Below are 62,485 nucleotides of genomic sequence, written 5' to 3'. Positions count from 1 at the left end.
AGCCCAGTCCTCATCGAGGGGGTTTCCGCAAGATAAGAGGCTCCGCGGGTGCACCTTCCTACCTAAAAACAACCGTGAGACGCTCTGCCCCTTACCCCGGAGGGGCAGGTGCTCCTTGCTCTGAGGTGTCCGGGCAGCTGCTCTGGGACACCCTTACCCACGTCCTGGAGGCTTGCCCTCTGCTCCGTGCAGAGGCTGGTTCTCCTCCAGAGGCCGTAGGTGTCCCCTCCACCAGCACACGGTCCCGAGGAGACGCAAATGTCTTCTCCAATCGTCCGCAGTTTCTTCTGCAATTGGCTCACCAAGCCAAAGAAACTCTGTTTTCTTGTCATTTAACTGTATTTTTGTCTTACACATTGTGGGGCAGAGGGAGAGAGAGAATCTCAAGCAGGTTCCAGGCCCCCGGTGTGAGATACGAGGCTCGATCACACCACCTTCGATCATGACCTGAGCCAGAATCAAGAGGCGGAAGCTTAGCTGACTGTCCACCCAGGCGCCCCCAAAAATAAGCAGTTTCCGTCACCGTGCTGGGTCGAATGGTGCCTCCCCCAACGTACGCCCGTTGGACGCTGTGAAGGGGCCTTGTTTGGAAATAGGGTCTTTGCAGATATGAGAAAGGACCTGATGTGAGCTTGTCTTGGATCACGGTGGCCCTGAATCCAATAACGGGTGTCCTTGTAAGAGACAGAAGAGGACACACAGACACAGAGGAGAAGCCACGTGAGGACAGAGGCAGAGTTGGGCGGGACGTGGCCACCAGCCCAGGGACGCTGGGAGCCCCAGAAGCTGGAAGACACAAGAAGGACTGTCCTCTGGAGACTTAGGAGGGAGCCCAGACCTGCCCCGCCTGGATCTCAGCAGCCCTGCCCCGCCGGGATGTCAGACTCTGGTGTCCGGAGCCGGGGGAAGATGAACCCCGTGGCTTTAAGATGCCATCATAATAATGTTCTTCCTTATTCTTCTCTCGACCCTAAACAGTCACCCCTGGCTCCTCACTCTGGCCCTGAGTTCCAGGAAGCCTTCCCTGGCCACCCCATGGGGTCCCAAACCCACAGAGGCGTACGCAAATGACCCGTCCACTCCAGAACCCGCGGGCGCCCGGCCCAACGAAGGCTGGATTCCCAGGTTCCAGATTTTAACTTAAATCCGTGCACCAAACCCGAGGCTCCCGGGTGGAGGGTCGCGGTCATCGGCGGAAGCAGAGCAGGTGTTTTCGACGGAAACTTCTCTCCTTGGCTCCCACGCCTGCCGTGCCCCCCTGGTTGCAGGGTCCTTTGCGTAATCTCGGGGCACCCTCTGCTTATCGCGCCGGACACCTTGACGGAGCGGCTCCTTGACGTGGCCCCACGGGTATCTCGGCCGCCGCGGCAGCCGGCCGTGGGGACGGCGGTGGCAGCCGATAGCAAGCGGGCGCTTCCTCTGCCGGAAGGACTCGGTCTTCTTTCTCGGTGTTTCGAAAGACGCCGACTCCTCTTCTGTGTATTTAAGCCCCGACACATACCATGGAGGTTTTTCAACCATTTCCTCGTTATCAGGCATCATTGCCTCTTGTGAAACACGTTTCTTCACGGTGCAGACTTTTTTTTTTCTTTTTTTAAGGTTTTTATTTAGTTACTTGCAGGAGAGAGACAGAGAGAGCATGAGCAGGGGGAGGGGGAGAGGCAGAGGGGGAAGCAGGCTCCCGGCTGAGCCGAGAGCCCGATGCGGGACTCGATCCCGGGACCCGGGGATCACGACCTGAGCCGAAGGCAGACGCTTCCCCAATGGAGTCCCCCAGATGCCCCACAGTGTAGACTGTGAGTGGATCCGGCTGTCGTGTGTAAACACGGTGAGCATCTCCCTACCCGGTGTCCGTGGGCTTCTCTCGTCCTCGAACCAGCACACAAGGCCCGGAACAGCACTTTCCTCCTGAAATGGTCGCCGCCGAAGCCCGATGTTTGGTATATGGTCATGCAGAACGGCGACAGAGGGACGCTGGGCTAAGCTCACCAAGCGCCTTCCCCCTCCTCTGCGCCCGTGAGCCCCGAGCTCAAAGGTGACGGGAAGAGCCACCTCCAGGTCCCTCATCCCGAGTCCTGGCTGCCTGGCGTCTGCCCCTCGAGGGGGCCATCCGGAGGCCGTGTTTCCCCATTCCTTCCCCGCCGACTGCGTTCCCATAACTGCGGACACGCGTTTCCACGTCCCCACTCCGCAGAGTTCCCAAACGGGCAACGCGTCTGCCCAGCGCCCGGAAGGCGTCGCTGGAGACGTTCTGTTAACGGCTGAGATGCTGCGGGGCCGTCCCGAGGCAGCCGCCGCCTCAGAAACCGGCCCTGGGAGCTCCGGGGTCCGTCCGCGGCCACTGCTGGAATCCCAGTCCGGCCGCCATCATGCGAACACTGGCCCCCCAGCCTGCTTGGTTTTTTATTTTATTTTAATTGTTTAGCAGCCGAGTCCATGTTCCTGGGGTTGTCGCAACATGTCGCGGAGGCTGTGTGGCGGTCGGGGTCCCTGTCTAGACAGTCAAGTCCTCTGCAAGTGCCCCCCTGGGTCCGAGGCGGCCTGGGGGTCGGAGGCTGGATCCCTTGGGGGCAGCGGGGCTCGACCGTGCAGGCAGCCAGTGTAGCCGCCAGGAGGGGTGTGAGGAAGCTCGATGGGAGGCTTCCAGGCAGCTGCTGGGAGACCCGAGTGTCCACAGGACGCTGAACCCTCCCCTGCAGGTGCAGCTCCTCCTGAGCCCGACCCCTAACAGAGACGGGCCCGAGGGGGCATGTCCAGCATCAGCCACTCTCCCCCCGGCCCGGCCACGTGCCCCTCGCAAGACCTGAGCAAAGCCCCCCGATAGGGCAGAACCTCAGGCGTCCGTCCGTGACTCGAGGACAGAGACCCCTGCTTCTCTGGGCGGCTGGGTCAGGTCTCCCCACGTCTCTGGAGACGGACCCCCCCCTACATGCAACGTGGTGCCATGGGCGTCTGTCCCACGGAGAACCACAGCCCGTCCGTGCCTTGGAGCCCGCCCGGCAGGAGTCCTGTATTCCGAGGATGCCCACCTGCCTCACTTTCGGTTTCACTTCCCGCTTCCCCAAACGACCTCGTACCCTCGACCCAGGCGACCTGTGTAGACGGCCGGGCTGTGCAGAGCCTGTTTAAGCACGGGGAGCCTTGGGATGAACCTTTATTCACCAGCGCCGGGATTCATACCAAACCCCACAGTGTAGGGAGAAATACCTGCTCGTTCCCGGCCGTTTGCAGAATCAGAGCAGCCTGGCCAGGACACCGACTTCTTCCCTCAAAACCTATTTCGGACACACGACTTTATCCCCCCAAATGTGCCCACTCGTGTCTCACCGTAGAACTATTTTATTTCCCCCGGAGTCAGAAATACAGAAACCAGGAAGGAAACGCCCGTCAGATGCCTACAGCAGCCCCGGTGTGGACGCCAGCATGAAGCCAGAAAGCCTGGGTTTTGGGTGGCAGTGGGGGGGGTCGGGGGAGACATCGTCCCCAGACGTAAGCGTGCAGCGCTCCTGCGTGACATTTTCCGGGGAGGCGGGGGACGCGGGGAGAGGCTGAAGCCACGCAGGTCACGACATGTCCTCCACGATGAGGATGTCTTCGGGCTCCCGGGAGTTCGGCGGCCGGTGGCCCTCGTCCCAGGACACCTGGGAGACAGAAGTCGGGCAGCGTTGAGGGCACCCACGTGCGAGACCCTCGTGGTGCCGCCCAGAAAGTGCCCGTGCAGAGCTGCATGGTTCCCTGTGGCCGAAGGGTGGACACCTTCTCCCTCCAGTGCATGTGGGGGAAGGTCACTAAGCCACGAACGGAGCAGAGCTCTGCCACCTGCTGCGCCATGGACGGACCCTGAAAGAACAATGGGCGATGCTCTGGGTGAGGACAGACAGGCCAGAACCCGTATCATGGGACCCCCAGGTCCAAAATGTCCAGGACAGGCAAATCCACAGGCAGAACGTGGACGCATGCTCTCTGGGACTGGGGAGGGGACCCATCATGGGGACGGGGTCTCCTCTGGGAGGTGCAAAGGCTCAGGGGACCAACAGAGGGGGCGTCAGAGTCCCCCTTGGAGGACGCGGCTCCTTCCAGCCTGGACGGTGGTGGCCGTTGAATGACTGCTTCAGAACTCAGGGAGGCCCCCCCAGTATAAGAGGGGGTGATCCCAGCCAGCCTGAGCCTGAGCCTGTTTCTAGCCCAGACCTTATGGGGGGGGGCCTTTGTGCCGACTATGAAATAGGAATCCTGACAGCCCCCTGCCAGCCGCTCTGGGCTCTCAGAAGAGCACCATTTCCTGGACCATGTGTTAAAGGACGGGGTCCTGCAAAGAGTCTGAGGACCACCTGTGCCAGCCATAGTGTGGGCTGTGGACAGGACCCCGAGAAGTCGGGCTGGTCCCCTAACTCAACTAGGCCTTCCCACTGGAACGTTGAGACCCACGGCAAAGCCCCCTGCAAAAGCCACGACCTCACCCCAATTTTTTCCATGAACCCTCAACCCCGCCGGGAAGGCACCCAGGCCTCGTGGAAGCCCCAGGGGGAGCCCCAAGGGGTGGGCTTCCCAACGAAACAGCCTCCAGCCGGAACTAGAGCCCCTGTGCTGGGGGCGTCCCTCGGCTCACCATCCGGCAGCATGTGAGGCTGACGCTCAAGGAGAGTCAGAAGGGGCGGCGGTGCCATCCTGGGGAAGGTCCCTCACCTGAGAGCCAGCGGCAACCCCAGGGAACCATGGTCAGGGGTTGAGTGGTGGCCCCCCAGATCCCACATCCATCCAGAATGGCGAGAGATAGCTGTATGTGCAAATAGGATCTGTACCCATGTAATAGGTTCGGGGTCTCCTGATGAGGCTGTCTGACTGTGGAGAGAGAGACCAGCACTCCCCGTGCCTGAGCACCGGCCTGGCATTTCCCGCAGGGAAACAGGGTCACCCCACGTCCCCTGCTCCAGGGGCGGCTTCTGTCTTAAGCCCCAAGTTGTGGCTTTTGTGGTTGAGGTTCCCTTCCCAAGAGGATGGACTTTGTGCTGAAGGCAGCTGGACCCTCATGCCTCTCGCCTCCCTCGGAATTGCACACCAGCGCGTTGGGGAGCGCAGGAGACTCGTGCCCAACCCCGCGGCACCCCTCGGAGCAGCCCGGGCCTCCAGACTGGGAACCGGGAACCGCCGCACCTACCTCCGGGGAGAACAGGGTCCCGGTGAGTTCCTTCTTCACCTGCGGGATGCGGGGGAACAGACTGTACCTGCCGAGGAGGGGGATACCGTGAAGGAACCAGCGAGCCCGGCGTGCACCCTGCAGCCCCGGCCCCCTAACCCCTCCTACAGAAACCCCGCGCGCACGGCAGCGGCCAGACCCGGTTTGTACCGACCGGACCGACCTCGCGCTGTGGCCCTGTGGCCCCGGACAGCGTGGCTGGCGCAGCGGGAGACGCCCCATGGACAGTGACTCCGCCTTCCTCGCCAGCCCTCAGCAACCTGCCATCCGAGCCTGGACTCTGCATTCGCCCTCCCCTGGCCATCCCGTGCGCTCTGGGGTCCTGCATTGGGGTGGGAAGGGCGGGGGCGAGGGTCCTGGGTCCAGGGCTGGGGCTCACCATTTGCAGAAGCACACGAGGACCAGCGCGGGCACTGCCGAGGCCGCTACCAGCACCCCGACCAGGGCACCGGGGAAGTCCTCCGGGAGGCCTGGTGGGGGACAGAGGGAGAGGGTCAGGAGGGCGCGCGCGCGCGGGAGTGGGTGGTCAGCTTTGCGCGCACGCGTGCCCCATACCCTCAACCCCGTTATGGGAGGATTAAGGATGGGGGTTGCTGGGGAGGCAGGGCTACAGCCGAGGAAGGCAGGGCTTCTAGAGGCGGTGGAAGGCCGGCGCGGGAGTATGCACCCTCCCTCCGGTCCTGTGCCCATGCCGCCCCCGACCCCGGCGGTCCCCACCCGTCTCTTCCACGCCCTACTCCTGAGAGACCATCCACCATAGACATTTGCGCAAGGACACAACCAGTACCACGCAACGCATTCCTTCTGATGGACGTTCACTTTCAACACGGTGCTACCTAGCCAAAGGAATGAATGCGTAACTGTGAAACTCCAGGATGGCACAGGCGTGCTCTCTATTGCCCTGGAGGCTCTCCTTGGGGAACCCTGACGTGACCTGGGCGGTCTGTGCAGCTTCTGGAGAGCCGTGAACCTGTTCTCTGGAAAGAAGGAGCCCCACACTTGCGTCCGGGGGTCCTCTGGGAGACGGCATCCAGCTGGAGCATACTTTGAGCTCCTGCCCTGGCGCTCCCCAGAACGGATGTGTGGGACTCCTCGAAGGATGTCCCCACAGACTCCTGTATAATGGGGTTTCCGCCACCCCTACAAGGAAGTACGCTGAGAGGCCGGGTGAGGGACACCCCCGCACCCTCCCGCCAGGCCCCCAGAGCGCCGCCAGAGCTGCATTTCCGTTTCCTGCCGCCAGCGCTACCGCATGATGAGAGCAGTCACGGTGCAAACCACAAGCTCTGGGATACTCCTCACTGACCCCATAAAGGAGGGGGGTGATGGGGCACCCAGCGGGACGGGCAGAGCCCCCCCGGGCCCTGGCTGACCCTTCTGGGGAAGGGGACACTGCTGGGTTGGGGCATGGCCGGCATCTGGGGCTTTCCAGAACCTGAGCGGGGCTAAGGGAACAGTAGCTCACAGGGGCTAGTGCCCTGTGGTTCATTCTTGGGGTCGCCCTCCTAGGGTGACCGCAGGAGCTCGGGAGGGGGCGCACAGCAGCAGGACACACTGAAGGTGGTGTGTTTCGGCAGAGAGCTAGTAGGGCCTGCCCCGAGCCCCCTCCGCTGGGAGGGGCGCCTGTGCGCTCAAAGCATCCCTGAAAAGATGCGTGCGCCCTAACCCCAAAATGTGGCAACGGGACCTTATGGGAACAGGACCATCTCAGGAGTGGTGAAGTGCGGGGTCCCAGATGAGCTCGCCCTGGACGCAACGGCAGGTGTCCTGGTAAGACCCCGAAGAGGAGCCGCGCAGGGGGACCCCGACTAATATCCGTCCGCGGCGCACGGGGAGTCGGGCGCTCACCGAGACGCAGCGTCGGGCTCCACTCGCTCCACAGCTCGTTATGCACATAGCGCACCCTCAGCCGGAGCGTGGTGTCCGGCCTGACGGCAGAACGCGGCACCACGTACACATTCGAATCTTGCCCCCTCTGCAAAACCTTGAAGAGAAGAGGGCATTGTTTGGGACCAGCGTTGGTGACGCGGGAGGGTCCCCTGGAGTCTGAGCGTTGGGGTCCGTGCCTGAGGCCCAGGACATCCGCGCATCTCTCTAGCCCCAAGCAGGGACCCTAAGGGGCTCTCCCGTGGGAAGGTGGACTCCACGCCTGTGACGCACGACTCCCCGAGCTACGCCCACCGCTCGCGCAGAGTCCCCACACCCTCAGGGCCTGACCTGCGATTACTGCAAATCTACACACTGACAGCCAAGGGTGGGTGCGTGGACAGGGCCCCCACCTGGCTCCTGCTTTCTGGGGGCACAGCTGGACTCAATGCGACTCCACCTGGCTCCTGCTTTCTGGGGGCACAGCTGGACTCAATGCGACAGCGCTGGCCGGGCTCCAGGGGTCGGCCATCCCCTCCCGCCAGTTCTGAGATAGGGCTCACGTGTCCCTCTGCATGACGACCACCTCTGCGTCCACCGCACAGAGCATGTGCCGGTCTGGAGAGACCGGCAGAGTAAGACTGACCGGAACACTAGGCGGTCGTCGGGGAGAAGGAGGCCCAGCCTGCAGGTCCACGGGGCAGGGATGCGTTTCCTCACCGCCATGACCCCCGGCAAATCCCTGTGTCGTCCAGCTCCGTCCTGGGGCTGGAGTGGAGTGGAAGGCACAGAGTCTTCGCCTGCTGCTTGCTCCAGGGGCCCTGGTGTTTCTTTGTAGCGTAGATTAGAAGATGGACAGTGACCCAAGTTTGCACACCCCGGAAACCCCAGGACATGTTCTTCGCTGTTTCTGTTGCCTGGAAGAACCCAGTTTCTTCTCACGCGTCCGTGATGAATGAACTATCTTGCCTTCATCAGCTGTGCGGCTCCTTTTGGACCCTGAGGATCCCATGCTCCTCGCCCCCTCAGCCACAACAGCCCTGGGGCAGGTACTGGACGGGCCCCAGCATGGACTCAGGGAACTTCCAGGCCAGCCCATGCAGACAAAAGCTGAGGGCAACAGCAGGGATCCCCCAGTCCCCAACGAGAGCCCCCGAGGCAGCGAGAAGCCGTACATGTTGCTTGTCCAATGTCTGTGGTGCACCAGGTCTCCTATGTCATCTGAGTCGCCGGTGGGGCCCAGACAGGACACCTGTCTCCCCAAGGCCGGCCTCCGGGGACACCTTCGGACGGCACCCAACCCTCTTGCACTTGTCCCGGCCGCTGCCGGTGTGGTCCATGGGAGCGTGGGAGCAGGTGATGCCTGCGGGAACCCAGGTGAAGGATGAGACAGATTCTGAGACGTGGGGGGTTCCTGCTGCCCTTGAGAGTGTGCACGGGGATGCTGGTCTCTGTGTGAGTGCCCAGGGGCGACAGGGACCAACGACCACATCCGCCACAGCTCAAAACCACAGACAACTATCCTCCCCCAGCTCTGGAGTCCAGAAGCCCCACGGAGATTCAGGTGGGACAGGGCCTTGCTCCCTCCTGAGGCTCCAGGGGAGGCTCCTTCCTGTCTCTTCCAGCTTCTGGGGCTCCCGGCGTCCCTGGGCTGGTGGCCACATCCCGCCCATCTCTGCCTCTGTCTTCCCGTGGCTCCTCCTTTGTGTCTGTGTCTCCTCTTCTGTCTCTTACAAGGACACTTGTCTTGGATTTAGGGCCACCCTCATCTAAGATCCTTCCCTTTTATTTGCAAAGACGTTGTTTCTAAACCAGACCCTGTTCTGAGCATCTGGGCGGACATGAGTTTTTGCAGGACGGTGTTCAATGCACGACGAACTTTCAACTGAAAAGGCTCGAGGCGTTGCGTCTGGAAGAAGACCGTTGCTCTGTCCACGGGGTAGACGATGACCCGTGACTTGAGCTGAGTCAGAGGCTTTCCAGAAAACACAGCTTCTCACTCTGAGACTAACAGCCTGAGGGCCACGAAGGGGCTAATGGGGACCCCACGCCGAGGTGATTTGTGAACACTGATGCTTGATGATGCTTGGACTCAAGCAAAGGAGGCATAGAGAAAGAAGAGACACTTACGGGGTTTGTCTTGGAAGCGCTGCCCTGTAACAAAAGGGAGGATTGTTAGCCTCTGGGGTTTCAGCATTAGATGCAAATGTGGGAACCCACCTGGACCCCCAGAACTGGTATGAAGAACCCTTCTCAGAGCTTCCCTTATCTGCCAACCGGGAATGAGGCATGCCATCAGTTCCCCCTTTGGGGAGACGTCCCCTCCAGGATGGACGGGGAATGTGTCCTAAATTCCACCTCCAGGGGACTTTCACGCCCAGAAGAAGACAAACAAGACCACTGGTACCTGCTTCAACAAGCATCATCACTATTGTTCTTAAACCCTCTTTCTTCTAGAAACCTATTTGTCCCTCTTCTGGAAGTTTTTTTTTTTTTTTCCCTCTCCCTGTCCCCTGGTTAGGTAGGTCGTAAGCTCCTTACTTGCACTATTCAAGAGCCACATCTTTTGTGAGCTCTTATATGCATATGAATGCCTTTGCTGCCCTCCCCACTTTATTTAATTTACTGCCCTCAGGTTCAGGACCTAAGAGGGTGGAGGAACAGCTTTTCCTCCTCAACACTTCCTTACTATGAATTTGTCTCTGGCTGGTGAGTTTGCTCCAGGGTATTAACAGGGAAGGAGAAGACAAAGTCTACAGTACCTTTTTCTGCATCACTGGATGTTCAAATGTCTAGTAAGGACTGACCCTCTCAGAGACCCTCTGCCTCGTCCAGCACTGACTGAATGCACCTGCCAGGCTCTGGGCAGAAAGCCAGAGGGGAGCTCGCTGCCCACCTGGGGTCTCACACGCACAGGACGCTCTGGCCTGCACAGCTGTGTGAGGTCACCTGTGTTACCACCTGCCGGAGATCACCTACCTGGAACCAGTGTGAGGTCAGCTGGGCATAGTTCCCTGTGTAAGGTCATCTGTGAGAGGTCACTTACGGGAGGTCCCACATGGGATGTCACTCACAGGAGCCCCGGGGAGGAAGATGTGGGCAGGCAGGACCAGAAGCCACAGACTCCTGGCCGGTTGCCTCCAGGACTCCGACTCCAACCCAAGACCCACACCCAACCTCGCAAGGGTTGTAAGGACAGAAGGGACACGACCTCATTTCCGGTTTAAAAGAAGCCCACCACTGAGTGGCTCACATCTGGGCGGGGCCTGGGGGTCACCTGCAGAGCCCTGAAGTATGTGGAAACTGTGATGTCAAGGACCATGAGGGTGTGGGATGGGGCCGGCAACATTTATTGAGCACCTACTGTGTGCCCAGAACACCCAGCTGTGCCATTGCTGTACACATAATGACAGCATCCTCGTGCTCACGGAACCTGCCTCTGTGAGTTATGTGCAAAGGCCCTGAGGTCTGAGGTGCTTGGGAGTGAATCCCGGAGTCGCCTTCTGCCCCTGGCTCTGGGCTGGGGGTGCATGTTGAGGCCCCAGGCCACAGGGAAACAGAGATGCTGGGTGTCCTCTGGGAAGTCCCCAATTTCCAGGATTTGGGGACATGTCCAGGTCTCAGGCTGCAGAATCTCCCTTGGCACAGCTGTGCTGAGGGGTCCGGGAGAAGGTGGGCAAGTTGAAGATTCAGGGGAGCTCCCAATGCACCTGTCGTGAGACACCCATTCCCAACCCATTTTCACGTTTTGTTTCCAAAAAGGCCGAGAAAGGGGCTGCATCCTGTTAGGGTCTCAACTCTGATATTCTAGAAAAGGCAGCTAATGGGAACGGTGATGGGCAGAGTGTGCATGTGTGGACAGGAGGGGTGTGGGGGATGCCCCTTGACCTTCCCCTCAATTCTGTTACAAACCTAAAGTAACTCAAAAAAAAAAAAAAAAAAAAAAGAAAAGAAAAGAAAGCTATTTCAGGGCTCCCAGGCTAGCTCAGGCAGAGGACTGTGCAACCCTTGGTCTTGGGATCCCAACTTCGAGTCCCACATTTTGCATAGAGATTAGTTTTAAAAAAAAATAAAAATAAGCGGATTTCATGGTGAAAAAAAAAGGAATGAACAACCGGTGTAGGGTATAGGGCACAGGAGGTCCCAGAGAACAACTCTCGGGAGCTGTGAGCCGGGATTGAGCTCTGCATGAGCAGACGGGACCGAGCACGGTTTGTAGTTCCCTCGCCGAGGTCGGGGGCTCTTACCGGTCTCTGGATGTCCAGCTCATAATACAAGACTTGAGTCGAAAGCTCGTATCTCATCTCGGGGTTCTCCCACCGGATAATGTGATGCGATGTGTTGTGGGCGATCATGATGTTTGTTGGGGGGTCGTACTTTTCTACGGAAAATAAAACAGAAACAACAACAAAAACCCTTGCAAACACCCAGGGATCGGTGGTGGAGGGGGCTTCCGGCGGATTGCACCTCTGTAGGAAATTGTGCTATATTTCTTTTTCTGCAGGAAAAAAACAAAACAAAAAAAAACACACAAAAAAAACAGAAGGTGGGGGTGCCTGGGTGACTCAGTGGATTAAGCCTCTGCCTTCAGCTCAGGTCATGATCTCAGGGTCCTGGGATCGAGTCCCGCATCGGGCTCTCTGCTCAGCGGGGAGCCTGCTTCCTCCTCTCTCTCTGCCTGCCTCTCTGCCTGCTTGTGATCTCTGTCTGTCAGATAAATAAATAAGACCTTTAATTAAAAACAAAACAAACCAAAACAGAAGGTGAACTGGGCTTGGAAAGGGAGGGCTCAAGCCAGCTGATGGTGCATGAAGGGGACTGTCCCCTCCGTGGTGCCGGCCACCCCTCCTGGTTGAGTACCCACCCTCCGTGTCCCTGCTGCAGATTGCCGGGACCGCAGGTAAGGACGCCAGCAGACAACCATGTCCTGCTTCTCTGTGCCTCAACTCTGGGACACTCTACAACTTTGGGGACCTCAGTCACCCAGGGTCTGCGTGCACACGGGCATACACCTATATGATGCCGAGCACGGCAAGCTCTGTGTTCTGGCTTCTGCTCCCGGATTGCAAACCAGCGCCTGTTCTGTGGCCTGTGGAGTGCGGTGTTGTTCCCGCTTTTGTGCTTTGGGTTGGCGATGTCACCGTTTGAAACGGCCCCCAAGCGTGCAGTTGGGGTGTTGTCTGATTTGCACAAAGGGAACTGGCACGTCATCTCCAAAACAGGACACTTTGGCACAAGGGTTATTTGGAACTGCAGGCAACCGAGAGTCATGGATCCAGAAAGAAGACTTTCTGGAGCTTTCCTTATCGCACTAAAACCAGAAACTTCTGAGAAAGTAAGATTGCCACAAATCCCGTCTCTGGGGAAGTTTTCTGTCCGTGAAAGTCAGCACCAAATCGTATCTGCACCAAAAAACCTCACTAATACAACCCTGTCTCCCATTACTTTCCGTATATATTTACCACTTCTAAAAGCACAAGCCCATTTTCGTTTAAATCCATAGTTAATAGATTTTTATTAAAATGGTATATAAGTAAAATATTTTAAAAAATATGTCTAAGTCCCTGAATCTAACCACTTCCTTGGGACATTTTCCTGTATTTTCTGTGAAGCCCTTCCCCATGCATATCAAACTTAAAAATTAAAATTAAAATTAAGTAAACTTAAAACTTAAAATTAAAATTGAAATAAAAAAACTTAAAATTATCAAACAAATTAATATTTGTGAGCTTTTCTCCCATTAATAGAGCATCTGTCAGTTTAATTTGCAAGCCCTGCCCACAGAATCTAAGAGGGTCGAGGAAAACTTTTTTTCTTCTTTTGCATCCCTACACACAAGAAGGTCACGATGTGACTGTTGGAGAAACTACACACATGCGATAAGCATTGTTCAGTCTTAAGGTATAGGGCTGTGGGCATCGGGTGCACCATCAGTTCATCAGTAATGTACATTATGTAAGATGTCTTTAAACAGAAACACAGTTATAACACGACAGACCCTGTATTTCCACCCCTTCAGCTGTGATAAGTTGAGTTTTGCAAATTCAGGATTTGCAGGGAATTTACATAAATTAGCAAAAATGGGTACGTGACATGAACACATGCCTTTCCTGCAACCCACCGCAAGGGGACAGTCAGGGCCACCATGCCTGTCTGTGTCTCTCTGTTTCCCAGACCTCGAGTGCCGACCTTGGACCTTGCTCAGGCTGGTCCTGAACCCAGGGCCGCGTCCCACACGGCGAGGGTGTGAGCCCAGATGCGGGAAGCCCGCTCTCCTGGCTCGGGGGCGTGTAGGGGAGAACACAGGTCGTGGGAGCGTCTTACCGATCTTACGGGCTTCAAACGGAACAAAGTCCAAGAACGGGATTGCGGTCTCACTGCTGGTCCCATTCAGTAGGAAGAAGTAATTATCCATACCCTGGGGTTCACCGAGTTCATCGAAATGGCAGCCCACGCGGGTCCCCGTGGGGTCTGTGACGTAATGCACGCACTCCGCCTCATCCTCGTGCCTGTCGTTTGCAAAAGGGATGCGGGAAAAGCCTGACTGTGTATCCTTCTGGGCAGACATTATCAGCAAGAAGATCTCCCCAAACCCAGAAAAGCCTCCAAAAAACCCCAAACCAAAACAAGCAAACAAAAACACCGCAAACTGATACAAATTCGTCCCCAAATAAGCACAAAACCAGAACGGGATATGCGTCCTAGGGAATCGGCCAAGACCCTGCACAGACGGGGACGGATCCTGCCCTTTGCAGGGCGAAGCCATTGCAACCATCCGTGCATGATAAACATCACGAAATTGTGGCTTTCGTCCTCTCTTTAGGACAGGAGGAGGGTTTGCAACCCAGAGCTAGGCGGCCGCCAAGGCGCCGTGTCTCCCTTCCCAGGGTTTTGTGATTTTGTGGCATTTCCGGGCAGAGCCCCCTGGGGTCCCCCGGCTCTCTGGGCCTCTCCCGCTATGATCCCCGCATAGATCCCCGGCGGTGCAGGGCGGTGTCCGGCTTACAGGGAGGCCCACCAGAAGAGCCGGTAGCAGACGTCGGCGGGGGCTCGGGGGCCGGGCGCCCAGCTGCAGTTCATGAGACGGACGTTGTAGATGAAGCAGGAGAAGTTCATGGCGCCGGAACCTTCCCTGCCTGGGGCGACACCCAGCGACGCTCTCAGCGGTGGCACCGCACCAGCAGCCCCCGAGGGGTGACGCGAGTGGGTGCCCACGGCGCTGGGCGGGAGTCGGGGGCCCATCCACTCAGGGGACCTCACCTGGGTTTGCGAAAAGCAAGACTTCCTGGAATTTGGCCCCGTCACAGGTGACCCTCACGGTCAGGTTGGCTCCCCGATGCAGCACGCGGTTACGGAAGATGCAGAAGTACGTGCTGTCCTCTCTGACCTGGAAAGGGAACCATCCAGAACCCACATGTCACACACGCATTCTGGGCTCCCTCGGACCCGACTCGGCCCCGGGAGGGGTCCACAGCCGGGCATCCCCATCCCGGATCAGGTACCCCTCGGACCCCTTTCCAAGCCTGTTGCACGCTAGGTCTCGTGCCTGACCTACCGAGCCCGGTTTCAGCAACGAATCCTGCTCAAATGATTATTGAGAATCCCTCCCCCACCTCTGGTCCTCTGATGCTGGGAACAGGTCACCCCAAAGAGGCCACTTGGGTGCAACGATTTTGAGCTGAAAGCAAAGGGCGCACACACACACACACACACACACACACACGAAAACTCATTGCCCTCCTCTGTGCCTAAAACCCGGGCACACGTTTCCTTTTCGGAAGGCGCTCCCCCCCCCCCCCCCCCCGCCCCGTGGGTGTAACCAAGGAGGGCAGAGTGAATCCCACTGGCAGAGACCATTGCAGACACCCAACAACCTGGAAATAGATCCCAGTCTGCAGGACAAACTTTGCCGAACCCTTCCAGTGGTTCCTCCAAACGATCTCCTGCCCCAAGACCTGCGGAAACCTACCGCTTCCCGATAATAAGCAGCCCACGCGGGACCTGCTGAGTGAGACGCCCGGGAAACCGCTCGCCCTGCAGTAATGCAACGAGCTCACAGCTGGCCCAGAATGGCCAGGATCTGAGGCACACCAATGGTGTCCCTGATTCTGTCCTTGCGTCCAGTGCTGCGTCAGGATTATTCTGACCCAGAAGCAACCGAGAACCAGCAGCTACAGAAAGAAACCTTCCTGGGGCTTCCCTGATCGGACTAACAGCACAAACCTGTAGAAACACACATGACACGGATCCCCGCTCTCTCTCTGGGGGAAGTTTTAGGACCATGAAGAAGGCAGAAAGTCAGCACCAAGACAGAACCATACAAACCACCCGACTGACATGAACCATGTCTTCCAAGAGTGTCCTTCAAATATCTATCTTCCCCCGCAATTTGCTGCCCTTAGCAGCGTCCAACGCTCTTCCTGCCGCTTGTCACATTTGCACCATGTATCTGCTCTTCGTGAAAAACCATATACAAACTCTCAGGTCTAACCACTCCTTTGGGGGCATTTTCTTCTTTCTATCAAGACACCCACGTCGCGCCACCTAAAATTTTTAACCACAGAATGTGCGTGCCTTTTCTCAGTTCGGCTGTCGTCTGTCATTTTAATTTGCAGAGCCTCGCGGACCGAACTTAAGAGGGTGGACAAAAGTGGTGTTGCGCGCCTGCACCACGATACAGTTTTCCCAGTCCTCTGCGTGACTCTGAGGCTCTGCCAAAGGTAGAGCTGGTGGCCGACACCCTGACTGGAGCCTCCTTTGTCCTCATTTGGGGGGGGGGGGTCTTGGTTGATGTGATCAATTGTGAACGCATTTTATTAATGCTCCTGTAGTAACACGGCTGTTTTGTCTTTGTGGGGGAGGCTTTCCGGGTTTGGGGGTTGGATTTTGTGTTTGATTAAGTTTCCCCAAGAAGTGTTACTGGGGATGCAGGGGGAGGTGAGTGGCCACAGTACCCTGGGGGTCGGGAAGGGGCCGTGGGGGGAGGTCAGGGGCGTGAATATCCCTGAGAATCCAGTCAGGCCTGCCCTCCAGCACAGCTTCTGGAAGGGGATTCCGGAAGCATCCAGGATTCTGGAAGCAAGGCCGGGTGACAATGGGGGAGGGGGTTCTGGAGACACTCGGTGACCTGGTACTTACCAGGCCCACCAGGCCTGGGACAGGGAGAGGGTTGCCCTTTGAGGTTGCCCTCAGAGAAAATCAGTGAGGACCCAAATCGCGAAATGATTCTGCCATAGGAAATAACAGGACGATTTATTATTTTTTTTCCTAGATATGACAGTAGGACACATGCCATTTCTGCCTACAGAAACCCTTTACCGTGAAAAGGTTTTCCTGCATGAAACAAACAAACAAACAGAAACGGTTGCTCGGGAACCCTAAAACACACACATATTTTGAAAAACGATGATCAGCAAAGACCTAGGGCTGGGGAGAGGGGAAGGGGTCCCCCCAAGCTCCTCGTAAGGGGAACAGCCTAGGAATGACACCGAGAACAAAGAGCCCCTTTAAAACAGCCAGGCAGGAAAATCTCAGATTTACATAAAAATCGGGTGATTGACGGCCTTAAAACGCCAACCGGGAGGCCACCAGCAGGGGACCCATTCCGAGGTTTTTTGGGGGGAAAATGGTTGAAAAGAAGTTTTAATACTTCAGGACCGGTTTGTGAGCCAGATAGGAGAAAAGCACCTTCTTCAATCACAAGGGCTCACAAAAGTGTCCCAATCATCACCCATCCTGAGGCCAAATACAAATCTTAAAATATATATATATATATATATTTTTTTTTTTTTTCCTAGTTCCAAAAAGGATAAAATACACCTCCTGCCTCTTTATTAGCATCCATTAGAAAACGGGCAACAGCACGGGTCTCCCGGACACGTGTGTGAGTCTCTTTTACAGCTGAAGAGGATGCAGCTGGGTTCTGGGGTTCTGGGTCCCAGCGGGGTCTGTCAGGGGCCCGGAAGCCTCTGCATCTGAAGCGTCCCATAAGGGGCTCCTGCCTCCTGTCTCTGCAGGAAATTTGCTCCAACATACAATTTCCCACTTGTTGAAAAGATGGGACTTTTAATACAATGAAAATCATAGCAATAATAAAAAAAAAATAGAAATAAAAGGTGGGACTTGGATGCTTCCTTCACATCAAGACAGAGAACAGGTGCGTCATGGGTTGTGTCTGGCAGAAAAGGCAAAAAAGGCAGAAAAGGCAGAAAAGGCGAGGTCCCTCCTGTCTCTGCCATGACGGAGCAGGAGGCCCGGGAGCCCCTTGCATCCCGGTTTCCTGCTGATTTCAACCATAGACAGCATGTTTGCTCCTCAACCCGCGCTGGCCTTCTAGTCGGGCAGGGGATTTTGTCTGACTCATTTACATATTCATACATGTATTTCTGTTTTGCTCTGCACTTTAGCTTTTGACCATTTTTTTAATTTTAATTTTTCATCGTGGACAAGTAGGCGTAACCACGAAATGGACCGTGTCCTTCCCTCTTAGGCGTGCACATCAGTGGCGTGGGGCACCTCTGCTATGTGGTGGAAACCTTACGTCTTGTTCCAGAATATCATCACACACATACCCCCTCCCGGTGCCCCCTAACTAGGCCTCATTCACCCCTTTCCCCAGCCCCTGGCAAACACTAACATACTTTGTTTTACCACGATTTGTCTATTTGTGCAGCTTCACAGAGCTGGGCTGATGGAGCCTTTTGGGTCTGCATTCCCAGACACAGTTGGGAGGTTCATATACATTGTAGCAAAGTTCATATACATTGTAGCAAGGTCTGCACACATTGTAGCAAGGTCTGCACACATTCTAGCAAGGTTCATATACATTGTAGCAAGGTTTGTATACATTGTAGCAAGGGCCACACACATTGTAGCAAGGGCCATATACATTGTAGCAAGGGTCGAGCTGCTTCCCTTTCACAACTGCGTGGGAGTATGTATTTTTAATCCTTTTCCCCTTACCGTGGCATCACCGCTGAACACTCCTATGGGGCCAAAATGAGGAACTGGAAAAAATGGGCAAAGCAGCGTCCGCCGGGGCTGTGACAGCAAGCAGCCCCACACGGCATCTCGTGCTAAATATGGAGCCTAAGCATGGTGACCCATGAGGTCACGAGATTTAAAAAGAACTTGAAAGGAAAAACAGAGCACGTGGAAAAAAAGAAAAAAAAAGTGAGTACAGCGGCATCCTGTTTGTGAAATCCCGGATTCCGTGGGTGCAGGGTGGCCCGGCCAACAAGGAATCGTGGGCATTCACTGCCCACGGGGCCAGTCGGGTGGGGTCTGACCAGGAAGGTCCTTATATACACTCCGATTTCCTCAACTTCAAAAACGTAGGAACACAGACTCAGAGCATCACTGACATCTGTTTGTCTGTGCCCCATCTCGTGCTGAAAGGCAGAGGCAGACCCCCGGGGGCTCCTGGGAGGTCTTCACGCTGCAGAGAGACCCCCATCCTGACCCGGAGCTGGGTCTCCCCCAGCGGGGCCTGCTAAGGAGGGAATAAAACCCACAGTCCAGAGATGCCTTCAGGGGTTGAGTAAACCCACATCTATTCCGTCTTCCCTGCAAGCATCTCTGGGCAGCCTCACAGAAATCCCAGTGACCAAGTCTGCAGTCATGTTTTCTGAGTCTGCAAAAAAAAAAAAAAAAAAAAAACCAAAATCCAGTCAACTAACTCCCAACTAAGAAGGAGGAAGAGGAGGAGAAGAAAGAAAGACCCCTCCTATTTAAAAAAAAAAAAAAAAAGAATTATGTTTTCCCAAAGGACGTCTTGAGACAGTCGGGAATTAGAAGCACCACGCAGGCCGTTTTAAACAAAAGTGGCCCTAGAAGGCAGCCCTCAAGGACACCGGTTCCAGCACCTTCACTTTCCAACCAGCAGGAAGGAGTTGGCCAGCCCCTCCGTTAATCTAAGACATTAGAACCCCTCTCTGCAAAAGAGCTAGCATTTTTTTTTCCCTTTCCTGCAGAAAACCCTCAAAACAAATCTGCTCAGAGCAGGCGGAAGGAAATGAACCAGAGATTAGTAACACGGAAAACACACATAGGCAAAAAAACGGACGGCCTTGAAGAACATGTAGAGGGACTCGGTTTTATGTTGCCGGCAGAGCTGGGATCTAAGACCATCTGGAGGATATTTTATTTTATTTTTTTAAAGATTTTATTTATTTATTTGAGAGAGAGAGTGTGTGAATGCACACAAGCAGGGGGAGAGGCAGAGGGAGATGCAGATTCCCCACTGAGCAGAGAGCCTGATGCAGGACTCGATCCCAGGACCCTGAGACCATGACCTGAGTCGAAGGCACTTGCTTAACTGAGTGAGCCCCCCAGGTGTCCCTCACAGGATATTTAAAAGAGAGAAAGAAAGAAATAAAGAAAGAACGAACCAGTTTCATTTAAAAATAAAAATTAAAAAAAAAAAGCAAGGCAGCAATCTGGCTCAGTCAGTGGACTGTGCAACTCTTAGATCATGGGGTCATGAGTTCGAGTCCCACACTATGTGCAGACTTATTTAAAAATAAAATCCTTTTTTTTTTTTTTAAAGAAATGTAAAGCTATAAAAAAAAAAACCAAAATGTCATGCTCATGCACTAAATTCAGCATTATTATTATTATTTTTTTTAACCCCATCAAGATTGTGCTCGATGTGTTTTCATGAGGTCCATGCAGGAGGGGAACCAAAGGGGTAATCTCGGCAGAGGTCCAAACACACATTTTCAAGACTTTCCCAAATCTGTGCTAGAGAAAAACAACACGGAGCACAGCAGGCACTTAAATGAATCTCTTCAAGAGGACAAAGACGGTTTTGGCTTTGGGGTTTTGTGATTGTTGATGTCCGTTGTTTTTCACCAACAGGCCGTGTTGTAATTCATACGGAAACACTAAATGTAGGAACGTTTTCTTGAATTTGCAAGGAAAAATGAGATGAAACAGAAAGCCAAGACCCTTACAGAGGGGAGGGGCACACTCGCATTGTTCCTCAATCACAGGACGACATTCAGAAAACTAGATGCTTCCGCCAAACATACTGAATTTGTAAAAAATGATAATAATAATAATTATAAAACAAAACAAATAACCCTGGACAGGAAAGCCATTAAATTAATGCCTTCCGTGCACCAACAGCCAACACTTAAAATCGGGGAAAAAAAAAAAATTCATGCAAGCCACAGAACGCGATACAATGCTTAGAAATGACCCCCTCATCAAGGAAGGTCAGCGACCCATTTCTCTCTGTTGCACTATGTTAAAATTTGATTTCATTAGTTTTTAAAAAGCACAGGTACAGGACGACGCCCACAGCTGGGTCGCTGCGACCCCCTATGGGGAAACTTCCTTCATCTTCCTGCCCCGACCCCGGGGGCCATAAATCCCTGCTCCTAAGGGGTGACCGTAGCAGACTATATCACCTCCCAATAAACCACCTCGGCACAAGGATTATTTTGAGCCGAAGGCAACTGCAAAGACCAGATAGAAGACACGCCTGGTGCAGGACTGGAATCTCCGGAGACAATGCAAGACCCCCCCCCTCAGCCTGCAGATGGCGCCAGAGGAACCCATATAAAAAATCCTCATGGGGAGCCTGGTGGACAGTGAGCTGACCTTGCTCTCAGCTCAGGTCCTGATCTCAGGGTCAGCAGATACAGCCCTGCTTTGGGCCCCACGGTCAGCATGGAATCTGCTTGGGATTCTCTGCCCCTCTCTCTGGGCCTCCCCGCCCCCAAAATAAATCCATAAATCGTTTTTTTTTTTTGTTTTTTTTTTTTTTAATTCCTGCTAGAAACAGCCATAATGATACAGGGGTCCCCCTCCCCGCAGTCAGGGGTTCGGGAGCACAGCCCACCTGCTCATTCTGGGTTTTGGCTTTTCCCCGGGGAAGCCTGGATTCCCTTTTCATTCTAGAATCGGTTTATGGGGGGATGCCAGCGGGTGTCTCAAGGTCCTGTCCTCCCATGGAGGGATGGAATGTCCGGGCTGGAAGCGCCCCAGGGGCAGGGTTTGGGGCAGAGGACATGGATCCCTTGCAGCCTCTTGTCTGGAGCACATCTGCACCCGTTGTGGGGAACCCCCACTCCATCCCCAGGAATCCCAAATTATTATAAAGATCACTTTAAGCTGAAGACGTTTGGATTCAAGAGATGCAGAAAGAAACATTTTTGAGGAGAGGGTTTTTTTTTTAATCTGACTAAAAGCACAAAGTTCTGGAAAATGAGGCTACCATAAATTCCCTCTTTGGAGTGAACTTAACGTCCAGGAAGGACATCGAGGGTAAACCTACCATGAATGCCCTCTTTGGGCAAAGCTTTAGGGCCACTAAAAAGTCAGAAAAACTCCTCAAACTTACATGAACAAGCATGATTCCAAACTTTATCTCTTGTTTTTTTTTTTTTTTTTTTTTTTTTTTTTTTTCTGGAAAACTCCTTGTTCTAACTGTAGAGAGCTTTATTGTCTCCTTCCTTTTTCGTATTGGTTAGGTACATAAACCCTTTTTAGCTATTCATTGAGCCGTTTTTTATAAGCTCCATATGCAGGAGAATATATTTTTCTCCCTCCTCTTTATCTGTTTCTCAACATGTTAATTCACAGGCCTCTGGGGACAGAACCTAAGAGGGTGGATGACGAGGTTTTTCCTTCCTGACATCCTTAGAATGAAACTAAGGGAGTGTGTGAACTAGGGGATGAATGAATAAACATAGCCCCCAAACGCAAACTGAATCCAGGGGAGCTGTTTTAACATGAAGGGAATGGAGCCCATTTAATGGGCAAATTCACATCTTTCCCCCTCCTGCCTCACTACGGGGAGAAATCAAATGAAGGCATACGCCAAAAAGACAGCTATTCTATTCTCCCTCATATGTGAGATGTAGTGTGTAAGTTTTATTCCTACCATATAGAAGCAGAGTGAAAGAGGTCATCCTATATATGAGATTTGCCCCAGTCCCAAATAGACCACTTGGGCATATGAATCATTTTGAGGAGGGGGCACCTGACAAATAGACAGATACAAGAGGGCTTCTCTGCCTCCTTATCTTCATAAAAGCAGAACACAAAAGACCTTTTCACAAAGGGTTTTCCCACCTTCTCCTGTGCCAAGAAGATGAGAGTGACCCTTATTACTGGAGAGGGACCACCAGCACAGAGAGGACACTGCACAGACAGACCTTACTAAAATAACCTGTACTGGCTATTAGTTCACCTACTGATTCCTTAGTCACGTCCCCACAATTTAGTGGCCCCAGAAGCCAAAATCCCCATTCCTTCATCATGAAATCTCCTCCATTTCTCACTCCTTTAAAAAAAATGGCAGGAAATCTTCCTAGTCTGACCACTTCTTGGGGTGTTTACGTTGCTTCTGTGACTCTTCATGTATGTAAAAAGTTGAACTGAGAACAAATCTGTACGTCTTTTTCCCTGAAAAATCTGGCATTGGTCACTTTAATTTGCATGTCCCTATCACAGAACCTAAGAGGATGGAGCAAACGTTTTCCTTCCCTGACAAGAGCAATAAGAGTGGAAACCAAGAGCAGGCAGGGGACTCAAGAGTCATTTCACAAGAAAATTCAAGATTTCCAAGGAGCAAAGCCATAAGGCATGAGCCATGAGCACTCACCTTTGGGGCTTGCGTGGTGGAGAAGCTGGGCATGGTGGGAGAGTTGGGAGGGGTAGATATCATGCATTCCTGCTGACTCACATTCCTTATGTAATTCCAGGTTAACATTCTTTTCCTTGAATCTAGCTGCAAGTTGGTAATAGGAGATCTATTGTCCCCTGCTGTCCTTAGAAACAAACAAACAAACCACTTAGTAGGAATTAGAACCCCCTCCCCAGGTGATGTCATAGTTACAGGTCAGGGGAGATAATCTGCAAACACCAGGCCTGGATTGTTACGTTTGTTTGTTTACTGAGGCCGAAAATCACGCCCAAAATAAACCATTTCAAAGTGAACAATTCAGGGACATTTATGAGCCCATGAAAAGACGCTCAGAACCATTAGGTATCAGGGGAAGGGTAACAAAACCCTAATGAGAAGTCGCTTCATTCCCGTCAACTTAGCTTTCATAATAATCATTTGAAAAATACAGAAAATAATTTGAAAAATACGAGGTAGTTTGCCTGGGTGGCTCAGTGGTTAAGCGTCTGCCTTCGCCTCAGGTCATGATCCCAGGGTCCAGGGATGGAGTCCCACATTGGGCTCCTTGTTCAACGGGGAGTCTTCCTCTCCCTCTGCCTCTCCCCAGTGGCCTGTGCGTTCTCTTTCTCTCTCTCTCTCTTGCTCCCTCTCTAAAATAAATAAATAAACAAATAAATATAATATATATAATATAATATACATTATATATAATATATTTATATATAATATATAGTATATAATATAATAAAATAAAATATGATTAAAATAAATACAATATAATAAATAAAATATTTTTAAAAAATAAAGGAAAATACAAGCCAGCTATTGTCATAATTTGAAAAGTAAAGAAAACAATTTGAGAAATACACAAGTTAAGTATAGTAATGATGAGAAAAATATGCAAAATAATTTGAAAAGTACAAGTTCACTATAACAATAATATGAAAAATAAAGAAAATAATTTGAAAAGTATGGAGAAGTTAGCTGTAGCAACAATAATTTGAAAAACAAAAATGATTTGAAAACTACACAAAAGTTAACTGTAGTAATAATATTTTGAAAAACACAGATGATACAGAAAATATTTTGAAAAATATGGACAAGTTAGCTATAGCAATAGTAATTTGAAAAATACAGAAAATAATTCCAAAAGAACAAGTTAGCTAAGTAACAATGTGAAAAAGAAAATAGCTTGAAAAATACAGAAAATAATTTGAAAAATACAGACAGGTTAGTTATAGCAATAATAATTTGAAAAATACAGACAACTTAGCTATAGTAGTAAAATCTGAAAAATACAGAAAACAACTTGAACAATATAGACAAGTTAGGTATAGCAATAATAATTTGAAAAAATACAGCCATGGGGCGCCTGGGTGGCTCAGTGGGTTGAGCCTCTGCCTTCAGCTCAGGTCATGATCTCAGGGTCCTAGGATCGAGCCCCGCATCGGGCTCTCTGCTCAGCGAGGGGCCTGCTTCCCCCTCTCTCTCTGTCTGCCTCTCTGCCTACTTGTGATCTCTCTCTGTCAAATAAATAAATAAAATCTTAAAAAAAAAAAGAAAAAAGAAAAAATACAGACAATGTAGCTACAGTAGCGATAATTTGAAAAGTATAGAAAATAATTTGAAAAATACAGACACGTTAGCTATAGGAATAATAATTGGAAAAATACAGAAACTGATTCTTAAAACATAAAGAAATAAAAATTAAAATATCTTAAATACAGAAAAAGGTTTAAATACAGGAAATAAACTTTTAATACAGAAAAAAAATTACAGAAAGTATTTAAAGTCAAAGGGTAGGTTGTGGAGACATTAGGACCCTGTAAACCTTCTGGGAGGGAATGCAAACTGGGGCCTTCCTGGGTCAATCTAATTGAGGAGCTTCTGTCCCATGCCTTCTGGGTGGGCTTTGACTCTTGGGGTAGGGCAGGGAGTGGGGGACCTGATGCGTCACCTGGACCAGGAAGGAACCCGCCACAGGAGAGGACAAGTAGAAACTAACCATGAGGACTTTAATTCTCCCTGTTGGGGGAAAAAAAAAAAAAAAGCACGAAGAACCAATTTGCAACATCAGAGCCAAGAATACAGAATGGGGGGAATGCAGTGTCTCTCCAAAAAATGGTGGGAAAAGCCGTCAGTCACTTGCCAAAGAGTGAAACCACACCACTAACCAGGTTCACCAAAAAAAATGAGCTCAAACTGGATTCAAGCCTTGAAAGTGCAACCTGAAACCACAAAACTCCTAGGCAAGAAAAAAAAATAAAAACGTAAAGCCAAGATGGAAACTTCCTTGATGACGGTCTAAGCCATGATTTTTTTTTTTTTGACTTGACCCCAAAAGCAAAGGCCACAAACGTACAAAGTAGAACATGGCCCTTCCCAGAGGGGCTTTGCAAGCATCAAAATTCCAGAATGTCTGGGCTCGGGTCTGGAGCATCTGTGAAATGTGGTCGTCCGAGGGGTGAATGCCCGTCCTCAGCCTCGGGGGAGGAGAGATGCCCAACGTCCCCAGGACCCGAGCACCCAACCAGGGGATATTTTTCTCCCTGTGTCTGAGCCATCTTTCCTGGGCCACCTGCCTACAATTTCTACGTTTTCTTGCACCTTTGGGGACAAGGTTTGTGGATTGGCAGATTTTTTTTGTTTTTAAAACATATACTTTAAAAAGATTTTTTCTTTCTTTCTTTTCTTTTTACTATTTTATTTATTTGTCAGAGAGAAAGAGAGACAGAGCACAAGCAGGGGGACCAGCAGAGGCAGAGGCAGATGGAGAAACAGGCTCCCCGCTGAGCAAGGAGCCCCATGGGGGACTCCATCCCACGACCCTGGGATCATGACCTGAGCCAAAATCAAAAGTTGGACGCTTCACTGACCGAGTCACCCAGGCGTCCAAAATTGTTGCATTTTAATAAGCTTTTTCCCCCCAGGACAGGCAGAAGGTCTGACAACTGAGCTGGGTTTGACTGACCTTTCAGTCCCTGATTCTGCCAGAGGTTAAACCAAACAACCACTTATAGGTTGATTTGCAAAAGGACCTCTTCCCCTACCAGGGTGGAGGGTTGGAGGGGAGATACCTCAGGTCTGGTGGACGGATGTTTGTCCCCTTCTGGCGTGGGTGTATGGTAGTTTCACCCCACCCAGACCCTGGCGTTGGAGCCCCTGCCTGTACCTACCCAGCTGTGCTCGTCCGCAGCACGCCGAGTTCAGGAGCACCAGAAAGCTCACAAGACCCAGCATGGTCGCCATGCACCAGCCCCAACACTGCACCTACACAGGAGGAGAACCCAGGTCAAAGGTCAGATTCCAAGCTGGAACCACCACCCCCCCTTATCACCCTCAGGGGTGTCAGCGATAATGAGCCTTTACAGAACATGCAGGAGCTCTTGGGGTGCATCCCGTGACCTTATTTGGCCAGCAGTGCCCCATCCCAGTACTGTGTGGGGCCACCGTCCTATTCCCACACCCCTGGTTCCCTGCAAAATCACGGCACCTCTGAAACTCTGCTGGAATCCCCCCAAAGCATCAGTACGTTCAACATGCTTCCTTGATGACCACTTTCTGCAAGCTGGACTTGAACCAACTTTCCCCACCGGGCGTGATTTTCCTCACCCCACTGTCCCTGCCCATTGCTGGTCCAGCGCACATTCCTGCTGCTGAGATGCTTGTGTGGGGAACCATTCCAAACCCCTGAGCTACCGTCGGGATTATTTTAGGCTGCACCTCTTGTGCAGGGTGGCTGAGGGCAGCAATGGCCTGCCGTAAAGAAGAAGGAATGTGTGGTGAGGATACTGGTCCCCAGCAGCCACTTTGGGGTATGAGGCAACTCTGTCTGGCCCTGAGCCAAGCCCCCGGGGCTACCATTTCCCTATACAACAAAGGTCCCAGCAGGCAGGAACGTTCCTGGCAGCATTGTTAGGGACTGACCAGGGTTCACAAGGAGCTCATATGCCTTGGAGTCCATGTGATGAGTCCTGAGTTTAAAAGCCATCTGGAAGCGGGCAGCGAGTTGGGGAGCTGGTTGTGTTGCAGAGGCCAAAAAAAGCGATGGAATTTTCTGATGGAAGGTCTTTCTGTGTCTGGTGATTGCCTGGGCAGGGTTTGGTATCTTTGAGTGATTTTTTTTTTTTTAAGAGTTTATTTATTTATTTGACAGAGAGAGATCACAAGTAGGCAGAGAGGCCAGGCTGAAAGAGAGAGAGAGGAAGAAGCAGGCTCCCTGCCGAGCAGAGAGCCCCATGTGGGACTCTATCCCAGGACCCTGGGATCATGACCTGAACCGAAGGCCTAGGCTTAACCCACTGAGCCACCCAGGCGCCCCTGAGTGATTTTTTTCTAATAGTTCTTCATCGGTGCAGATCAACAAGGGCTGGACACAAAGACAGGGCATGGCCTCAGTGGCTGAATGGACATCACCAGGAGTGAGGCCACAGGTCACCTGGCTGGGATGGAAAATCTTTTTTTAAAAAAATCATCATTATCATTATTACTATTTAGAGAGAAGGGTGGGGTGGGGGGAGAAGCAGAGAGAGAGAATTGCAAGCAGAGTCTCTGCTGAGCACAGAGCCCAATGCCCTGAGATCACGACCTGAGCTGAAATCAGGAGCAGGACGTTTCATCAGCTGAGCTGCCCACGTGCTCCAAGGATGAAGTGTCTTTGTAGAAAAAACCGATATGAGCCTGGAGGCCACCAGAGACTCAGAGTGCACAAACCCCTCAGGCCATCAGACTGTTTTAGCCTCTTTCCAACCTCCAGGGATGAGAGATGTTTATCTCCCTACGGGGGGGGGGGGGGGCAGGTCTACTCCTTTCTGCTCTGTGTCTCATTAGTGAGCGAGAAGTCTTCCTACATAGGACAGACCTAGGACGGAGGTGAGGAAATGAGAGGTTCAGAGAGTAGAGGTTGTAGGGGAGGAAAAATCGATTCCCTCTAACCTCTTAGATTCTGTTCACGACACCCGCAAATTAAGCAGATAAACAATTAACAGGAAAAGCAGCCTTAACTACACTATATATGCATGGGGGTTCTTGAAGGAAAATGCAGCTCAGGGAGACAGTCAGATGATCACGGCTTATGCACCATCTTCAATTCAACATTGGAAAGGGGGTTTCTGGGTTTCGAACGGGGAAAGGCCTTATGGGGAAAGGGAAAGCAGGAAATGAGTGATAAATACAGGCTCTTGTTCTTAAGAATCTCTCAGATGATAAGAAATCTCTGGGTGTAGTCATCTTCCTGGTATAGAAACGTTTATGCCGTTAGAAATTTTATTTATGAATGTAATTTTCCTTCATGACGGGGAACTTTATGTCCTCTGTCTTCTGGTAGTTATGGAGACATAGAGAGCTTTTCCTGCTTCTGCTGGTTCTCCGTGGTCTGTTGCACAAAATCCTCCATATCCGTAAGAGGTACATTGGAGGGCAGTGTGGCGTGGTGCCCTTCAAGACTGACCTTGGCCCCTCGGCTTGGGGTGCAGGGCTCCATATACCAGAGCAGTGGGTGAGAGGTAGGTGCTCTGGACCGGCCCATCAAAGACCAGCCCAACTAGAAGGCGTTCTCAATGCACCTGTTGTGGGTCAGCCCTGAGGCAGGGGCTGACCTGCCTGTGCCTGCTGGTGGCAGGTCTCAGGCACCTTCCAGCTCACAGCTTCTCACCTTCCCCTGTGGCCCCGCCACGCCACTGATGTCCATCGGCCACTCTGGGATCATTGCTGACATGTTCCCCACAAGGAAGGAAACACAGTGACATACGCGGGCCACAAAGGGAAGTCCGAGGTCTGTTTGGAGGTGCACGTTCAGGACAGGAACGACCGACGTGGCCGGGCCGGGGGAAGTGAACCCTTTGGGGAAGGGCCTGTGCTGGGTCAGGAGCCGTGTGAACACAGACCACAGAAGGGCCACACAGAACCTCAGGGTCGGCTGCTGGAGAAACTCAGAGGGGACAGACAGGCCCCAGCGATAAAGTTCCGGAGCGACCTGTGAAGCCCATAGAGGAGAAAATGCCTTGAGGGAAAAGAGTCATTTTCAGGATCAGGAGCTGTGGTGCTGGCCTAAGGGGGCTTGTGAGCAGTGAGGTGGACGTGTCCCTTCTCCACGAAAGGGGAGCCCTGGGGGCTGAGTCGCGACCCCCTAAAATTCACATGTAGAAGCCCTTGCTCCCAGGACCTCAGAATGAGGCAGTATTTGGAGATGGAGTCTTTAAAGAGATTAAGGTAAAATGAGGCCATTGAATGGACCCTGATCCCATAGGACGGGGGTCCTTATAGGAGGAGAGGATGAGGACACAGACATGCACAGAGATGACCACGGAAGGACACAGGGAGGGCACGGGGTCAACACACCAAGGAGAGGGGCCTTAAGAGGAACCAGCCTCAGCCCTGCCTGGATCTCAGATTCTCAGCCTCCAGGTCTGGGATCAATAAATATCAGTTGTTGAAATCGGCGTATCTGGGCTATTTGTAACAGCCACCCTGGTCATCCGGCTGTCTCCCCGAGCCGCATTTTTCTCTGTGAATCCCAGTGCCTATATATGAAGTTAAGGCAGGTTTTTCTGTTAATCCTTTATCTGCTTAATTTGCGGGTGTCGGAAACAGAATCTAAGAGGTTAGAGGGAAAAGATCCTACAGCAGAGTCGCCAGGAAAACAAGGCGTGGTGATGCTGAGTGTTTAAGGCTGTCCCCACCATCCGTGGTGTCTGTATTCTGAGTCTTAGGGCCAGAGGATTGGGGTCCGTGTGTGTCACATTCAGGGCCCAAGAGTGGGGTCCAGGCAGGCACGGATTCCTGATGACTCCGGAGGTGGGAGCTGGGGGCAGGTGTGAGTCTCTGTGGGTACCAACCCTCCTCAGAACAGGTCAGCCTGCCGACATGCAGTCCTGTCATCTCGGGGCATCCCCCCGTGTGGACAGAATCAGAATCCAGGACCCCAGGCACCTGCTGGGAATGAGCTGTCCCCTCCGCAAACTCCCGATGGGTCCTGAAACTGCCGCATCGATTCTCTTCAACCTCTTCTTGCAGGAGACCGACAGGAGCCACGACCTACAGGCTGTGTCCCCGAGGCGCATGGAAACAAAACGTGGGTGTTTCTGCATTTCGCACGGGGCTCGGGGACCGGCGGAGGGACATGGCGGTGTCCAGGCCGGGGACGCCCACGCGGGAGTGATGAGATGCTGAGCGCCAGGCCTGGGACTTCTGCATTTTTCACAGAGTCTCCCTTTGCCTTCTCATGGCGTCGACCCAACGAGGTGCCCGTTAAGCCCGTTAAGCCCATGTGTCCCTAGCACCAGGGTGTTTCCAAAATGAACCCCGGGGTCCTTATGACACTGAAAATAGGCAAACGTAATTCAAAGGGGTTCGACGCGTTTAGTCCTGAACTGGGCACCGGTCTGCTTTCTTTCCGGCATTCTGGTGAGATCGCCCAACCCCCGGCAGGGGGTCACTAAGCGTACCCAGCTTCTTCCCCGAGACGCTGCTTTGCCTCAGGCTGCAGACCCCCCCCCCCCCACCCCACAACTTTGCCTGAGTCTCAACGTTGCTCTCGGGTTCAGTGGTTTCTGCTTCCACGTGGAAAGGCCTGAACAATCAACATGCGAAGCCCGACCCTCGGTGACTTTGATCCTTAAAAACGCCCCAAAGAGGGACATCCAGGCCTTGTGCGCACTGGCCGGATGCCGCGACCGTTCACGCACCCCGTCTGGGAAAGGCACGCTCCCGCGGCGGCTTCCCCGAGACGGTGGTTCTGGTCTCGGTGCCGTGGGGGTGCTCAGCCCACCGGTCCACCCCCCAGCCGTCCCGAGAGGGACACACGGAGCTGGCACCGTGTTTCCCTCCCATTCCCAGCCTGCCCTGCCGTGGCATCACACCAAAGCCACTGCCCCACAGATGCGAGAAGCCTCAGACTTACTCGTCCACGAGCTTTCCGGAATGTTCTCCGCCCGTTTGGAAAGCGTTGTCCTGCCCGGTTGATGGGCCGCCCGTGAGGCCGTGGTCCGCGGGGCGACGGAGACCGGCCCGAGGGCCCGAGCAGAAAGTCGGGTCAACAGCCTTCTGTGCAGACAGCGGCCCGCGATTCACGCTCAGGTCAGCGTCTGCAGAAACGCCCTGTGTGCTCTCCACGGGGTCCTCCTTCTCGGCGGGCGGCTGGGTCCCCGTTATCTCCCCGCCGGACAGGAAGCTTTCCAGCCCAGCCCGCGTCTGTCTCAAGCTCAAAGCCGGCCCCTTGCTTTTATCAGCATCTCCGAGTTCCTCTTTTTTTTTTTTTTTCTGCAGCAGAATCCCTCTGGCTAGTCGCCCACCTGGTCCCTCTGGGGTGCATCGGGGTTTCGGGGCTCTGTGTCATGCTTCCTCGAACTCAGTTCTCCGAGATGCGCAGGATTCCCGTCCTGTTTATGTCCCCGAGGCTTCTCTGTTTCCCCAACGCTTCCCCACGATGGGACGGATCCTCATCTCTATGGGAGCCTGTGTCTTCCCTCTCCCACAGGAACCCCACTCCATGACGCCTGGATGGACAGATCCGGTGGGGGAGCTCGGAAAGCGCTCGCTTCCGCGTCCCAGCGGGGTAATTCCGTGCCCAGCACTCTCCAGAATGCGGACGACCATTCCCGGCCTGTCTCCTCCCACAGAAATGGTGTCCTTGGAAGGCTCTTCTCATGAGATGGACCGTATCCCCCGGTTTGCTCTTCTCAAAGACTATTCTACCCCGCCGTGTAGACAAGAGGGATCCCAGGCGCCGCATGAAGGGCGTGCACGCGTGGAAATACAGCTCTTGGGATGCGTATCCTCTAGAGAACTCCTTGCCCCCGTGGGTCTCCAAACTCCCAACTATGCCCTGGGTAGAGAATGGGCTACCGTTTGATGGGGGACACGTCTCCCAGGCATGAGGCAGTAGTTAGGCTCCTGCTGTTTATTTCAGGAGCCAGTGACTCTCCGCCTCCCAAACCCAGAAGCCAGTGGGAAGTTTCTAGAACAGTGGGAGTGCTGGCGGGAAGGCTGTCTCTTTGCTTTGATTTGGAAGGGGACGCGCCGCGGGGCTGGATTCAATATGGCACTGTCTTCGGCGCGACTCCCACCGGTGGGGAAGCAAGACCCCCACGCCGGCGGCCACAGAGCTGAACAGGCCGTCGGGAACTAGGTGAGGCAGCAAACATGGGGCTCTGGACCCCTCGGCCCACCTGCTGGGTTATAAATCCCAGAAATACGGATGGCCTATCCACACGGATCTGCTCTCCACCGCTGGGGACGGTTTATGTGGGAAGGGTGGAGTCCTGATACCCTGTGGATGGTGTTGCTTTGTGGTGAGCACCCTGGAAACTCGTCCAAACACTCCTGCCCGACCCCCGGCTGCCCTGCCTGCGTATCTAGACTGACATTATCTTCCACAGGGTCCCCGTGTCCCCGACACGTGGCCAGCCCTGCCCCGGCTCTCCTGGCCCCTCTCCCCATGCCTGTGCAGTGGAAGCAGCCATACGCCTCCCCGGCCTCCTGGGAACCCCAGGGCCTGCCCAGTTGTCTGGTTTCCTGGAGGAGAGCTCCTCGCACCGCGGGGAATCTTCTTGTACTTCTGCAAGAATATGGGGCCCAGCCTGACTCTGTTCCCCCGAACTGTGACCTCTTCACACTGTGAGTACGAGGAAGCCAAGTGGGACCCCAGAGTGTTCATCTCAGTAACACAGGCTTCAGGGAGTCTTTTTCCCCAGAAGGCGGCCTCCTTGTGAGAAGAAAGAGCTCCAGGGACAAACCCCAATGTCAGGGTCCTGGGCGCTGCCCCCATCGGCTCCATCTGACCCCCAGGTTGCCTCCCGTCCTCACAACCGGCTGCCCCTGCCAGGTGTAGGGCGTGGCCTAACCCTAACCCTAACCCTGCGGACAGAAGTCCTACCCGGGGGATCCGCGGACCCCAGTCCTCTTGGGCGCCCTCTGGGGTCAGTCCCTGAGCTGGGATGAGACTCCCTCAGTATCCAGATGCAGAGGCATTTCCAGTGGACCCAGCGTGGCGTGGGGTCCCGGGGTCCCTCTGCACCTGGAATTGCTTCTCCTGGAGCTTCATCGTGTCCCCACACTGTCCTTGTCTTGTAGTGCAGGGCTTCTCCAGGGCATCTTTCCTACGGGGTTCTTCCAGGGTCACTGAATAGGTCTACTGAACAAAAGAAGTCTCTCCAGCACCCCTGCCCCCCTGAGTTTAAATTCCATTAAACTTCACCAAACCATCTACACTTACACCTGAAAATGAAATGGAACCAGCCTGGGAGAGTAATTGCTAATTCATCCTAAAGTGTTAATGACTGATATCACCTCCATGGACACGTGCAGGAACTCGGTGTTTTATAGACGTTACGGGTGAGTGGAGAGGGTGTCCCGGGAGGCAGAATGGAGAGGGAAAGCAGGAACAGCAAGCGGAAAGCCTACATGTAAAATATCTCTCTTTCACAACACGATTTAGATTTTCCTATATCCGTATTTTGCCAAAGGTAGTTGTTCAAAGAAACCACCTTTTTGTGGTTGTTCTTTTCTGTGTATAGAGTATTTACGTCCCATCTGGGCTGTTCCAGGGCAAAATTTCAAAGTGCAAGGGGCATGCTTTTGGTGCCGTCCACGCTCTTATTCCTGACATTGCTGTGGGGGCGTCTTGGGCGACCAGTCACACTCCTGGAACACAGAGGTCCTGTCCTCGGTGGACGGCCTCCACTGGGCGAGCATCTGTCATCCTGGGGGCCAGTTTGGTCCCTCTGGACTCTGAGCAGCATTTACTTTCCAAGGACAAGTCTTGGTCCCCATCTATGGGTGGATATCAGATGTCAGGAGTCGTCATCAGAGGGTGATGGTGTTTCTTAGAGATGAAGGGGGGGTGGCAGGTTTCCAGCATCCTGGGCATCATCTTACAGACGGACAGACAGATGGACAGGACTCACATCAAGTGCTTGTTGGAATCCTCGAGGCAGGGGCAAGCAGGGGCCACCTCATGCACACCCTGAGGCGTCCACGTTGAATATCTGAGAGTATTTAGTGCTGATGTCAAGTCACTGGTAACTCCAAGGAGGCTGCGCCAGACAACCTGCAACAAAACGCAGCAAATGCTATAAATCAGCCTTTTCTTTTTGGTTTTGTTTTGTTTTGCTTTTCATTTCCTGGGGAGCTGACTGAGAAGAGCCCCGACACCTCTGGAATCAGGTTGAGCAGCTGGGGGATCCCTTCAGGCCTCCGGGCATATGATTCTGTTCCTTGAAACTTTGTCAGGAGCCCCCACCCTGGGTCCTGCCTGATCCTACAGGAGCCTATGGGAAGGCACAGGTGGCAATGGGACCAGGGGTCCATCCCCATGGCAGGTGTCCCCTGGGACATGGCCAGGGCACCCACTGCAAGTCCCATCACAATGCATTCCCATTTTAAAGGGTTCCAGGATGATCCGTTCACGTGTTTACCCAGACAGGGGACAAGCCCCCTGTTATGCGATCACACACTCTCCTAGTACAGTTTTGCAGGTGGGACCAAGAAAAAAAAAAAATTCAGACAAAAAAAGAAAAAAAAAAAGAAAAAGAAAAAAAAAATCCACAAGCCACTAACTTAAACAGTCTACTTCAAGGGTGGTGGGCCTCGTCCAATCAGGTGACGGTTTCTCAGAGAAGTAATTCTGCCTCAGGTCTGTACTGTCACCTGCCACCTCGAGGTCACGAACCAGCCCTACAGGTGTCACACAGACCAGCCCCACCATCGTATGAACCACTTCCTTCCGATCAATCATATTCATGTGTATTTTTGGCATGTATGCGCATCCATTTTTCTCCAAATATGTGTCTGTCTTTCCCTCGGTGTATCTGTCCACATACATTGTTTCCTCTCTTCTGCATGTATCTAAGTGGATATACCTGTCTCTGTGTCTACATGTATCCATATTTCCAGATACATCTGCTCTCCCTGTGAGCTTTGTCCTCATCAGCAAACACAACGCCACATGAGCTCTGGTTTTCACAAGACTCTCTCCTTGGCTTCTAAGACTTTCCGCAGGTCCCCGCTGCATGTGCGCTTGTGGCCCTTCACGGCCACGTTCCCTCCCTGCGTGGGACTTGCTTCTCGTCTCAACAAGACCTGTACTAGACCCTTCCCTGCTTCTTACCTTCATGTGGTTGGGCGGGCGGGCGGCCTGCGGGGTTTCATATTCACGTGTCTCAGAAGTCAAGGTGCAGAGCTGGTCTCGGGATCCTCGCGAGAAGTCCTCTCCCATCCCCGCCCATGCTGCAGACGAAGGCGTCCACGTCCCGATCCATGTCTGGTGGACGGAACCATGTCCCCAAAGATGTCCATATCCCAATCCCCACATGGTAGATGGAACCATGTCCCAAAGACGTCCACATCCCGATCCCCAGAACAATGTCCCCAAAGATGTCCACATTCCGATCCCCACGTGGTAGACAGAACCATGTCCCCAAAGACGTCCATGTCCCAATGCTCAAGTGGTGGATGAAACCATGTCCCCAAAGATGTCCACATTCCGATCTCCATGTGCTGGATGGAACCATGTCCCAAACATGTCCACATTCCTATCCCCAGGTGCTGGATGGAAACATGTCCCCAAAGATGTCCACATTCCGATCCCCACGTGGTAGACAGAACCATGTCCCCAAAGACGTCCATGTCCCAATGCTCAAGTGGTGGATGAAACCATGTCCCCAAAGATGTCCACATTCCGATCTCCATGTGCTGGATGGAACCATGTCCCAAACATGTCCACATTCCGATCCCCAGGTGCTGGTGGAAACAAAAAGATGTCCACGTCCCGATCCCCACATGGTAGACAGAACCATGTCCCCAAAGACGTCCATCCCAATGCTCAAGTGGATGGAAAACCATGTCCCCAAAGATGTCCACATTCCGATCTCCATGTGCTGGATGGAACCATGTCCCAAACATGTCCACATTCCTATCCCCAGGTGCTGGATGGAAACATGTCCCCAAAGATGTCCACGTCCCGATCCCCACATGGTAGACAGAACCATGTCCCCAAAGACGTCCATGTCCCAATGCTCAAGTGGTGGATGAAACCATGTCCCCAAAGATGTCCACATTCCGATCTCCATGTGCTGGATGGAACCATGTCCCAAATATGTCCACATTCCTATCCCCAGGTGCTGGATGGAAACATGTCCCCAAAGATGTCCACGTCCCGATCCCCATGTGGTAGACAGAACCATGTCCCAAATATGTCCATGTCCTGATCCTCACGTGGTGGAGGGAATAATGTCCCCAAAGATGTCCACACCCTGATTCTTAGAGCCTTGGAACGTGTCACATTAGGTGGCAAACGGGACTTTGCGGAGGAGATAACTAGTCAGGACCCTCCAATGGTCTCCATACAGGGCTGGGCTGCAGCTATTGGAGAAACAGGGGAGGGCAGTGCTCCCATGGGGACCACAGACACGCCAGAGACCCACATCTCAGCCCTGGTGGCTGCTGCCAGGAGAGTATCTGAACCACCGTAAAGCAAGGAAGAGTTCTCTGTTTCCCGGGAGAGAAAGCAGGTGCATCACGGCGTCGGGTCCCAGCGCGTTCAGTGAGCCCTCCGACGACAGGCATCTTTGCAAAAAAATCACATTCTTTTCAAGTAAAAAAAAGAAAAAATACTATATAAATAAACGCTCAAAACAACAATAATGATAATTAAAAAAAAAAAAAAAAGGGCAGCTTCCAGAATGTTCCCGGGCTGGAAGCGTCTATGCAGTCCCACGCTCGCCGGGGCCACTGTGACTTCTTGCACCGTTAGGATCTCCTCGTTGTCACCTTTTTCCGTGTCCAAGGTGAAGTTCTCCCAGATGACCTGAGGAGGAAAGGGAGCATGGGGCTGCTGGGGTCTCAGGTCAGCCGGCGAGCAGGACCGGGACGCCAGCCAGACCCCACGAGGACACCGCGCTCCCCCTTGGGCAGACGCGCTGGGGCGTCCTCCCCGTCCTGGTTCTCCGCTCTGTCCCCGCCTCACCCACCTGGTGGTCAGGCCGATGGCTGTCCGTCCACTTGTCTTTGATGTGCGGGATTGGTGGGAATAAAGTCTGTGATGCGAGGAACCTAGGGAGACCGGAAGCGTGTGAGGTGCAGAGCCTGGGGACACACGCCCTTCTGGCCGCGAGGAGGGACGCGTCCTCCTGCCCGCGGTGGCAGAAGCCTGCGGGCCGCGCGCTGAGAACAATTCTACGGAAGAGTCACGGCGGGACCCCTCAAATTTGAGATCCGTGAGCCAACAAGACACGCTATAGGAACGCATAGGGTTAGGATGTTTCTAGAACCTTCGCTGACTCACTTGGGTACAGGGACTAGAGTGGGGGACGTGGCCAGACCCAGGCAGCCGGGGCAGCCCAGGGTCCCTGCGGATCATGAGGCGCGTGTCCCTTCTAAATCCACACCATGATGAACAGCGGTTCCCGGTGTGGCTGGTTTCTATGTGCTGGGTTAACGGTTTGCCCCGAATCCTAGTGTTTGCACTTAAAACAGCGGACTTCGTCTTTGCCGTCTTTGCAGTCTTGCTTCATTTTCAAATGGGCAGTTGCTTTCTCTCTTACCAAAGGGACAGCACCCCTGATTTTGTGACACCTGAAGGTGCTTCTGCTGAGCTCCGTACTGTCCCCCCAAAATGTATATTCAAGTCCTGAACCCCAGAATCTGGCAACGGGACCATGTTGGGAGATCAGGTCTTTGCCGTTGTAATCAAGGGAGCATAAGTTCATCCTGGATCAGGGTGGCCCTAAATCCAAGGACAGGGGTCCTCGCAAGACACAGAAGGGGAGGCACAGACGCAGAGGAGAAGCCCTGTGAGGACAGAGGCAGAGATGAGAGGGACGCGGCCACCAGCCCGGGGACACCTGGAGCCTCAGAAGCTGGAAGAGGCGGGAAGAACCCTCCCCTGGAGCCTCAGGAGCGAGCACAGCCCTGCCCCGCCTGGATCTCAGCCTGGATCTCAGACTTCTGGTCTCCAGACCTGGGAGATAATTCATTTCTGTTGTTTCAAACCTTCTGGTTGTGGTCATTTTTTCCCCTGCGGCCACAGGAAACTCAAACAGCTTTTCATTAAGATAACTGTTCTCATGCAAAGCACGCGCTCCCTCCCGTTCCGGCAGCGGGTTGCGGGGCTGCCTCTGTTCCCCTTTGCCCTCGGGTCCAGAATCCCTAGAGCACAGACTGGTGCTGGGTCAGCTCCCGTCCAGCAGGCCCGGCAGAGTCCTGTCCTTGTCCCTAGGCTAGGATCGGGGTCATCGAGGGGTGGGCACTGGAGGACACCTCCTGGGTCCCGACAGGGTGTAGGAGGAGTGGGCTTAGGCGTGCCCCTAGGACTCTGCAAGACTTATGGGCGGACATGAAGGGCTGGACGAGGGGTTGTGGGGAGATGTTCCAAAAAGAGGAAGGTCCTTCCCATGAGGCTGAATGCAGCCCGTTCCGTGAGCACAGCTGAGCTTGGTGCGCGTCCACGTCCAGCTGGAGGGACAGGGCTCACGGGTGGGCTCAGCGCAACCCAGGAGCCTGGAAGCATCGGAGAACGTGCGTCCGGTGCTGCCCCTCGAGGGTCAGGGCAAGGCCCCCGTTCCCTCCCAACGAACGCCTTGTCCGTCTCGCAAGGATGACGCCAACCCGTCCGCGGGGTTTTACCTTTTCAAAAGGCAGCCGAGGGTCAGGACCGTGATGAGGGTCCCCAGGACCACCAGCGCGTAGATGGGCACGAGGCTGGGCGCGGTTTCGTCGGAGCCTGCAGACAGAGGGGGACACACCATGGACCCCTTCGGGTGGACGGTCAGGTCATGGCCGGCTCCTTCCCTCGCCGGCTTGTGGCTTCCCAGAAAGGCTCAGAGCGGGAAAAATCGACCCCCATGAGCCCACCCCGAACCCGTCCCACAGAGCCGTGCACGAGGCAAAGCAGCCTCACGACCCTCCCAACGGTAACGTGCTCGTGCGGCACCACGACATGATATAGAAATGGACCGAAACATAAATTAGTAAAAAAAAAAAAAAAAAAAAAAAAGTAAAAATAACTAAATGAATTAACAATGAACCCCACCCCCAAATTACCCATTTCCAGGTTTGAATAAAGTTGCCTCACAACTAGTAGTGGGTTGCTAACCGTCTGCAATGGGCACTTTTTATAATTTGTTATTTTTCCAAAAGAGCACATCTTATGTTACTCTTTTTAAAGAAATCCAATTGAAAAACTCACTCCCTTCGGAGTGCCTGGGGGGCTCAGTCACTTAAGCGTCCGCCTTCGGCTCAGGTCATGATCCCGGGGTCCTGGGATTGAGCCCCACATCGGGCTCCCTGCTTGGCGGGAAGCCTGCTTCCCCCTCTCCCACTCCCCCTGCTTGTGTTTCCTCTCTGGTTCTTTCTCAAAAAAAAAAAAAAAAAAAAATAAGTGACATCTTTAAAAAAAAAAAAAAAAAGAAAAGAAAGGAAACCCAATCCTATGAGGATGGCCGTAACCAAATTGAATGGCGTTTTGAGAGTTTTCCATATTAATAGACGAAATGTGCTCTCTTACAAAAATAATAAAAATTATAATAATAACAATTTTACTTAAAAAGTGCCCATTCCAGGTGATACAAAGGTTTTTAATTTTGATGAATGCCCATTGACCTAGTATTATTATTTTTTAAAATTTTGTTGTTCCTCATTTTGGAGTCATAGTAAAGAAGCCTCTGTCTTATCTCTTCGAACTTACGTTTTACCTCTGGATGAATATTTCACATACATTTTATATGAGGAAAAAATAAGGATTTTTTTCATTTGCTTTTTGGGTCAGGGGAAAAAAAAAAAACCGAACCCACAAAATTGCATGCATCAAATGCTTACTGAAACGCTTTGAAAATATTTGGGAGGGAGAGGTAGTGCGGAAATGCAGATTTCTTGAGGACTCTATGGGCTTTGGGTCCAAACCATTAAATTCCTGCCAACCCTTCAAGGTTCCAGGGAAGAAAATGGCGGAAGGCATTGGTAATTGAGTTCCCTGGAATGAATAGCTCCCTCTTGATGAGGAGAAAACACGCCCAACGTGGATGTCCGCGTTCCCCTGGCCGGGAGCATGACGTGAACAAGGTAGGTGTGGACCAGGAGTGACTCATCTTTTCTAGCTGAGGCAGCCCCTGCGGAAGGCTGGGTGGGTTGTCCATTCTTTGAAGGAACAGAGCCCCGTGGAGACCCGTGGGTGGGAATTCCTCCGTCTGGGAGTCTCTGGGGATGGTGACCAGGACAAGGATGGGAATGGGGACTGAGCTGGAGATGGTGTGGTGGCAGGGCCTGGGCTGGGGACAGGAATGGGAAGGTCTCAGGGATGGATGGAGGGACGTGCCCAGGACATGTACCGAACTCAATGGGCTGGCTCCAGGCGCCCCACTTCTGGATCCGTGCGTCCGAGGTCCTTATTTTCACAGTATGCTTGGGTCTGGGCTCCGGACTTGGGAAGTTGTAGCTATTCTCCAAATTACCGGGCACCTCAATCTTTGGACAAAAGAAAAAGTGTGAGAGCGCGGTGTCCCGCCTTCCAAAAAGAGGGGCTAGAATGTCTTTTCCCACCACCGAGATGTATGACAGTGTCCAAGCACGCTTTCCTGATCCAGGCGTGGAACATGCACCGCGGATAGAGGACAAGGGGAACCGTGTCCTCACCATGAGAAACAGCATCAAGGGCAAGTCCCCCATTCACCATGGACCACCCATGGTCCACTCACCATGGGACACTTCTTGGGTGCTCATCAACCCAGATGCAGAAAACGTTCGGGGGGTACACGGGACAGGAGCAGAGCCACCGATGGGTAACGTCCCAGGAAGGACGTTAACTGAGTAAAAGCCCCCAGTTGCACAGCAGAGGACACTGAGGTCACCGTAGTGCTGGGACTTAGGACACGCCACCATAAAGGGCTTGGATGATCTTCTGCTAGAGGCGTTTTGAAGGAAGAAACAATCTCCTTCAAACCCAAAGGAGTATTTTCTTGACCAACATAGATGCACGTGGGGGGAGGACACTAATTTCAACAAATGGGACAGGGCAGGTGTGCCCAGACGAGCCCCCTCCCACAGCGGGACTGTTGGGAGCCTCCCTACGTCCCTGACAGGACTGCCCTCTCGGGAGCGGCCACCCTCTCATTCAACTCCCACCTCATCCTGGCCACGTGTCCACTTGAGTAACCTTGGACAGTTACGTGACGGGACGGTATTTGGGGTCAGAGTCTTAACTTACCAGTTGATTCTCGCTGTTTTCCGTTATTGCTCTAGAAAAAAACAAACAAAGAAAAAGACCGAGGTTTACTTTTCTCCATTTTGAAGATTTTTACAGGATCCGTTCATTGTCTCCTTGGACTGTAGTCACGGGGTAACCCCAAGAGTTGGGGCCATGGGAAGGGCTGAGCTCCCTCTGTATGTTCTTCTCCTCAAGTCGCGCAGACACGGGTATGGACTTGGCCACCGAGGATGGCCCTGATCATGCCTCGTCCTGGAACCCCAGCTACTGATGGGTCCAGCTAAGGGTCCAAGGGGACGTGGAGCAGAGGGTCCCCCTGTCTACACTGGGTCCATGTGGATGTGGAGTACACACTCCCTCTTGTCTACACTGGGTCCAGGTGGATGTGGAGCAGAGAGTTCCCCTCATCTACAGTGGGTCCAAGTGGATGTGGACCCTATCTACACTGGGTCCAGTTGGACTTGGAGCAGAGGCTCTCTCTTGTCTACACTGGGTCCAGTTGGACTTGGAGCAGAGGCTCCCCCTTATCTACACTGGGTCCAAGTGGATGTGGAGCAGAGAGTCTTCCTGTCTACACTGGGTCCAGTTGGACTTGGAGCAGAGGCTCTCCCTTGTCTACACTGGGTCCAGGTGGATGTGGTAGAGAAAATCCCTCTTCTCCAGGTGGGGTCTGAGTGGACAAGTAGCAGAAGGTCCTCTCTCTTCTGCATCTGCTTGGAGATCTCCAGCGCCCTCTGAAGGCTTGCAGGATCCAGCTGGGTGTGTGGCTACCCCTCCTGGACTGGCTCTGGTGGTGAACTTCACGCCCAGAGCATCCTGTCCACACAGCCACCCCTGTGTTCCTCCCCATGGATCACCTAGCCCTGCCCATCTCCCATGACCTGGGCCCTCACCGTGAGTCACAGGGGCTGCTGCCTTCTTCTCCTTGAGGCACAATGTCCTGCTTGGGGCAGAGTCCACTCACCTTTCTCTGGATGTCCAGTTGGTATTTGAACTCCATGTTGGAGAGCCTGTATCGGGTCTTGGGCTTTTCCCAACAGATCAGGCAGTGGGACTCATTGCAGAACACGCTGATGTTGTTGGGTGGGCTATATATTTCTGTAATGAGATCCCAGGACACTCCCCTGAACCAGCGGGCATCTGCTGGGCCACGGAGGTCAGACCCAGTTCTGCAGGCAGCTCCCTGGAGTCACACAGAGGCCAGAGTCTGTGTGGGTCTGAGTATTGCCTCTTGGGGAAGAAGACCACTGGGATGTGTACCGTTTCAGCGGTGCACGGAGGACAGTTCTGTGCTCATTTTGTGATGTGCATGTAGGACTCTGCACCCAGTTCTGATGCGTGGGGTCCCCCTTCTCACCATCAAGCTATTCTCAGACAACTGGTGGGGTGTCCTACAATTCAACTCAATTCTGACCTATCTACCTGGACGTGGGGTCAGATCTCCCAAGTCTCAGCCCTACAAGACTGCCCTTCCCCCCCCCCTAGATCAGATGCCCGTCACAAATCCAGGTTATTACCCATGGTTCTGACCCACCAGCTGCAGATAGAAGTTCCCAGGACCTCCTCCTCGGGTTCTATTAATCTGCTACAGCGACTCACAGAGCCCAAGGAAACACGTCACTCACTAATCACGGGTTTATTATAAATGGCTGTAATTCAGGAACAGCCAGAAAAAGTATGCATGGGGCCAGGTGTGGGGAAGGGGCTCGTCAGGGGTATCTCTCTTCCCAAACCCCCACATGTCCACCAAACCCAGGTCCAAACCCCATCCTTTTGGGATTTTAGGGAGGCTTCGTTATGTAAACACGGTGATTAAAATCATTGCCCATTGGGGACTGAGGTCAGCCAACCGCTCCTTTCCAGTCCTGGTCCGGGAGGTCACAGGAGGGGACTGAACATTCCAATCCTTTAATCACCTAGTTGGTTCCCCTGACAACCGTCCCCCCCATCCTTCGGGGCTTTTCAGCTGTCAACTGCTTAACATAACAAAAGGCACACCTTACTGCTCTCCTCCGGGGGAAATTCCTAAGGATTGTGGTCGTTCTGTGCTTGAAAGGACAGAGACCAAACATGCAATTTCTTACTGTCAGTCACAATGGCACAGGATTGAAGTTTGAAATAATATTGGGATTTCCTGAGATAAATAAAAAGGTTAGAAACATGGGGAGGGAAAAAGAAAAAAATGGGGATTGCCTCGGGAGGAGGGTGGCTGAGTCTGGGCCACGGGACGTTTGTCTTGCAGCAAGGAGCAGGAAATGCAGCCCCTGAGAGGTGGGGAGCACAGCAGCTACCTGGCTGGGTACACACACCTGGAGGTCCCCCAACAGGTGACGTGGAGGTGGAGAGTCGGGGTTGGCAATGGCCTGTGAAGTAGATGAACTGGAGAGTTGGCATCCGTTTGCCAATGGTGTCCCCCAAAACAGCAAGAGAAGGCTGTGCGTGCTACCCATGGGGGACGGCCGCAAAAGGGTCAGAGTTAACCTCCATCTCCCGGTTTGAACATCCTGCCTTTGGTCCTCAAGGGGCTTCACAGTCTGACTTCAGGCAAAACATCTTCCTGTCTGGACAGCCAGCTCTTGGAGGCTGTGAGGGTATTGGAAGACTCTTGCTTCTTCTGGGGGGAACCGCTTCTTATCACCCGGCTTAATTCAGACTAAAAGGATGGGTTGGCCTCCTTCCAGAAGGAAGCAACCACGCTAACACCTTGATTCTGGCCTCCTTGTATCTGGCCTCCAGAACCATGAAAGAAAAAATTTCCATCCTTCCAAACTTCCCCACAAACTCCCTTTAGTTCACCCGTTAAGCATCTGTTTACACCACAGGACGTGGCTCTTACCGATTTTCTTCCACGACAGAACCGAATCAAAGAACTGGACCCCCGTCCTTTGGCTGGTACCGTTCACCAGGAAGTAATTGTAGTTAGTTAGTCCCGAGAGGTCTTCCAGGTGACATCCCACGTGGGTTCCCGAGTCTTCTATGTAATGAGGACACTCTCTTTCCCTTCTTTTCCTATAAAATTCAAAACTGTTCAGAGAACAATCTGGGCTTCCTCTGGCCCATACGTCTTGGGATTGTCTACCTGAGCTCAACACTTACCTCGAGTCTCTTATATACAAAAAATATTGGACATCATCAGGGGCAGCCTGACCCTTTGCCCAACTGCAGTTCATGAAGTTTGCATTGTAGATAAAACAGGAGAAATTCTGGGCAGCTGTGCCATTCCCACCTGCGAAGACACAAAAACAAAATAATTTGTGGGAAATGGACCACATGGTTTCATGGTTGGAATGTCTACCAAACATCCAAAGAATAATTAATTCCAACCCCCCCCCTTTTTTTTTTAAGATTAATTGATTTATTTGTGAGAGAGAGCGAGAGAGAACATGAGTGGGAGGAGCAGAGGGGGAGGGAGAGAGAATCCCTAACAGATTTCCCTCTGAGCATGGAGGCCAATGGAGAGCTCAATCTCATGAACTGAGATCAGGACCTGAGCAGAAGCCAAGAGTCAGGTGCTCAACTGACTGTGCCACCCAGGCACCTCCTGCCCCCAATCCTTCTTAAACTGTTCCAAAAAATAGAAGAAGAGGCAGCACTTCCAAATTCATTTCATGAGGGCAGGATCATCATGATATCACAACCCTAAGATATGAGAAAATAAAATCACATCCCAATATCCTAATAAACGTAAATGTAAAAAATCGTTAACAAAATACTAACAAGCAAATCCAACGGCACGTTAAAAGGATTGCACGTTGCAACTGAGTAGACTTATCCCCACATGCAAAGATGATTCAATGTATGGAAATCAATCGCTGTGTGGCACCATTTTAATAGAACGAAAGAAAACATCACAGAGTCATCTCAGTAGCTACACACAATGTAGGAAATTCAAAATGTAGGAGGAAATTCAGCATCCATTCATGATAAAAAAAAAACTCTCGGGGCGCCTGGGTGGCTCAGTGGGTCAAGCCGCTGCCTTCGGCTCAGGTCATGATCTCAGGGTCCTGGGATCGAGTCCCACATCAGGCTCTCTGCTCAGCGGGGAGCCTGCTTCCCCCTCTCTCTCTCTCTGCCTGCCTCTCCATCTACTTGTGATCTCTCTCTGTCAAATTAAATAAATAAAATCTTAAAAAAAAAAACAAACTCTCCATAAAATAGGTATACATGAAATTTGCCTCAACCCAATAAAGAACAAATATGGACAGCCCATGGCTAAAAACCACACTCAATGGGGAAAAGAAAAACAAAAAACACGACTGAAAGCGTACCTTGTAAGGTAAAAAACAAGGCCAAGGTAGGCACTCTCACCACTTCTATTTAGCATAGTATGGGAAGTCCTAGCCAGAACAATTAGACAAGAAAAAGAAATAAAAGTATCCAAATTTTTTAAAAAAAGTAAGCTTATCTCCGTTTGATGATAGCATGACCATATGTGTGGGAAAAACCAAAGGCCAAATGAAGGACATTGTTATAGCTAATAAAGAAATGGATTAAAGTTGCAGGATATAAAATCAACATACAAAAAGCAGTAGCATTGGTATACACTAATAACAACCTATTCGAGAAAGGAATTAAAAAAATAATCCCGAGGTGCTCAGCCAGCTCAGTCAGTAGAACAGGCAGCTCTTGATCCTGGGGTTGTGACTTCAAGCCCCACGTTGAGTGTATAGATTACTTAAAAATAAAATAAAATAAAAAAAAGAAATAATCCCATTCATAATAGCAACCAAAAGGGTAAAATACTTGGGAATAAACTTAATCAAGGAAGTAAATTGAATATTATAAAATTATGTTGATGAATATTATAAAACATTGATGAAAGAGATTTAAGAGATTTAAGAACACACAGATAAATGGAAAGAGATCCCGTGGTTGTGAATTGAGATAACTAGTGGTGACCAAAGGTCCATACTACCCAAAGTGATCTGTAGATCAACTCAATCCCTATCAAAATCCCAATGGCGTTCTCTACAGAAATAGAAAGAGAACCCTAAAATTCAACAAAAGCCTCCAAAGATCCAAAGCACTCTTGAGCAAGGACAAAGCTAGAAGCATCGCATTTCCTAATCTCAAAATACATTGCAAAGCTATAGTCCTCAAAACAGTATGTCACTGGCCTAAAGATAGACACATAGATCAATGGGACCTCAGAGAGCCCAGAAATAAATCCACAGATCTATGGTCAACAGGGTGGACCTTCATTGAGAGTCCCAAGAACAGACAATGGATGAAGCGTTCCCTCTTCACTAGATGGGGATGGGAAAAATAGACATCTAAAAGCAGAAGAATGAAACGGTGTCACCTTATGTCACTGTGTATGGAAATCAAGTCAAAATCAATTAGAGACTTAAACACAGAACCTGAAACCATACAACATGTGGAAGAAAACATCGGGAAAACGTTCTTGGCATTGGTCTTGGCCAAGATTTTTTTGGATATGACACCAACAGCGCAGGCATCAAACCCAAAAAATATCTGTAATCTCTATCTATCTGATAAAAGCTTAATATCTAAAACAGATAAGGACTTCAAACAATCCAACAGCAAAAAAAGCCCAAAGCTCCCCAAAACCAAAAAAACTAGAAAACAAAACAAAACAAAACGTAAACTGAACAGGCAGAGGACCCGAATAGACATTTTTCAGGAGAATATGTACAGATGGCCCACAGCTATGCAGAAAGATGCTCAACGTCACTCATCAATAAAACCCACACTGAGCTACTACCTCACACACTTTTAATAGTCACTTAATTACTATTAAAGAGGAAAAAAAGATAAATACTGGTGAGGATGTGGATAGAAGAGAACCCTGTGCAGTGTCATTGGGAACGTACGTTGGTGTGGCCACTGTGGAAAACACGGATCTTTGTTTAGATACTGACCACAGAACTCCTATATGACCCAGCAATCCTGCTTCTGGGTGTATTTCCAAAAGAAATGAAATCTGGATCCCAAAAAGATAGATGCACCCCCATGTCCATCGCAGTATTATTCACAATAGCCAACACGTGGCAGATGCATCGACACAGAGAGGAATTGGTGTTTTCCAGGGGCCGAAGGGAGGGATAATAGCGTAATTGCAATAATTATTTCTCAGCATGTATGTCTATCAAAGCTTTAAGTTATATACCTTAAATATGTATAATACCTATTGTCAAGTGTATCTCAATAAAACCGAAGAGAAATAAAGGGAAGGTCTCTACCTTGAAGCTAGTGATGTTCAGAAGGGTCACTGCGATGTTTTCCCTACCTGAGTTAGCGTAGACCAGTGTTTCTGGAATCGGTCTTTGGGTGCTATTTACTTTAACCATAAGCGTGACTCCATCATGGAGAGAATAATCCGAAAACTCGCAGTGACATTCTTTCTCCTGGGGCTAAAAAGATGCAACCAGCCAGCACATTAGGAAACTCTTTTCTTCCTCTCCTCTCCGTGTTGTTCGCTCTTCCACGGACCCCGAGATGCCACCACCACCCATGGACATTCTCGGTGGGTGGATGTCAGCCTGCTCACATGAAGGCGGCACCTCGACTTGCTGGTCTAGTCTCCAGTGTTTAGGAGGTCGGAATAGAGGTCCCCTTTTAGTGTGCCCTCAGTCCCGGGGGATCTTGTCAAAATGATTCTGGTTCAGCCTGTTGTAGGCAGGGGATTCTGCATTTGTAACAAAGCTCTCAGGTGAGGCTAACCCGAGGACCACTGCTCTGAGCATCGAGATCTCTCATCACATTAAGCATCGTGGAGCTTAACGCACCCTCTTTTATGTTTTTCCGTTTTCTTGTCTTATCTCATACCCCTTTCTCCCGCAGCTGTCATGTTTACATTGTATCTATTCAGTTTGTTTTCACATATCTATTTGTTTTCATTTTATGTATCTATTTGTATCATCTATCATCTCTTTCATGTATCTATTTGTTTTCATCATATCTATTCACTAACTTTGTTTTCAGGGAACACGGGTGACCAACTATTTCTTTCTCAGGATTAAGTCGGCCACATGGATGACTTTTGATGGACCGGTCGAGCAAAAGGCTGCTGTTTCTGTTGGTAGGACGGCAGATCCCCTAAGCAACACCCCTTGAAGGGGTACAGAAGACTGAAAGTCCCAGAATAATCCATTTGTCTTGCCCCTGAAGGAGGAACTGTCATTGGCTATTTCATCTCCCTGAAAGTGACTGCTGGAAATTCTGGGACCATTTGTGTGCCCGATTGCAACCTACCTGTATTGCACTGGAGCCCTCATTCCACAAGCCTACCTCATTTCTCCTTCCGTGGGTGGTTGAGCATCCCTGAGGGTCCCACCCTGCAGCCTCTACCAGGGCTAACCTCATAGGATTTTTGGGCTGGGGCTCCTCACTCGGGAGCCCTGAACGCCCTTCCCTTTTGGGATAAGACATTTTCCAAGGAGTGCACCTCTTGGACACAGGCCAGAACTTAACTTTCCTGGTGCACCCAGAAGCATGTCTCCTAGATGTGTCTCAGGGTCACACACATGCTCTCTGTTTCCACCAGTTGCTGCCTTGTTTCTAACTTGACAGGAGCTTTGTAAAGGAAAGCAATAGTCCATAACGAATCTGTCTTACTATTATGCTGATTGGTCCATCCTCCTTGTGAATCATCACACATTCGAGGTAGGTAGTGTTTTCTTCGCAGTCCCAACTCAGTTTCATTCTCCAAGAATCAAACTTCATATTCAGACGGGGGACCCTTTCCGCACTTGGAAGATCTGAAAGAAAGGATCACCAGTTTCAGAAATCACACTTTTCCCGCCTCTACGCATTGCCTGCTGACCCATCCCATGTCTTGTAAGCCAAGATCAAGACTGGGACATGGTGTCCTTTCCTTTATCCACATAGATGGCCTCAAGGCATTGACACATGCATCATGGAATCTCCCCCTGATGGATCTCTTCTTCCTACCTGGACCTCCGTGCCCTTTCTCCATGTTAAGATGCTTTATCATGCCAGTAAGCCAAGGCCTACCAAGAGAGAGCACCAGAGGCTGTAGACTCACAGCGTGCCACGGTGAAGAAGTTGGCCACCACCACTAGCATTTGTCAGAGACCAAGGGGAGACAGGGGAGCGGGCAAGTTTCACAGTGGGCAAAAGGGAATATTCAGCTGTGTCCTGAGCAGAGGCTGTGGGTGTGGGAATGCAGGTGGCTCACTACAGGAGAACATCCCAGGGGACTGGTTAGGGGACCATATCTGGCTTTCTCTAGTTGGTCCTGTATAGGAACTGGAGTCAAAACACAGAGAAGCAGTTGGGTATGAATCAAGTGCTGGGCACTGGGGGCCCGTAGTTCCAGAAGGAATCATTTAGCTCCTTGGGTTGTCATGGGGATGGACATCTGGCTTTTTCCACATCTAACGTGCAGACAGCAGGCTGGCTCTGTGGGTTGGTCCCCATAGATGAGGGCTGGTCCCTTGGGCAGGTTGCTGCAGGTCATGGGCCAGAGTTCATTTCTTAAGGATGTTCTGCCCATTGTCCATTGGTCTACTGAAACTCTCAGCCACATGGCCTCCATGCTCCTGGTCAGTCAACGTTGCCTTTGCCAAGGGGTGGGACTTGAGTGTGTGTGGCCTCACTTTGTATCCTCTGTCCACCTGTTTAAGTCAATATGTTTATTAGTCCCTGCCAGGGCGATACCCTCCATGTCCGTAGCTCAGACCTGGGGCTGATGACCTACAGTTTGCATCTAGGGTGGATGACCTCGTCATAAGCCTGGAGCAGGAAGGGGCTTTCAGAGCATGATCAAGAAAATACTTTAGCTTCTGGTGACCCTGGATTGTGCCACTTGGCTGACCAATGAGTACGAAGATGAAATGCGATTGGACTCAGGATGTGTCCCCAAGACACACGGGACGTAGGAATGAGACAAGCAGAGAAGGGTCAAACAGGTTCACGCACTTACCCTGATGCTCCAGAGTCTGGAGGAACACTGTGTCCAGCAGCATGAAGAACAGGATGGTTATGGCCAGGAGTCGCATGGGGTTGCCCAAAGGATGAGGAAAACCTGCAGGGACAAACAGTCACACTTTGAGGAAATCAGCTTTCATGGGGATTCTTGGCAAGGCTGCCCCAGTGAGGTTTCCTTAGGGAGTGCAGGACTAAACCCAGCCTGATGGTCAGCCTACTGACCTGGCCAGCCGGGGGTCACTGCTGGCTGCAGAGGGTCTCTAGGTTACAACCAGCTTCAGGGTGGGGCAGAACCAAGGGCCTGTCCTTCGGCGTGGACACGGGGCTCCAATCCACCCCGTCGTACTCTGTGCCACTGGGGCAAATTGCCCACAAGCTGTGGCTTCATTCCTGTCTGTAACCTGGGGGAGGACATGGATGTCTCTGGGGCCATGATTCTGTCCACCACATGGGGATCAGGATATGGACATCTCTGGGGACATTAGCCTGTCTATCACAGGTACTAAGATCCACTCCCTAAGATGTATGGCCAAGTCTAAGATCGGCAGCCCCTTTATGAACATATTGTCCACAAAAGAACAGTGGAGATAGTCAGGCCGGGTTGTTCCCAGGCTGCTGGACCCATGAATCAGGCTCTGGCTCCACATACCTGGCCTCCTGGACATGTCCCTCCCTCTCTAGCCAGGGACAGGGGTGGAGCACAAGCTCACCAGGCCCTTCCCCAGTCTAAGCTGGGGAAGTGACTGGGATTCTAGGTCCTCTGGGGCTGTCCACCTATGCCAGAGCCCACAAGAGGTCCAAAACAGGAACCCACCGCTGACTTCTCTTTTCTCCAGGATCAGCGTCCTGAGAGGGACAGCTTGCAAAAAGATCTCCTACAACGTGGAGATATACTACTGCTGCGCTGCAAATCTATCTACAAACCAGCCTGTCTGTCTTCATGGTTCATGGTTCAGATGAGCCTTGAAGCCATGGAAGACACGTAACAGTGACTTTAAGATGCTTTTTGGGGAATATTACACCCACTTTGATTATTTTCTCATTTAATTATAATTAAAATTTTTACATTTTTATTTAAGAAATTTTAATGTGAGTATGGTTGACACATGCTCTGAAAGTTTTTAGAATGGATTTTGGGGGGAAGAAAAAAGGAATGATAGCTCAGGTTTCCATGATGGTAATAACAGCTTTTTTTTTTTTTTTTTGAGATTTTTTTTCCTCTTTTTTTAAAACTTGAGTTTCACAAGAATCAAAAACGATATGTTAAAAAAAAAAAAAAACAAAAAGAAAAGAGGAAAATAAAAAGGGGTAAGTGCACCGAGAGGCATAGGGGATGTTAAAATACATTTGCTCAGTGAAAGAGGCCAGTCTGAAATGCTACATCTGGGAAGGTTCAGATTCTACGACATTCTGGAAAAGGAAAAAATATGGAGACAGAAAAAAAAATTAGTCGTCACCAGGGTTTGGGGGAGGGACAGATGAGCAGGCAGGACAGAGGGGATTTTTTAGGGCAGTGAAACTACTCCATATATTTCTATGATGATGAGTATATGTCACTCTATATCTGCCCAAACCCATAGAACGTCCCACACCAAGAATGAGTCTAATGTAAACTGTGGGCTTTAATCAATAATAGTGGATCAATATTGGCCCATCGGTGATGTCGGATGTGCCCCACTGATGCCCAATATTAATAAGTGTGGAGACGGGGTGAACGGGGAAGCACGTACGTAGGAATCCCCTATACTTCCCACTTGAATTTTTCTGTAAATCGAAAACTGCTCTTAAAAAAAAAAAAAAAAGGCAAAAAAAAAAGGCTATTAAAAACATTTCAACACGTAAGTACAAAAGCAAAGGGCTCTGTTCGAGGACAGCTGCACTCGACAAAGAACATCTGATGGTCTGCGTGGGTTTGGGATGGCATCTTGGGCTCTGCCCAGCATTGCCCTGGTGGGATTTCTGCTGGTGTTTGCTCTTTGGTTGTTGTTGTTGTTGTTGTGCTCTGTAATGGGGCCTTCCATCTCTCCAACTTCTCTCCCCGTCAGCCGCTGACTGTCTGCTGTTCATCTCTCTGTGTTCCCCGGGACTTCATCCTTTCAAAGCCTTCCCTTCTCTTGCACATTCCTTCCTCTCTTCTTTGACCATGCACAGTCATTCTCTCTGTCACGTCCTTGGGTTTATAGAGTCGGTTGGTCTCAACACTGTCTCTTTGCTCTTGGTGTATTACCTCCCTGGGGGCCGACCGAACGAACGGCCACAAATTTCTTCCCTCTTTCCTTCTTTCCTTCCCGTTTCTCTTCCCTGCTTTCTCTTTCCCTTCCTTCTTCCTTCCTTCTCTGCTCCCTTCTCCTCCTCTCCTTCTCCCTCTTAGACATCTCCATCACCAATTCCTTCTCTGTTTCATTCTTTCCAGTGTCTCCTTTTTGGAGATCCCGCCATCACACCCCCAACACCCACCCTGTGGACCTGCATGTCCTCACCTCCAAGCTGGCACCCGTCTTCACAGACTCTCTTCTTCTTCCCCCGGACTCCCCTGAAGCTCGGCTCCCGCCAGGACCCAGCGCCTCCCTCCCACACGTGGCTAGTTCAGCACATTTTGGCACCTCCCTTCGTTGATGTGCAGCCCCTCCCAGAGGGCTTGTCTGCCCTCTGTAGGACCTATAGGATCCCTTACCTTACTGATCCTTGCCCCTACAGACCTCGGAGCTGTGAATTCCCTGCCCTTGAGGGTCAGCTGGCTTGTCCAGAATCTCCAGCCCCTTCTCCCCTGTCGCTGCACCAGCTTCCCAGGCTGGAGCCCAACGATGCAGAGTCCAGCCAGTTCCCCAAGCCAGGTGTGCGCACCTGTGCCAGAGTGCCCCTGGGGAGCGGCACACAACCTTGGGTTCCTGCCTCCCAACCTCCCCAAGCCCACTCCCTCCTAGGGCACCACCCTTGCTCTAAAAGAGGAAATAAAAACCATGGAGCAGACCTTCCCGAATGTCCGTGGCCTCCCACACACCTTATACTCCAGTGCTATGGAGTAAGTTCCTGGATTCCTCCATCTGCAAGCTAAACCCTGCTCCAACGGGCCCTTCTTGTCCAGGGTTCTTGGCATGGGGTTGGGGGGCCTCTATGATGCACCTGAGAGCATCCTGGGGAATACCCTTCCCCTTTGCTGTTGCTGTCTTTTCTCTGCCCTGCTTTCCACATCTGCAATCTTTGAGCAGAGCCACCCTTAATTAGGAGACGGTGGTTCAGTACAGCAAGGCAGGGAGCATCCCTATCCCATTCATCCCTGGTAAGCTTCTGGAATCTGCTTTCCTGCACCTTTTTCAAGCCTCCCACAGCATCAGCTTTGGGGCTGTACATAAAGTAGGTGCCTACAGATGCACAACCCATCCCCCCATCAGAAGGAATCTGCATAGGAATACGCCCTCAGCTGGACAGTTCCCCATTCCGCTTCCTCTAAACTGAACTCCACTTGCCTCTCATCATGATGGAGCAAAAGCATAAACTTCAGTAAACTTGATCTAAGAAAAAAAAAAAAAACCAACCCCTAATAAAACCCAAATAGCGACATTATCACATACCCAACAGCACCATGCAAGATGATCTAGCAAGGGTTGCTGTTTCAATTACATGGTTACTCACAATGTGGGGCTCTTGGCCAACAGTGGATAATTCTGCGGCAGCATGAAGTAATCAGTGTTGTGATTTCTCCACAGCCTGGGCCGACCATGCATAGGCACGCTCCACTTGGCTCCTAGTTTCTCCCTCACACTCATTCTAGGAGGCCATTCCTAGTATCCTCATGCAAGTAGGTAAGAAAGTGAGGTTCAGGGAACTCTCATGGTCCGTTTACCTCATTTTTGCCTTGATTTTTAAAAACGGAGGTGACATTCACACAGTATAGAGCTCATCCCTTGAAATGTACAACTCAAAATGCAACGGATCCAGAATGCTCAACCATCACCTTTTCCTGAGTCAGGTCATTCTCATTCCCCACCAAAAGAGGACCCCCACCTCCATGAATCCAGCACTCCCCATTCTTCCCTCCTGCTCTGTGGATTTGCCTGGGGTTTTGTTTCATAAGACTGAAAACGGAGATGTCACTTGGCTATTTTTTTGTCCACAGACTACCCACTTTCCCTTCTCCTTTCAGTTTTCCCCAGACCGGGTTTTCTTCCCCTTTCTATAAACCTAAAGTTCTACAGAAACACCGGCTCCATCTGTCACACTAGGTCAGATCAAAGACCCAGGGCCATGCAGGTGCTGCCGATCTATGGGCATCCGTTGGATGAGCTTGGATGTTGAGATCCCTGCCCTTTGGGGGAATGCAATCAGTCGTCTTGCTGAGACAACACAGGGAAGGAAAGGTTGTGGTCCCCAAAGACACCTGTCCCCCAGGTTGGCCAGGCTCTGCACTTGGTGGCCAGGGGATCTGAGATAAGTGACTGCTAGCAAAGTGTCTCCCTAGGATCCAGAGACCACTGGTTCCCCCTGTGGATGACCACATGCATCCAAGCCTCTGTAGTAATTCCAAAGTGGCTTCTAATATTCACATACACAGACTTGTGAGAGGGGCTCAGCCTGCTCCCAGGGCAAGGTGGCTAATCCCTGGGGCTAACTCAGACCTTTCAATGCAGTGCCCACGAGCTCAGTGCCTGCCTCCCTGTTGGGTGCCTTCATTCAGAGATTCCCACTTCCCACCCCTAGGTGCTCCCTGATCTGCAGCAGGAGCTGCCAGCAGAAGCAACAGGAGCAGAAATAGCTACCTGAGTGACAAAGCACATTTGAGAGTCAGAGAATGAAGGGAGCTGCCTTACCCCACCGCACCGGGCTCTGCTCTGGCCACCTGTTTTCTTTCTCAGTTTCCCGGTGCTCCGACATCTGGCTGTCGTCTTGGACAGCTCTCTGCCTGGTCACAAAGTGAGCACAGAGATTGCCTTGTCAAGACATTTCAACCCTAGACTTCCCTTTTCTCCTTAGCGCCCACCCCTTCCTGTGATGTTTTCTCATTACACACACTTGAGAAACCTGTGGATGGTGAGTGAGCCCGTCAGCTTCTCAGCTCCCAGAAGAGAGTGGATCATGGGGGTGACACCCACACACTCGTGCACACCCCCACACACAGCCCTCGTGCTGGCTGGGAATGCAGAGCAAAGCCGAGCGCAAGAGGAGAGGTGTTGAGATTCGGGCTGCCACTGTCTATGAAGAACACAGAGAAGATGTCAGCCAATGAAAGTCAGATAGGCAGGCGATGTGTCCATGGCTCCCACTTCCTGAAGGAACCACTCCCCTTCAGCATTGATGTGGAGAACCTCATCTTCTCAAGGTTTAACCAAATGGCTCATTGAGTTTGCCCAGGATGCTATGAGCTTGCTGGCTTTTGGCATGGGGCCACTTTTGTGCCATTGAATTCATCAGAGCTTTATTGGGCACCTTTATTGATTAGAACCTAGTGGAGTGGGTAGGGAGCAAGTTTACAGCTCATTGCAAGACAAGGTTGAGTAGATGGGCCATGGGGGCTGGATTTCTCAGCATGGGACGTTTGGATGAGGAGATGAACCATAGGGGGCTTGAGAGTGGGAAGTGTTTCATCTGAACCATGGAGGACATGCTAATGACCACTGGGATAATGGTACTCATGGTCAATGGAGCATCTCAGGAAGTGAGGGACATCATATCTTGGGTAGAGACGCAGGGATGGGGGCTGGATGGGAAGGTCACCTGTCAGCTCTTGTTGAGTGGGATGAGCCAGCTCTGTTCAGGTGCATCTCTCCCAGTGACACCGTTAATGTGATCACCAGAGAACCCTCCCTTGTTAGCGGTCCTGGAAACCTAGGAGCAGAAGCAGGACCCAAAGGGGAGACCACTGTGAGTAGCATGACAAACACACAATGGCCAGGACAGAACTGGAGAAAGGAATTGCAGGTACCCATGCTCAGCACACCTTGAGCACTGAGAAGGTGCAGAAATGGTGGTGTCTCATCTGAGTTGGAGAAATAGAAGAAGCTGGCAAAGGGCATGTAGCCAGGGGAAGAGATGCCATGTTCTAGACTCTTACACAATTTGAGTCTCTGAAGCTTGAAAAATCTCACAACACACCTCCATGGTAGAGATTTAACTCAGCAGGCATGGATTGTCTACACCTGCCCCTTCCAGGGTAAGGTCTAGCCCTTGATCAGCTCCTAGAAGTTCACCTATGAACCCATGAAATGTCCTGTCTGATGAGTGTCTCTGTTTGCCTGGAGCCACGGTATGGGGTTTATGCTATGATGTGATTTAAGATGGGGCTTGAGGTCATGCCATAGCCAGCCTTTTGAAGGAGCTGGTGATGGAAAGACTCAGCTCAGTCATGTGGACACTCCATGCTATGTGACTGACCCTAAGAAAATGCCTGGACTTCAAGGCTTGGTGAACATTCGTGGTTGGTACTGCCTCATCCATGTTGTCATACACGGTCACTGGAACACGTAAGTAACATCCACAAGTCCATGGGGAGAGGACACCTGGAAGAGTTCAGACCCCATCTCTCTTGGACTGTGCCCCATGCATCTGTAGGTCTTCCTGATTTTCATCTGTATTTTTTGTTTTGTTTTGTTTTATTAAACCAGAGCCATGGGAGTAAGAGCTTTGTAGAATTCTGTGAGTCCTTCTACTGAATCACAGTACCCGTGTCGATTCTCAAGGACCCCGACATGATATCTCTTCACTGTCATGAAGGCCACCATGTCTGGCTGAGCATGACTCACACAGAAAAAGATTAACAAGTGCTGACTGGTCTGAAGGAATGACAGGGTGATGTTTCTTGGGACCCCTTTGTTCCATCTTTGCTTCAAGTGCTTTTGCCTTGGCCTTTTTAGATCTGCCTGAAGCTCCCTGGAGCTTCTCTCCCAGGAGCTCCCTGGTGTCTCCTTCTCTCCCTGGAGAAGGAGAAAAAGAGTAAAGGGACCATGTCTGCCTTGAGGTGGCTCACAAAGGTCCTGTAGGACTGCCTGGGGAGAGCACAGAGACCAAACGGGGGAACTGGAGGCCAAAGTCAACCGTGGCCACACACATACTAGACTGCTGGAAATTCGCCTCTCTGCAAGTATAACAAAATGTACTATTCTCTTCTTCTTTCTTTATTTGGGACTTGGATTTTTCACTGACGCAACAGGTTTTAACTTTTGTTAAAGGTTAAGTTTAGTCTTTGCTGTAGGTCACATTCTGAGAATTTAATGTGGAAGTAGATTTGCACACCATGGTCTTCTAGGAACTCCTAGAGAAGAAAAGGTTAAAGTGTTCCCTATAGCTGCAACCCTCCTCCACATTGTCACTCCAGCCAGATGGTTGTCCCTGGTGGGATGTACCCAAGGGCCTGGTGGCAGGTCACCAAGGGTGGTATTGCTGGAAAGTCAGAGCCTGTCATTCACTCTGAAGAGCTCGTTTGTGCCTAGAGGTGCAGGTGGACACTTGGCAGGTGTCTTTGTCTCTGGTAGTGTGCCAGTCAATGACTCACTTCTGGACTCTCTACTGCTGTTCATGGGCTCCTCTTCCAACTGTGGCATGAAGGATGTGGGACAAGAAATTAAGGGGAAGACCCACGCCTCCTTTCTCTGAAAAGAAAAATAAGATAGTTCATCAAGCAGACTTGCTAAAGAATCCATCTATAATGATAATCATGGCGGTGGGGATGGAGATGGTGGTGACGGTGGTGATGGTGAAGATGGTGATAGTGAAAATGAAGATGATGATGGTCATGGTCATGGTGAAGATGGTGATGATGGTGGTGGTGAGAAGTCAGCTGGGAGGGAAGATGAAAAGAATAGAGATTAGGACAGTTTAGGACAGTGGGGGCATGTAGCATGAAGCATGTAGCTTCTGGCCACTTGGTTAATTAAGCCTCAGTCCCGCAGTGAAGATCTTCACAAATGAGGGACCCACCCTGACCCTGAGTCTCTTCATTGGTAAATGGGAGACTAGTTCTCCTTTCTGCAATGCATGGTGAGGGTCCATTCAGTTCAGATGGCGAAACTCTGTTTCACTGTGTGGATAATTTTATGACTTGGGATGGCACCAATAAACCATACACATTAAAAGTAAATACTTGAACACATCGTGTTGTGTATGCTTGCTTGTAAAGGCAGCTCCGTTTTCCAGACGATGGGCATTTCCGGCAGACCCACACATTTTGCTTCTCATTCTCCTCCTGTCCCTCAGACCCTTGCCTCCCCCTGTTATCCTCAGGCCCTCTGGGCTCCTGGCCCCCTGTCATTTCTGCTGAAAACTGTAGGGGACCCTCCTTGGATCTATGGGCTTTCTTTCCTGTTTATCTCTCCCCTCCCCACTCCGCACTCCCTCGACTCACAGTCTCTCACCCTCTTCTCCTTATAGGCCATCAGTTCTTTCTCCAAAGATCTCAAGGATCTTCGGGTCCTTGTCCTTAAGTCATGCCTGGAAATTCTCCCAAGTCTTCAGCTCTGGGTCCCCGTCCTTAAGTCATGCCTGGAAATTCTCCCAAGTCTTCAGCTAGGGCAGCCACAGCACTCGCCTGCCTGCTTCCCATTTCTGGGGGTCACTGTCCTATGTTGCATGAACTCCAATGACTTCAAAATCATTGTTTCATGTTGCATAGGGTTGAATGGTATCTCCCCCAAAATGGTACCCAGTGGGAACCTTGCAGTGGGACCTTCTTTGGAAATAGGGTCTTCGCAGTTGTAATTAGTTAAAGATGATGTCGTTCTTGATTAAGGTGGTATTAAATCCAGTGACAGGTGTCCTTACAAGGGACAGAGGAAGAGAGACACAGACACAGAGGAGAAGCCATGTGATGATGAAGGCAGAGATGGGAGGGACGTGGCCCCAGGCCCAGGGATGCCTAGAACCCCAGAAGCTGGAAGAGGCAAGAAGGCCCCTCCCTTGGAGACTCTGCCCCACCTGGATCTCAGCAACCTTACCTGGACCTTAGACTCTGGTCTCCAGAATCCGAGCATCTTCAAATCTGCTTCCCAATCCTAGAGGGATCTGCCCTGGCCTGTGGACATGGTGAGGGTGACATATTTTCTTGACGTAAGACATGGTTGGGAAGAAGTAATGGTCTGTGTGGTGTGAGTCTTCTCTGCCTTTGTCTCCCATTCCAGGCCAGGAAGCCCAGGTTCCTCCTTCACAGTGTGGGGCATGAGCATGCAGGGTGCTTTCCATTCTCCTGAAATATAGTTCCTCTGAGCTGACGGCAGCTGTGGTTCCTGAGTCTCCTTCTGTTCCTTTTCTTAGAGGCAGGAGTAGGCATCAGAGGGTGGGTGGGAAGGGGCCAGAAGCTCGGTGACAGAAGTGAGAAAGACACCCCCAAAGTCACAGCTAATGTTGAGGAGAAGCCCATTTGATGCCACAGGTGACATCGGGATGTACAAGACCCCAGAGAGAGACAGGGTCATAGAGTGAACCATTCAGCCACTTAACAAGGGGACACAGTGATAAATGCAGGCACTGACTTAGGACGGGTGTCTAGAAATGACTTCTATCACTGTGTCATAACAAAAATGGATGTATTGTCAACACCTCCTTAAACAGAGTGAGGAATGAAATGGAGAGAACACTTTCTAAAGTAAAAGGTCTTCTTCTGCACATGGAGAACCTCCTTATGTTGATACTCTGCGTCAACCAAAAAGAGGTAACATCCAGGTGGGAAAGCAGGGGGGAGCTGGGACCTAGTCTTGCCTGTACAAGAGGGTTCTGCACCATAAGCTATTCCCACAACTTGCAGGTGGTCTAAGGGAACTGTGTTTTATCAATGTTGTCCCCAAAATTACGTTTAAATGCTCTTATTCCACAAGGTCTAGGATCAATGAGCAAAGACTATAGGAAATGTGGTGGGTCATTGGCATACTGGGTGTTCTGAAGCCAGGGGTTTAATGACTTTGTCTGCTGACCCTCTTTCCTTTGTAGTCCTATAGAGTAGTAGCTCCCGTCCTTGTCCTCAGCTTCAAAAGCTCATGCTCAGCCACCCAGAGATGGAAAACCAGCTCTAGTTCTCTAGCCAGCATACACCACCAAGCAGCCACCGAGTATCTTGTAGGACCAAGACTGCCCTACAGGAATCCAAGGGGTTCTCTGCTGTGCCTGGGTCATGCGTGGTGAGAATCTGGGCTTCCGGAAGTTGTGTTGTTTTCTCTCATTTTCAAGAGGCGATAAGCAAAGTGGTGCTGGGAACTTGATTTTTTCAGCAACCAATTTACAAGCCAACTATAGGGCGACTCATTGGAGATGATCCACCCAGCCACTGTTTGACCACATAATAATGAAATTCTAATTCCTTAGGAGGACAGCAGCTTCGTTATTAAAATAGTCTTCATATTTGAGGTTTTTTTCATAGTTTTGTGAAACGCATTCATTTTCCTTAGAAAGCCAAGAGATTAAAAAGGGGAAATAAAGAACAGAGATATTGCAGAGAAAGACGCATTTTAAAAGGCCTTTTGAAAACCTGTAGTGATATAGTGATATAGTAAATGATGACATACAAGAGAAGGCTGGTGGGTGAACACTGAGACATTGGTCAGGAACACGTCAAGGGTGTCTGTTGTCATCAGAGCCATTCAACATTGTGTCTGAGGTCTTGGTCAGCTCACACACATGCAAAATAAGATAAATAGCAAAGACAAGGGAGAAAATGCCTGCGATCGAGAGGTGGTATGATTGATTGTTTATGCAGAAAAATCCCAGACAGACAGGGGTGCCTGGTTGGCTCAGTAGAGCCCATGACTGTTGATGTCAGGGTTGCCCATGTTGGGCAGGGAGACTATTTAAAATATTAAAGAAAAGAAGAAAATTAAAAAAAAAATCTCAAAGTGTAAGGTACGTTGGCCAACCTCTCTGCTACAGGATTAATAATGACTCAAAAAAAAAAAAAATGGTGACACTCTGGCTCAGCTAAAACCTGACAAAGTAAGAGGAATTTAAAAAGAAAACCATTTATTTCTAATTGCACCAAAAGCTATCAATCTTTTAGGAAAACCCTGAAGAAGAAGAAGAAAAAAAAAAGCATAGATTTCATATGGAAAATCACAAGAATATATTGAAGAGCATGAATCAGGACACAGATCTACGAACGTTATACCGCGTCACTGGACAGGAACCCATCATATGAGAAGTTGATGGTTTCTTCCCGATAAAGGCACACATTCAATTTAATCTCAAAATCCCAACAAGGTTTTTCTTCAATCTTGGCAAGTTGATTCTAAAATTCTCATTGAAGACTATAAACAAAAATGCAGGGACGTGTCTCACGGTTGTAGAGAATTATTTCTTTATCGACGTGTGGGAAAAGAAGCCACAACGTAAGGATGAATATATTTGACTCCACTTTAATATAAAATACTCGTTTCAGCAAAGACACTGTCAACCTTTGAAAAGAAAGAGCCAATTAGTAGGAAAATGTTCTCTCCTAGCATACAAAAAAGGGTAGCCACGCATGCATCCACGGAAGGATAATATAAATTGATTTGAAGACCAACACCACAAAAGAAAAACATATGCGACTACAAATAGGCAGGTTTTATTTTTCGTTTGTCCGTTTGTTTATTATGTTTTTAACGTTTAAATTCCTGTAGGGTTAACATACAGTGTTGTGTTAGTTCTAGGTGTGGGATTTATCAATTCAACCGAAGAAGCACATTTTAGAAGACTCCCCCAAACGGACGATAAAAACGAAAGGTCTGACGCTCAGTGGAGAAACAGAAATTTAAATAAGCAGGAGATGCCTTAAGCCATCGGTCGGATGGATGAGAATTCAAAGTCTGATCATATTAACAAGCATGAGGAGTGGGCGTTAGACTCCTGCTGCTGAGAGCGAGGACGGTTATACCCCCTTTGCAGAGGGATTTGGCAGTGCCGAAATGATGCCCATTCCGTTCAATGCAGCCCCCACTTCTGCACGTTTATTCTGGAAACTCAGCTTGGAACACAGGGAGACGTGTCCAAGACCTCACAGTAGTCTTAATACCAACAATTTTGAAATAATTAGAAGGCTGTGGTCTAGACCCGCTGAGAAGCATGACAGAGCCGCTACCACGAAGGAGCTACACTCGCCTGGCCAATGAGAAACAAAATACACTATTTTGCACCCACCATTTTCTAGAAATAAAATCCCTCGTGAAAAAAATTGCAAAGGGGGCATATGTTTGATGTAACGTATGCAAAACTTTCTCCAATGCAAAACTTTTTCCAAATGTGCAAACTGCATTGTCATTATGGATACAAACCTTTTCCCAACATTTCCACCCACATTTTAATTCGTGTATAATCCCACATGCAGAAAAATGAACAAATACTAAATGTCCCGTTCCAGGAGTTTTTAACCACACTTTTGTGGTCAGCGCCCAGATCAAGATGGAGATACAAAGCTGTACTCAAGAGCATCCTAGCTTCTGGTTACTGTCCCACCAACTAGTTTTTAAATAATACCCTAATAAGGGAAACAAATTAAGGGTTTGTTTTTAGTCTATTCATGTAATCATGCAACCATCACTACTTTTTTTAAAAGATTTTATTTATTTATTATTTTATTTTTACTAATTTTTAAGTAATCTCTACATTCAGCATCGGACTCAAATTCATGACCTTGAGATCAAGAGTCACACATTCCACAGAGTGAGCCACGTAGGCTCTCCACGACTCCTTAATTTTAGAATATTTTGTCATTGCCCACAACGCTGCC

General features: G+C 51.1%; 2 protein-coding genes across 13 annotated transcripts; both read right to left on the bottom strand.

Moving 5' to 3' along the window:
* Positions 1-3,323: 3,323 nt before the first annotated feature.
* On the bottom strand, positions 3,324-35,412 carry LOC101683998 (granulocyte-macrophage colony-stimulating factor receptor subunit alpha). Of its 8 annotated transcripts, none has more exons than XM_045089240.1 (13): positions 34,804-35,412; positions 29,628-33,744; positions 25,874-25,967; positions 22,677-22,842; positions 14,324-14,450; positions 14,070-14,199; positions 13,388-13,572; positions 11,311-11,444; positions 9,194-9,217; positions 7,046-7,181; positions 5,577-5,667; positions 5,159-5,225; positions 3,324-3,840 (listed from the first exon to the last, which is right to left on the bottom strand). In XM_045089240.1, exons 2-13 carry the CDS (start codon positions 29,683-29,685, stop codon positions 3,388-3,390), a joined length of 1,665 nt encoding a protein of 554 aa, XP_044945175.1. In that variant the 5' UTR covers positions 29,686-33,744; positions 34,804-35,412; the 3' UTR covers positions 3,324-3,387. The 8 variants fall into 8 exon arrangements, with proteins under 8 accessions (XP_044945175.1, XP_044945176.1, XP_012919896.1 ...); XM_045089241.1 differs by having other exon boundaries at positions 22,677-22,837; XM_013064442.2 differs by having other exon boundaries at positions 22,677-22,837; positions 30,598-33,744.
* A 124-nt stretch (positions 35,413-35,536) lies between these two features.
* Positions 35,537-54,742, bottom strand: CSF2RA (colony stimulating factor 2 receptor subunit alpha). Of its 5 annotated transcripts, XM_045089245.1 has the most exons (14): positions 54,615-54,742; positions 49,802-49,903; positions 48,472-48,614; positions 47,144-47,267; positions 43,990-44,119; positions 43,730-43,902; positions 41,858-41,991; positions 40,894-40,924; positions 40,385-40,590; positions 40,019-40,154; positions 39,510-39,887; positions 38,319-38,415; positions 36,665-36,746; positions 35,537-36,501 (listed from the first exon to the last, which is right to left on the bottom strand). In XM_045089245.1, exons 1-9 carry the CDS (start codon positions 54,676-54,678, stop codon positions 40,409-40,411), a joined length of 1,083 nt encoding a protein of 360 aa, XP_044945180.1. In that variant the 5' UTR covers positions 54,679-54,742; the 3' UTR covers positions 35,537-36,501; positions 36,665-36,746; positions 38,319-38,415; positions 39,510-39,887; positions 40,019-40,154; positions 40,385-40,408. The 5 variants fall into 5 exon arrangements, with proteins under 5 accessions (XP_044945180.1, XP_044945179.1, XP_044945178.1 ...); XM_045089244.1 differs by having other exon boundaries at positions 39,510-40,154; XM_045089243.1 differs by lacking the exon at positions 39,510-39,887.
* Between the last annotated feature and the right edge of the window lie 7,743 nt (positions 54,743-62,485).

This window comes from Mustela putorius, unplaced genomic scaffold, assembly GCF_011764305.1.
Source record: "Mustela putorius furo isolate JIRA1106 unplaced genomic scaffold, ASM1176430v1.1 tig00003836_pilon_pilon_pilon, whole genome shotgun sequence".
Taxonomy (NCBI): Eukaryota; Metazoa; Chordata; class Mammalia; order Carnivora; family Mustelidae; genus Mustela; species Mustela putorius.
This window is presented reverse-complemented; position numbering and strand designations above follow the sequence as displayed.

What these genes read in the sequence shown, in the direction of transcription:
- CSF2RA (XM_045089244.1), bottom strand. Translation starts at nt 54,678, where the DNA reads ATGTCGGAGCACCGGGAAACTGAGAAAGAAAACAGGTGGCCAGAGCAG. An exon ending in CCAGACTCTGGAGCATCAGG is followed by an intron (nt 48,615 to 49,801) that starts GTAAGTGCGTGA and finishes CCTTTCTTTCAG; the next exon opens with ATCTTCCAAGTGCGGAAAGG. An exon ending in TTGTATATAAGAGACTCGAG is followed by an intron (nt 43,903 to 43,989) that starts GTAAGTGTTGAG and finishes TGAATTTTATAG; the next exon opens with GAAAAGAAGGGAAAGAGAGT.
- LOC101683998 (XM_013064440.2), bottom strand. Translation starts at nt 26,688, where the DNA reads ATGGCTTTTAAACTCAGGACTCATCACATGGACTCCAAGGCATATGAG. An exon ending in TGAGCTCCTTGTGAACCCTG is followed by an intron (nt 25,968 to 26,624) that starts GTCAGTCCCTAA and finishes CCTCCTGTGTAG; the next exon opens with GTGCAGTGTTGGGGCTGGTG. An exon ending in CTCTTCTGGTGGGCCTCCCT is followed by an intron (nt 13,573 to 14,069) that starts GTAAGCCGGACA and finishes TGCAAACGACAG; the next exon opens with GCACGAGGATGAGGCGGAGT.